The 60948-nt window shown below is 42.1% G+C and overlaps 4 protein-coding genes and 3 pseudogenes across 5 annotated transcripts; 5 read left to right on the top strand and 2 right to left on the bottom strand.

Annotated features, from left to right (window-relative positions):
• Positions 1-10619: 10619 nt before the first annotated feature.
• LOC129464648 (histone H3.Y-like) lies at positions 10620-11232 on the top strand (annotated as a pseudogene).
• Positions 11233-21869: 10637 nt separating this feature from the next.
• Positions 21870-25623, top strand: LOC134731300 (uncharacterized). The gene is made up of 3 exons (XM_063619474.1): positions 21870-21977; positions 24429-24581; positions 24674-25623. The coding sequence occupies exons 1-3, from the start codon at positions 21870-21872 to the stop codon at positions 25286-25288; spliced, it is 876 nt and encodes a 291-aa protein (XP_063475544.1). The 3' UTR covers positions 25289-25623.
• A 5366-nt stretch (positions 25624-30989) lies between these two features.
• On the top strand, positions 30990-36477 carry LOC129464649 (histone H3.Y-like; annotated as a pseudogene).
• Positions 36478-40539: 4062 nt separating this feature from the next.
• Positions 40540-42263, bottom strand: LOC129464744 (TATA-box binding protein associated factor 11 like protein 2). Of its 2 annotated transcripts, none has more exons than XM_063619328.1 (2): positions 41969-42263; positions 40540-41739 (listed from the first exon to the last, which is right to left on the bottom strand). In XM_063619328.1, exon 2 carries the CDS (start codon positions 41662-41664, stop codon positions 41068-41070), a length of 597 nt encoding a protein of 198 aa, XP_063475398.1. In that variant the 5' UTR covers positions 41665-41739; positions 41969-42263; the 3' UTR covers positions 40540-41067. The 2 variants fall into 2 exon arrangements, with proteins under 2 accessions (XP_063475398.1, XP_063475399.1); XM_063619329.1 differs by having other exon boundaries at positions 40542-41739; positions 42059-42263.
• A 5205-nt stretch (positions 42264-47468) lies between these two features.
• On the top strand, positions 47469-48315 carry LOC129464880 (histone H3.Y-like). Its single transcript, XM_055246318.2, has 2 exons — positions 47469-47566; positions 47655-48315. Exon 2 carries the CDS (start codon positions 47743-47745, stop codon positions 48313-48315), a length of 573 nt encoding a protein of 190 aa, XP_055102293.1. The 5' UTR covers positions 47469-47566; positions 47655-47742.
• A 4488-nt stretch (positions 48316-52803) lies between these two features.
• LOC129464650 (histone H3.Y-like) lies at positions 52804-60410 on the top strand (annotated as a pseudogene).
• Positions 58183-59091, bottom strand: LOC129464472 (TATA-box binding protein associated factor 11 like protein 2-like). Its single transcript, XM_055245747.2, has 2 exons — positions 59078-59091; positions 58183-58861 (listed from the first exon to the last, which is right to left on the bottom strand). Exon 2 carries the CDS (start codon positions 58771-58773, stop codon positions 58183-58185), a length of 591 nt encoding a protein of 196 aa, XP_055101722.1. The 5' UTR covers positions 58774-58861; positions 59078-59091.
• Positions 60411-60948: the final 538 nt, after the last annotated feature.

Here is a 60948-nt window from a genome sequence, read left to right on the forward strand (position 1 = left end):
AGCTGGAAATGAAGGAGGCTTTTCAGTGCTTCTGTGGCCATCTCAGGATATTCCACCTCGGCTTCAACCCAGAACATATGGAGATTTGAAGTTGTCTCAAACATGCTTTCAAGGCCACTGTCATTTGCAATCTCCAGCCGTTAATCCTCTTCTAGCACAGACAAAGTGGATTCACCGGGTTTATTTACAAATGGAAGCAGATCCTTTCCTTCCCAGTTCAGGGGTCTTTTATCGTTGGGAAGTAATGCTCAAACTCTTTTGGAACCTGAGGTAGGTAATCATGTACCACCTGGGAAAAAGAAGGCTCTGGCTCAATCTCTTTCAAAATTCCTGCTAATGATTGAAACATGTAAAAAAAAAATATCTCAATGTTCACTCATCACCCTCATAATTCCAATTTGGCTTTGAATGTAGCCACTTTACCTGCCGATTTGAACACATTTGTCATTCTACCCTGAAGTGACAGATTGAGTTTGTTGAGCAGGTTGAATATGTCACACGAGTAAGCAAGTTTTGTGGGCCATTCTGTGTCACTGAAATGTGCTGCCAGTGGTGACTTTTTCTAAAAGAGATCTCTGGAGTAGCTCTCATAACTCAAAAACCCTGGCCAGTGATCTACCTTTAGAAAGTCATCTCAGTTCTGTGTATAAGAGAAGACAGGTATGCTCCGCATCCAACTCCTCACAGAGCTTAGTGAACAGACATAAGTTAAGGGCATGTACTTTAATGTGGTTGATAATTTTAATTACATTCTGCGAAATGATGTTAAGTTCAGGTGACATTTTTTGGCTAGCCAGCATTTCTCTACGGATGACACAGTGCATAGACTCACATTCAGAAGCAACCTCTTTACCCCAAGTAGTGAAACCAGAAAGCTGTCCAGTCATGGCCACTCTGTCCATGCATATACCAACACAAAATGACCAAATAAGTTCTCCTGATATGTAATCATTCAAACACTTGACTAGTGCTGCAGCTGTGGTGTTGGTTGCCAAGAAAAGTGCACACATTTCCTCATGCACATCCTCCTGAAAATATATTGCACAAAAATAAGCATTGTTGGCCAGGAACAGTGGCTCATGCCTGCAATCCGCGCACTTTGGGAGGCTGAGGCAGGTGGATCACAAGGTCAGGAGTTCGACACCTGCCTGGCCAAAATGATGAAACCCCGTCTCTACTAAAAATACAAAAATTAGCCAGGCGCGGTGGCGGGCGCCTGTAATCCCAACTACTCGGGAGACTGAGGCAGGAGAATTGCTTGAACCCGGGAAGCACACTCCAGCCTGGGTGACAGAGCAAGACTCCATCTCAAAAACAAACAAACAAACAAACAAGAATTGTTACATTGTTGTCAACATCAGTAGACTCATCAACCTGGATTGCATACCACAGTGACTCATTAATCCTCTCTAACAATGGTGTCTCAGTATCTTCTATGTTATCAATTCATTTAGTTATGGTTCTGGCTGAAAGAGGAACGTGTACCACCTTTTGAACTACAGCATCTCCTAAAAGCTTACAACAAATGTCCTTGGCAGTAGGCAGGATCAACTCTTCACCAAGAGTAAAGGGCTTCTTAGCTTTAGCAATGTGGTTAGCTACAAGAATGATGCTGTCAGTGCAGACGCATCTGATGCAGCGGTGGCCTTCAATAATTGCTTCTCTTCTTTGTGTTCACATTTTTTTTTCATTTGAAAAACTCCAAAGGCTTGTCTTTTAATGCAGAATGGTTGATCTCCATGAGACAAAGCAGTTTGAAGGTTTTGTGGCTTCGCTGGATAGGTGATCGCCACATATTACACAAAGTGGGTTTGGAGAATATGAATCACCCTTGCATTGAACCCATAGTTTTAATAGGATTCTTGGTATTTTCTTTTAAATGCAGTTTTCTTTTTGTTGGCAATCTTAGTGTCTTCTTCTGTCTCATCATTGGGTCTTTCCTCCTTTTCAAAGAAGCTCTCCGGTGATGTTTGTTTTTTATTCATTTTGGCTAGGGTTAGCTCATGAGTTTGCCAAAACTTGACTGAGACAAGTGTGCAGTGCAAGAAAGAGGCATGGGCAGAAGTGGTAAATAAAATAATGAGAGGGCCACATGTGGGCTAAAATAAGTGTCACATTCTGACTTAAAGCCTGCCAACAGATGCAGCTTAATTGTCACTTGCCACTCACTGATAGGATTTTGCTATGAGTCTGTAAACAATTGATTTATTATGCTGTCTGTGCAGTCAAATCTCTTTGCTAATGTTCATCTTATATGCAGTCGCTCCCTAGCACTAGCATCACTGCCTCAGCTCCACCTCAGGTAATCAAGCAGTAGAGTTTCATAAGGAGCACTCAACCTAGATTCTCGCATGTGTAGTTCACAATAGGGTTTGTGCTCTTATGAGAATCTAATGCTGCTGCTGATCTGACAGGAGGCAGAGCTCAGGCATTAACGTGAGTGATGGGGAGCAGCTACAAATACAGATGAAGCTTTGCTCACTTGCCCACTGCTCACCTCCTGCTATACAGCCTGGTTGTTAACAGGCCACGGACTAGTACTGGTTCATGGCCTGGAAACTGGAGACCCTGGTGTAGGTCATAAAATTCTGATTCCTGATAGCCAGCTCTATGCTCTAGTAAACTATACTCCTTCCCTTCAAGGCATCTCATTTTAGTTAAAAGAAGATTGCATTTGTTTTCATGTGTATCAGTGGTAACATAATATTTCTCTAAATGTAATAATTATATGTTGGACACAGACCACATGTATGTTTGATGGAATACAGTATTTCCATAAGAGAAACGATAATGCAATAGTCATTACCTTCTCATCATTTCTACATGGTCTTCTGTGTTCAGAAATATAAAAATTCTAATTACCATAATACTTTATAATACTAAATAGTCTACATATAATTATAGTATGTATATATATGTATTAGTTTGATATGTCGAGTCTGTTAAAAGTTAAAGATTTGGTAATGGGTTATTTTCAATCTAGGGGCTCAGAAAAACACAGTACTTCAGTGCCAAAGAGGAGAAATTAAAAGACACAAAGAAGGAAAAGTGTTGACTGTAGTTAAAAGAATGCAGTGGTTATGGTGTGAGCAAAAAGATACAAAATCAAAAGAATCAATTCAGCAAGTTCAAACTGAATAAATTTTTTGACCTTAGGAAAAATGCATTTCAACAAAGAGAATGTCTTAGATTAAAAGCTACTTTTTAAAACTAGCTTGTTTGGTGCCATAGAAGGCAGACCCTTGTTGGTCCTCTAGTCCCCTGCTGCACAAGGTATGCCCTACACCAGCCCCACAGCAGCACCAGCCACAGATGGAAGCTCATTAGAAATGAGGAATCCCATTCCAGCCTGGGCGGCAAAGCGAGACTCTGTCTTAAAAAAAAAAAAAAAGAAATGAGGAATCCTAGGCTCCACTCCACACCTGCTAGATCAAAACAAGTAAGTGGAAAACTAGGATCTGTCATATTGTTGATTTCTGGTAGCCATGAATATAAATTATTTTCATAACTTAGAAATATAATTAAAATCACATAATTTTTATAGGACTGAGATATAATAAGTAGACCATGGGTGCCAATGAAGGTCATTTATTAGATAACTTGTATATTTAAAACCTAGAGAATAGAAAGACAACGAACAGGAAAAATAAAACATCTGTTTCAAAAATAATTTCTGGATCTTGATAAGAAACTACTGCTATTAATAGAAAAGGTGCTGACATTTTCAGATAGAAAGGTGAATTTTCAGCTCCTGAAGACACCCATGAACATATGACAATATAATTATTATACACTTAAATGTCAAAAGATTAACCTTTTAGTTTCTACAGCAGTTATTACATAATTATCAAAAACTCTTTATGATGTGTTAGACAGTAACTGCATCAATTCTAAACCTGGTCCTTCTACACTCCTTCCTAGATGATTCCATAGGTTTTAGTGGAGTTCACTACTAAAACCATTTTTTTCTTATTTCTATCCAAATAATCTCTAAAAGATATTAATCTACGCTAGGATCAAAATGTTAACAGAAAACCACGGAAATAAAAACCAATACAGTAAAATGGCACAGCCACTATGGAAAACAGTACAGCAGTACCTAAAAATACGAAAAATAGAATTATCATATGATTTAGCAATTCCACTTCTGAGTATACACTCAAAAGAATTGAAAAGTAGTTTGGAAGAGTTATTTGCATACCCATGGTCTTAGCAGCATTATTTATAACAGCCAAAGGATAAAAGCAACACAAGTGTCCAACAACCAACAACCAAGGGAAGAATGGATAAAGAAGATGAGGTATTATAATATATGCATGCAATAAAATATGATTGGGCTTTATAAGGAAGAAAATTCTGTCATCTGCTACAACATGGATGAAACTTGAGGACATCATTCTAAATGAAATAAACCAGTCACAGGAAGAAAGATACTGTATAATTCCCCTTACACAAGGCACCCAGACTAGTCATATTGATAGAGACAGAAAGTAGAAGGGTGGTTTCCAGGGGCTATGTGGAAGGGGGGACAAATGAGTTGATACTTAATGGATATAGAATTTCAGTACTGAGAGATGAAGAAAGTTTTGAATATTGGTTGCACAACATGTGTATGTAGTTAACATTACTGAACTGTACAATTACAAACTGCTGAGGTGGTAAAAACTTTATGTTATGTGTATTTCACCACAATATTTTTTTATTTCTTTAATTTATTTTATTTATTTTATTTTATTTTTTTTTTGAGACAGGGTCTCGCTCTGTCACCAGGCCTCCTGAGTAGCTGGGACTACAGGCACCCACCACCACGCCTGGCTAAGTTTTGTAATTTTAGTAGAGACAGGGTTTCGCCATGTTGGTCAGGCTGGTCTTGAATTCCTGACCTCAGGTAATCTGCCTGCCTCAGCCTCCCAAAGTGGTGGGATTACAGCCATGAGCCACCGTGCCTGGCCAATTTTTTTTAATTTTAAAGGGGAAAATAAACCGATGCAGAAGGACATACATAGCTAGGTGTTTATTGTAGCCTCATTTACAATAAACACTAGAAATAAGTGAATGTCATGACAAGGAAAATGGCTGAATAATTTGCCATCTAATAATATGAAGACATTGACTTAAGGTAAATTAGTTGATTTGGAATAATTTCCACAAAGTAAAACCATTATAAATGAATAAAGTAAGATGAAGAAAAGTGTATATATATGATCAGCTTATGAAAAGCAAGCTACCAACAAATGAAATAATATAATAAAAATTATACTAGTCACTGACATTATTGAACACTCACTACATACCAGGTACCTTTCTAAACACATAACATGAAATAATGCACTGAATCTTCACAACATCCCATTAGCCCAGTTTTCAAATAAATCAGCTGAGTTACTGAGAGGTTAGAAAGATTCTCCAAGGTCACACAGTAAGTGTCAGAGACAAGGTGCAAATCCAAGAAGTTGACCTCCAGAAGCTCGTCCTTAAATGTGTGTGTGTGTATGCACGCACATGTGTGTGTCTTTTATATATGATTCCAGATGAAATATATGGAATAATATGTAATAGGCTGATGTGCATTCTCTGGCGTAGAGACAGGAATGTCAATGTGGCTGAAAGGAAAAAGAAAGGCAGGGTGGGAAGCAGGGAAAAAAAGAAGAGAACCAGAAGCGTAAATGGCATGGCCATATTTATGCATTTATGTAATATCACATATGTGTAAGAGGAAACATTGAAACTCAAGAAAAGAACGATGAAAAATATATTCCCAAGAATAACTGTACTTTTGCTTTTTGAAACTTTGGTAATGCTATTTCTGAAAGTGAAATTTGAAATTCTCAGGCAATATTATAGATTTCTATAATTGCACTCATTTTGTATATTTCAACAATTAAATAAAAATCAAATATTTGTGACATTTTACATATGCCTTTTATCTTATTTTCAAAAGTCTGAGATTAGTCTTATCAATGGTTAAAAATAACAGCAAATATTAATCCATACTCTGTACAATGACATTAGATGTTTTGAGAGGAGAAATGCGTGCTTCATAGTCAAACCAGTGCAGAAGACACAGTATTAAAGTTAAACAGAATATTTTTAGTCAGTTCACCTTATATAATTTACTATGTTGATGTTTACTGCAAATCTCTAAAAGAGACTGAAGTATGCATCATTTTCCAACTTTTTTTGGCTAGAGAGAACTTTTTCCCATGCGTATTAAATATTGTGAAGAAAAAAAGAAAAAGATTTCACACAGCAGAATCTAGGAGCCTCTTACCTACAATATAACTTTTCTTAAGCTTCAAAACTGCCATTAAATTCCCTCCGTAACAAGGCAATGGGAGATATAAATACAGAGATACAGAGAGGTTTTGCTTATTTGTTTTCAGTTCACCAAGTTGTGTTCTCACATTTGATATTGTATCACACATAAGATATTAATACCAGAAAAGCAAATATGAGCTCAGCCATGTATTTCATTTATCTTTTTGAAAACAAGAAGTTTACTCATATCAGTCAGTTCTTGGCCCATAGTATCATAGTATTTGATTTTCATCTGTGAGTTTCATATTATTCAAAAACTAATCTGTCTGAAGCTATTTTTATGTTAAGGTCTATTTTATGTCCTTTCACTATGTTGAAACTGTTGGCCAGTCGTAACACATTCGAGTAATAAAAAAGCCCCCAAAATAAATCAACTAAGACCCCAACAGAATACTACTCTGGTTCAAGAATACCTTACACTTTCCTCTACCAAGGGAATCAGAAAATCTACAGGGTCTAAAATATGTGTAAGGGAATAGAAATGAAAAGAAAGAGGAAAGATTTTGTAACCTGGCCAAAGAGATAGTTGCTACTAATGAGCTGCCATTGTTAGAGGCTGGACAAACATTTGATTTAAAGGGTCTTTATTGCTGTACTTCCTAAAACTCACTTTTAAGATTTAAGTATACTCCTGCTCTTTGAACTTTACTAGGTTTTCATGCTGTGATTTGACTACATGCTCTCCAAAATTCATGTTGACACTTAATTCCCATTGTGTTGGTATTAAGAGATAAGGCCTTTAGGTTGGTGATTAGGCCATGAGAGGTCCACCCTCATGAACAAATTAGCATTCTTACAAAAGGGTCACAGGCCACTCTTGGCCTTCCTCCTTCCACCATATGAGGACAGAGTCATAAGGTGGCATTTTGAAACCTGAGAGTAGCCCTCACCAGACACCACTGTTGGCACCTCGATCTTGAATTCCCAGCCTCCAGAACAGTAAGAAATACATTTCTGTTCATTATAAATTACCAAGCCTAAGATATTTTGTTACAGCAGTGCAAAGGGGCTAAGACACAGGAGAAAACTGATGTGAAAGAACTCTGAAGAATTCTTAAACCTATTTAGTAAATTTATTATTAAAACTGAAGATAATGGGAGTTAATAGGGTTCAATGACAGATATTCCCAATTGTTCATCAAAATCTATCTTTCTGTCTTCTGGGCATCTGGCTGTCCAGCCTCATTTGATGTTAACTTCAGCCATGTGTCCACTCTTACGCCAAGTTCCACTCCCAGGCCTAGCTCAACATTCCATGGGCAGTCCCCTCCCAGACTCTCTTCTCCTCAGTGTCAACTAGAGTGTTTTGCAGACAAATTTTCCTCACAAAAATAATGACAAGACAGCAATGGAATAATTGAATTGCAACAAATCTGGATCCCTGAATAAATAACAGTGTGGAGCAGAGCTACTCATCAATCTGGAAAACTCAACTCAGTCTGTTAAGCAGGAGATAAATAAATGTGAATTATTGAATTACACTATACAGAAAGAATGTCACTACCTGAGTTTAAGTCCCATATTTGCCACTGCCTGACTGGGTAAGCTAAGTTGTCATTTCCTGACTTCTAAAATGAGAGTGTCTGGCCACATCAGTGCTTTGACAACAGTTTCTCACAGAGCCCTAATTCTCACATTTTTTAAATTATTTCAGAGCGTAGTTTTGGTGGTAGATGAAAGGACATGAGTTAGTGAAGTAGGAAGACATAAGAATCCTTCAATGTTGGTTTACAGACCCCAATTTTTTTCCCTCATCAACCAGTGCAACTCTCTGTTTTACACACTGGTCATTCAAGTATATGAATAAAGAATTCTGCAATTAGAAATATTTATCAAAACCACTAAGCTGTAAAATGAATAACATACACTTACATTCTGCCATTCTGTATTTTTAGTTGTTCAGTTTCTTAGTAACGATGCAGATTTTTCTCTAAAATATCTGTGCACTTTTACTTAATTGCACTTGTGATCAGTGACACATATTTCATAAGTGACCTGACAAAGTTAGTCATAGAGTCCATAGTCATAAAATGTAATTTTCTTTGTGCAAATTAACTAGGCTATCCAGGGATCTAAGATACAATCTTGACCTCATTAATTTTGTACTGGAATCAACTTACAGGGGAAAAAAAGAGGTAAGAAATATTTGGCCGTATTAAATGAGTTTTTCATATCTATTTGGTGACTTCAGTTTGTTGTGGAAGAATTCTGGACAACAAGTAACAAAAATAATTGTTCTGTGATGTATTAATGTCTTTTACACTCAATACTCCACCCTATGGCCCTCGTAATGTTGGCCATTGCATATGTCATTGGCAGCCTTTCCTTTGACTCACTGACAATCAGAATCTAATCTCTCTGGATTCTCCAGCGTTATTTTGAAGAGTTATCATTTCTTGGTGATAACATTTCAATCCTCTAGACTACACAATTTAATACTCATCAACTTATGTCTAACACTCAAATCATTATCACTCATTACACCATTATATATATTGAGTTACTCTTATTTCTAACAATTTATCTATACTCACCCTCTCTGTAGACATATTCAGTTATCTTTCTATATATTTATTTATAAAAACCAAACATTCTTTGATATTAAATATTGATTAAAAATTACAGCTCCTGCTACCAAAGCACTTGGAGCTAATGCCATGGGATTTATTTTTAATAATACATTCTTTTCAATCAAATCATTATTATTAAAAGACATAATATACATACAAATTGTAATGGTGTTACTTATTTTGTTACTATAGCTCTCATAAAATTGCTTGTCTGTGAATGGCATGCATTATATGGATGAGTGTTGCTTTCTGCTACAAGTGTCAGAAAAGTGTAAGATGGATTGAAACAGGAATTTTGTTCTCAGGAACCCATCTGGAGGTATCACCTGTTAACTCACATAAATGGCTCAATAAGGTCAGGGATGGCTTCTCTGTCATTTCCATCCTGGGCAATGGAAAGATGGCTCAACCCAGCCATCACATCCAGGTCCAAGACTGAGGAGGAGCCAAGAAGAGCATCAGTGATATTCACACAGGATCATTTTATCAGAAAAGCTTCCGCTTTCCCATGAGCCTCTCTGCAGTTTCCAATATGTGTTTCTTAGCAGAGAATAATGCCCCAGGAACATCCCTGCCAGAGAGAAATGTCAGCTAGAGGAGTGGCTACTTAGATTTTTCACATTCTCTTTCCTGGTGCTATGTACCATCAGAGCACCTGATAAAACAACTTCATGCCTCATCAACTGCCTAAGATACAACTTTATTAAAACATATTTTTATTATAAATATTTCCATTATTATCATAAAATGTGAACTGTCAGAATCTCTGTTGCAGGCAGAATTCTGGATGACCACGGTATTAGTCTGTTGTCACACTGCTATAAAGAAATATCCGAGACTGGATAATTTATAAAGAAAAGAGGTTTAATTGACTCACTGTTCTGAATGGCTGGGGAGGCCTCAGGAAACTTACAATCATGGCAGGAGGGGAAGCAAACGCGTCCTTCTTCACAAGGTGGCAGGAGAGAGAAGTGCGAAGAGTGAGAGGGAAGAGTCCCTTATAAAACCATTAGATCTTGTGAGAACCCACTCACTATCCCAAGAACAGCATAGGGGAAACTGGGAAACCGCCCCCATGATTCAGTTACCTCCACCTGGTCTCTCCCTTGACATGGGGAGTATGGGGACTACAGGGATTACAATTCAAGATGAGATTTTGGGTGGTGACAGCAAAACCGTATCAACCACCACCTATGATCCATCCCATAATGCATACTCCAGATATCTGCCCCTCTTTTGAGTGTTGGAGGAACCCATGAACTTAGTTTTTCATACCTTGATTAGGTTACAAATCTGTGAACCCGTAAATACAATGGAAGGTAACACCACCCTTGGGTGTGGCACAACCCACAGACTTGATAAGCTTTCACTGTGGGGGGGTGGGGGGGAGGGGGGGAGAACCTCAATGGTGCTCCTTGCCCTGCCTCCCACCTCAGGATGATGCAGAGATCCTTTGAGCTGACACCTGGGCATGTCATCCCCTTACCCCCAGGACAGCACTCAGCCCTGACCAGCTACTTTGTAGGGTGGGATGGGGACAGCTCATTCTCATTAGGTTAAAAATCTCCTGAAGCAATGAGTGCAATGGAAGCTAGCCAGGTGGCTCTAATGCAATCATCGCAGTGAATTATAAGACTCTAAACTTGGTTGAGACCACAGAGCAAGACTAGCTGCAGGAAGATTCCCACTGCGGGTGTGTAGACCTCGGAAGCCCAGGATCCCACAGGGTGAATGAGCAGCCTGACCTCTGACCCGCAGACCTGTGAGCAGGTAAGTCTAGGGCTGGATTGAAAGGGGCTAAGCGTGAGGATGCGTCTTCTGCACGGATCTCAACTCACAGGCTCTCTGAATCCTGTCCACAAACCCACCGCCCTCGCTCCCTGACGCCAGAGCCGCCTGCAGCTGGTCAGGCTCAGCCCAAGGACAGGGGAGAGGCCGCGGCCCCACACCACAGCGGACATCAAGCAGAACATCCGCAAAGCCACCACCTGGGAGGCCCCCAGGAAGCCCCTGGCCACCAAAGCTGCCGGCAAGAGGGCGCCGCCTACAGGAGGGATCAAGAAGCCCCACGGCTACAGGCCTGGCACCCTGGCGCTCTGCAAAATCAGAAAGTACCAGAAGTCCACTCAGCTTCTCCTGCGCAAGCTGCACGTCCAGCACCTGGTACGCAAGATCACCCAGGCGCTTCCAGAGCGCAGCCACTAGCGCCCTGCAGGAGCCCAGCAAGGCCTACCTGGTGCGCCTCTTTGAAGACACCAACCTGTGTGCCATCCACGCCAGGCACGTGACAATTATGCCCAGAGACATGCAGCTGGCCCGCCGCCTCCGCGGAGCGGGTACTTAAGAGCTTACTCTCCTGGGATACCTTGCACTCTAGACGGCTTCGCTTCTGTTTTGTTTTTTGTTGTTTTTTTTTTCTCTTCTTTCAGTTACTGGTAGTTCTGATGTTAGAAGTTTTATTCCGTTCTGGTTTCTTTTCCCCCATGGGGTCCAAAAGTAGCTAAGAATATGATTGGGAGTGGAAACATAAGCAGAAATCACAGGTAGTGACTGTGTTTCTATTTGCTTTTATTCGTAAACTTTTATTCTGCATTGAGGGTCTAATGCATTAGTGTTGAGTGGAAATGCCTCAGTGAGCAAGTTTCAGCACTTCAACTCTACATCGTCAATACATTTGCTCTTTTGTTTGGAGAATGCCTCATTTAGACTATTTACAAGCAAATACATTTCTTCTTGATGGAAATTCGATGATATTTTTCACACTTGATCAAACAGTAGATGAGACCCACACTTTGAAGTTTTCTATATGCAGCCACATGGTTTCAATGTTCCCTGTCTCCTGGGCTGTTCCTGCTGGTTTGCTATGAAAACACATCCAACTCTACTTTCTAAAAAGTGAACAGACTCTCTATCCACAAGTCACTTCACAGTACGGGAAGCAGAACGGCCAGTGTGGGTCTGTTTGTGGGTAGGAAAGACAGAGACACTTATTAGAAGTTTCTAATGCAGTCCGTCACTGGTAGGTCAGTGTTCTAGAACATGGTCATGGCCATGGCCATGAATGGAATAACCAGGGTCTTATTCAGGGAGGTGGTAGAAGCAGCCCTCGGTGTGTGTGAGATGGGGAATTAGATGCCCCGCTGCAGCCCAAGCATTGGAAGGAGGCTGTTCACAGATGAAAACCCAAGGGCCACTTCAACATCTAGTACAAAATAATTGTCTTCTTCTGGGCCCCAGTCTAGATAGAAAGGCCTGTTCTTAAAGGACAAAAGACTGAATCCACTGTTTCTATGACAGGACTGCCTGTGCCCTGCACCTTCTGTGTTTTAGTCTAGGCTGAATTGACCTACGATTTTAACGTCTTTCTCCAACTGTTTCATTGATCTCATCTAGATGAAGGCAGCGGCTTCTTTCATAATTGCTTTGACTAAATACTTGTGCTTCTGAGGGCATATAGACACATTTTTCTGTTTCTTTCTACCTGAAAGAAAAAAGTTGTGTGTGTCCAAAGCATCCTGGGGACAGAAAGCTACTTTCAGAGAGAAAACCTCTTCCAAGAGACATGTGTTTTCATACTGAAGCCTGGAGTCGCAATGTCTTAGCTTTTATGCTTGCTGCTTGATTTCAATAGGTGAAGCCTCCAGAAACTATTTCCTTATGGTAGTCTATCCAGAAGGCTGTGTCCCGAGCAGGAGACTGGAATTGATCTGAATGAATGAAAATTGAATTTTCATTTTGTCATCCACTGAACTATTTTCTGACTTTTGCAAGAATGAAATTAAAATTACACACCAAATTGTTGTCTAAAATGACTTTATTCACATTGCTACCAAGATTGTTTTATGTCAGGGAGGGCCCTTTGATAATATTAACATGGTAAAGTATTCTAGAAGCTGCATGGAAAACTTCAGAGAGAAAACAGACCCTAGAAACACTGTCTAGTCTCTGCACTCATTTCCATGCCTTCAGCTCTGAAGAATCAGTTTTACTGTAAACTATTTTTATAGCTAAGGTAATATACTGATCTCTCTCTTGTCCTTCTGAGAAAGAAAAATACATCTGACATGTAATTTTATAGTACATAAGATTCTCACATATTTTAATTTTATATTATGGTGTTAAAATGAAAAATTAAAGAGAAAATTCCTATGATTATAAGATTTAAGCATTAAATATTTTCATTAAAATAAAACACTTTTTCTAATTACACTGACATATAATTCATCAAATTCATTCTTACTCTGAATGTAAGAAAAATGGGAACAAATGTATAGTAAAAAATCAAATGAACTTCCTGTGTTCATGGTGGCATAGATGGAGCTTAGTCATCATCATTCTGCCCTAACAACAAGGATAAAATTTTAAAAGTGCAAAATTGGCCAGGCATGGTGGTTCATGCTGGCAATCCCAGCACTTTGGGAGGCCGAGGCAGGCGGATCACCTGAGGTCGGGAGTGCAAGACCAGCCTGGCCAACATGGAGAAACCCCGTCTCTACTAAAAAAATAAATAAATAAATACAAAAATTAGCCGGGCATGGTGGTGCATGCCTATAATCCCAGCTACTCGGGAGGCTGAGGTAGGAGAATCGCTTGAACCTAGGAGGTGGAGGTTGCAGTGAGCCAAGATCACACCATTGCACACCAGCCTGGGCAACATGAGTGAAACTCTGTCTCAAAAAAAAAGTGAAAAATCAACATCTCTTTTGACGTTTCTCTGAGTAGTGAGGTCATAGGGCAAACTGCGGAGAAAATAAAAAGATCTGTGCTTTCCTCACTTCAAAGTATGCTATAAAATGATAGTAACCCAAGCAGAGTAACACTGGCTTAAAAACAGACACTTAGACCACTGGAACAGAGTAGAGGCCACATGTACAGCCAACTGAGTTTACACAAAGGTGACAACAACAACAATGAAGCAATGACTGTCTTTTCAATCAATGGTGACAGGAAAACTAGATATCCACATACAAAATAATCAAATTACACCCTTTTCTCTTAGCATATACACAAATACACTAAAATCTCTTTCAAACTTTAGAGCAGGACCCTCAACTATGACCCTATTACAAGAAACATAGCGAAAAACATCCCCGACGCTGGTTAGGCCAGTGATCTTTTAGATATAACCCAAAAACACAGACAACAAAAGCAAAAGTAGACAAAAGGAATTACATCTAACAAGTTTCTGCACAACAAAGGAAACAATCATCAGAGTGAAGAGACAACCAGCAGAATGGAACAAAATATTTGCACACCATATATCTGATAGGAATAAATTTCCAAAATACCTAAGAAACTCAAACAACTCAGTAGAAAGAAAACAAAAATCCAAAATAAAAATAACCAAAAGACCTAAAGAGACATTTATGAAAAAAAGACAAAAAGGTATGACCAGTGGGTGTATGGAAAAATGCTCCACATCACTAACCATCACAGAAATGCACATTACAACCAAAATAAAATATTGCGTCACACCCATTAGAATAACTGTTATGAAAACGTCAAGAGATAACAATTGTAGATGAAGTTGTGAAGAAAAGGGAAACCACTTGCCCTGTTGGTGAGAATGCAAATTAGTACAACCACTACAGAAACTAGTATGGCAGTTCCTCCAAAAACTAAAAATAGAGCTACAATATGTTCCACCAATGCCATACTGCTAAATATATATCCAGAGGAAATAAAATTAGTGTACTGAAGAGCTATCTGTATGCTCATGTCTATTGCAGCACTATTTACAATAACTAAGATACAAAATCAACATAAGTGTCCAAAAAAAGATGATTGGATAAAGAAGATGTGATATGTATACACAACAAAATACATCTCCAGGTTCATCTATGTGTTCTTATATTTTAAGGCTACTTAAGGAATAGCCTAAAAAAAATAAGGACACAAAGATGAACCTGGAGATCATTATGCCATGTTATGCTATGTGAAATATGCAAGGCATAGAAAGACAAATACTACTTGACCTCAATCTTATGTAGAATCTAAAAAAGTTGATCTTATAGAAGTAGACAGTAGCATGGTAGTTACCATGGGTTGGGGTGGCAGGGGTGGGGTATTTGAGGAGACAGTCAAAATATACAAAATTTCAGTCACATGGGAGGAATAAATTCAAGAGATCTATTTTACAGCGTGGTGACTCCACCTAACAATATATCGTGCTCTTGAAAAATGCTAAGAATGATGTGAAGTGTTCTTACAAAACTACAATAACTATGTAAAAATTAGCTAGATTTTGACATTGTAAAATGTATATAATACATCATGTTGTACATAACAAGTATATACAATATGAAATGTCAGTAGACACGATTTACCAATAAATAAATACAGAGATCCATGGTTGGAAGGGGTTGGTGTTGAAAGAAGGAATAGAGAAGCTAGAGACAAAAGATTTTTAGAGAAGTGTAACTATTTCATAGGACACTATGGTTGTGGATGCCTGTCATGATGCATCTGTCCAAACCCATATAATGTACAACAAAAACGTAGTGAACCCTAATGCAAGCTACAGATGTTGAGTAATAATAATAGGTCAATGTAGGTTCAATGATTGTAACTCACATACAATCTGGGATAGGGAGTTGATACCGGAGGGAGGCTATGCATATGTGGGGGAAGGATATAGGGGAACTCTCTAATTTTTGCACAATTTTGCATAAAACTAAAACTCTTCTATAAAATGAGCACAAAATTCTTAGCTAGAGCCATCAGGCAAGAGGAAGAAATAAAAGGTATTAACATTGGAAAAAAGCAAGTCAGACTATCTCTGTTGCCTGGTGATCTGAAGGTATACATAGTAAACCTTAAACACTCCTACAAAAGACAGCCAGACCTTATAGGTAAATTCAGTAAAATCTCAGGTTACAAAAGTCATGCACACAAATTAATAGCTTGCTATACACCAACAACAACCAAGATGAGAATTAAATCAAAAACTCAATCCCTCTTACAGTAGCTACATATGTATATGGGAATATACTTAAAAAAGAAGGTAAAAGATCCCAACAAGGAGAACTACAAGGCACTGCTGAAAGAAGTAATAGACGGTACAAACGAACAGAAATAGTTTCCATGCCCGTGGATTAGAAAAACCAGTATTGTTAAAACAAAAAACCATGCAGCCCAAAGCAAACTACAGATTCGATGCAATTTCTTCCCAAATAACATCATTTTATGCAGAGTTAGAAAAAAAATTCTAAAGTTCATGTGGAATCAAAAACAGCTAGGATAGCCAAGCCATCCTAAGGAAAAGGAATAAATACGGAGGCATCACATTACCGGACTTCAAAGTATCCCAAAAGGCTATGCCAAACAATGTGGTATTGTCATAAAAGTAGATCCATAGACCAATGAAACAAAATAGAGAAAACAAAAATAAAGCCAACTGATTTTGACAAAGCATACAGAAACATCAACTGGGGAAATAACACCCTATTGAATAAATGGTGATGGGAACATTGAATAGCCACACACAGAAGAAGGAAACTGGATCCCTATCTTTCATCATACACAAAAATTTACTTAAGGTGAATTCAAGACTTAAATCTAGGTCCTGAAACAATAAAAACTCTAGAAGAAAACCCGGGAAAACTCTTCAGACATTGGCCTAGGCAAACAACTTATAACAAAGACCCCAAAAGCAAATTCAAAAAAAGCAAAAATAAATCAGTGGGAGCTAATGAAAAGAAAAAGCTTCTCCAAAGCAAAATAAATCATCAGAGTAAACAAACAACCTACAGAATGGGAGAAACTATTTGCAAATTATGCCTCTGGCAAAGGACTGGTAGATCCAGAATCTACAAGAAATTGAAACAAATCATCAAAGAAAACACAAATAATCCCATTAAAAAGTGAGCAAACAACATGCATAGACGTTTCTCAAAAGAAGACACACAAATAACTAATAAACAGGGAAAAATGCTCCACATCTCTAATTACCAGGGAAATGCAATTTAAAGCCACAATGAAAAACAGCTGAGTTTCTCACCCACCTTTCCCCAGCAGGAATGGTCATTATTCAATAGTCAAAGAACAGCAGGTGTTGGCGTAAATGTGGTGAAAAGGAAACGTTTAGGCATTGCTGGCGGAATGTAAATTAGTACAACCTCTGCAGAAAACAGTGTAGAGATTTCACAAGGAACTCAAAGTAGATCTACCATTCCATCCAGAAATCCCACTACTGGGTACACACCTAAAAAAAAGAAGTCATTATATCAAAGAAACCTGCACACATATTTTTATCACAGCACAATTCACAATTGCAAAGATATAAAATCAACCTAAGTGCCCATCAACTGATGAGTGGGCCCCAAGATGACCAATTGGAAGCAGCTGTGGTCTGTGGCACTCACAGAGAGGAAGAGGGGAGAGTGAATGCAGCACCTTCAACTGAAATATCCACGTACTCACATTGAGACTGTAGAAAAACAACCTGACCCACGGAGAATGAAGAAAAGCAGGGTGGGCCGGGCGCGGTGACCCACGCCTGTAATCCCAGCACTTTGGGAAGCCGAGGCGGGCGGATCACGAGGTCAGGAGATCGAGACCATGGTGAAACCCCGTCTCTACTAAAAATACAAAAAATTAGCTGGGTGTGGTGGCGGGCGCCTGTAGTCGGGGCTACTCGGAAGGCTGAGGCAGGAGAATGGCGTGAACCCGGGAGGCGGAGCTTGCAGTGGGCCGAGATTAAGCCACTGCACTCCAGCCCAGGAGACAGAGGGAGACTCCGTCTCAAAAAAAAAAAAAAAAAAAACAGAAACCAGCCAATGCCCATCAATTGGGTCGATAAAGAAAATGTTTATATATATGTATATACACCACTGAATACAACTCAGCCAAAAATAGGAAAGAAAAAAAAAAGAAAAGCAGGGTGGGGAAACGGTCCATCCTGGAGCAACACAGAGCCAAAGGAAGTCGCACCCCCCAGTGGAGGGAAGCAGTGAGTGATTGCATGCCCCCGGGAAACCACACTTCTCCCGTGGATCTTTGCAATCTGTGGATCAGGAGGTCCCCTTATAGGCCCGTGTCTCCAGCGCCTTGGGTCTGATGCACACAGCTGTGTGGAGTCTCCGCAGAGCAGCTGCTCGAACATGTACAGAGACCCAGGGACTTTACATATTCTGGCCTCGGGATCCCTGGCAAAGGCATCTGCAGCTCAGGCAAGGCAGAAGGTCTGTGCATACCCCTAGGAAGGGGACTAAATCCTGGGGGCTGAGCAGCATCAATCTGCAGGCCCCACTTAGATGGCAACTCACAAGATAGGACCCACTGGCTTGGAATTCCAGCCAGCCACAAGAAACAAGGTGGAGCCTGACTGAGACAGGACAGAGACCCCAGGAAAGGGCCAAGCTGCTATCTATGCTGTTTGGTCAACTCAGCTGTTTCAGTCTGCAGGCTTTGCAGAGTCCAAATGGTCGGGATGAGGTAGGGTACCCCCAGCACAGCACAGCTGCTTTCCCAGAATATGGCCAGACTGCTTCTTTAAGCAGGACCCCAATCCACTGCTCCTTGTGGGGTGGGTCCTCCCAGCCAGGGCCTCCAGCCACACCTGCCTCTGTTCTAGAGCTGACAGAGTTCTAATTTCTCCCTGAGTCTGAGTGTCCATGGGGTAGGGCATGCTGCCACCATGACTGTTCAGGCATCTCAGCTGGTCCAGCCTGTGGGCCTTGGAGAGCCCTAATGGATCAGGGGCTGAAGGGATCCCCAATACAGCACAGCTGCTCCACCAAAAAGCAGTTAGATTGCTTAAGTATGTCCCTGATCCCATTCCTCCCGACTGCATGAGATTTTCCCAAGCAGTGTAACCAGCCACCTCCTACAGATACATTCAAGCCAGTAACAAGTTTAGTACCCTCCTGGGACAAAGTTTCCAGAGGAAGAAGCAAGATGCCATCTGTGCTGTTTTGCAGTTTTCAAAGGTGATAATTCCAAGTATGGGAAAAATCCAGGTGACTACAATCTGCAGCAGACACCCAGCAAACTGCAGCAGCCCTACAGAAGAGTGGCTAGAGTGTTAAAAAAAAAAAAAAAAAATCAAACAGCAAACAATAACCACAACAAAACCAAAACCCCCATCTAAAGGTCAGCAACCTCAAAGCTTGAAGCTAGATAAACCCACAAAGATAAGAAAGAATTTGACAATGCTTTTTATTTTCTCTTACATTTCTTTCAGATGAAATTAAGCTTCAGAGAATAACATCTCCTATCACATTCATATCACATTTTTGCATATCTAACTTGATTTTTTCTTCTGAACTTTACTAAGTGATATTGATATTCATCTGTTTCAATTTTGAAAAAAAGAAGAAATTCATGTTGCCTCTTTTAATTCTTAAAAAAAAAAAAAAAAAAAGGATTAGCACAAAAAAAATCTGAAAACTCAAAAACCCAGAGTGCCCCTTTTCCTCCAAATGACCACAACACCTCTCCACCAAGGGCTCAGAAGTGGGCTGAGACTGAGATGACTAAAATGACAGGATGTGGATAAAAATAAACTTCGCTGACCTAAAAGACCGTGTTGTAACCCAATGGAAAGAAACTAAGGATCATGATAAAACAATGCAGACTTAGACTCCCACACAATAATAATGAGAGACTTTAACACCCCACTGACAACATTAGATCATCAAGACAGAAAATTAACAGATATTCAGGACCTGAACTCAGCTCTGGATCAAATGGACCTAACAGGTATCTACAAAACTCTCCACCCAAAAACAATAGAATATACATTCTTCTCATCAACACACAGCAGTTACTCTAAAATTGATCCCATAACTGGAAGTGAAACACTTTTCACCAAATGCAAAAGAACTGAAATTATAAGTCTCTTGGACCACAGCACAATCAAATTAGAACTCAAAATTAAGAAATTCACTCAAAACCATACAACTACATGGAAACTGAACAACCCGCACTGGAATGACTTTTGGGTAAATAATGCAATTAAGGCAGAAATCAAGAAGTTCTTTGAAACTAATGATAATGAAGATAAAATGTACCAGAATCTCTGGGATGCAGCTAAAGCAGTGTTAAGAGGGAAATTTGTTGCACTAAACACCCACATCAAAAAGTTAGAAAAGACTTGTTAAAAACCTAACATCACAACTAAAGATCTAGAGGACAGGAGCAAACAAATGCCAAAGCTAATAGAAGATAGTAAATAACCAAGATCACAGCTGAACTGAAGGAGATAGAGACACAAAAAAACCCTTCAAAAAATCAATGAATTCAGTAGCAGGTGTTTTGAAAAAATTAATAAAATAGATACACTTCTAGCTAGGCTAATAAAGAAGAAAAAGAGAAGACTAAAATAAACACAATCAGGCTGGGTGCGGTGGCTCACGCCTGTAATCCCAGCACTTTGGGAGGCCGAGGCAGGTGGATCACAAGGTCAAGAGATCAAGACCATCCTGATCCAAAATGGTGAAACTGTGTCTCTACTAAAAATACAAAAATTAGCTGGGCATGGTGGCGTGCACCTGTAGTCCCAGCTACTCGGGAGGCTGAGGCAGGAGAATCGCTGGAACCCAGGAAGTGGAGGTTGCAGTGAGCCGAGATAGCGCCACTGCACTCCAGCATGGTGATACAGACTCCATCTCAAAAAAAAAAAAAAAAAACACACACACACAATCAGAAATACGGGGGATATCACCAATAACCCCACAGCAATACACACAACCATCAGAGACTACAAACAACACCTCCATGCACATAAATTACAAAATTAGAAGAAATAGATAAATTCCTGGACACGTATACCCTACCAAGACTGAGCCAGGAAGAAATCAAATCCTCAAATAGACCAGTAATAAGTTCTAAAATTGAAGCAGTAATTAATAGCCTACCAATAACACTTTGTGATTTTGTTTTTATTTCCTCAGGTTGGAAACAGTTCAATGCTGACTCAAAAAAATCCATACAAGTATTTAAAATACATACAAGGACAACAGTTGCAGTGCTCCTGCTCAGACACAGCCTTCAGGGCAGAAGAACACAAGAGAAAAGTCTCTACAGGCTTAATTTATTGATACCAGACATAATCATAAAAGCTAAGACACAGTAACTCCAGGCTTCAGTATAAAACCATACAAGTACCCCGGAAGAGGTTTCCCTCTCTGAAAGCATCTCCCTGCCCACAAAAAACTCAAGGCCCATGCACCCATCTTCTTCCAACTAGAAAGACACAGAAAAATGCCTCTATATGCTCTAGGAAGCCCAAATATTTAGTCAAAGTGATTATGAAACAAGTCACTGTCTTCATCTAGGGAAGGCCAATGTCAGAGTTTGAGAAAGACATTAAAGTCATGCGTAAACCCAGGGTAGACTGAGATGCAGAAGCTCCAGAAAACACAGTCCTGTCACTGGAAGATGGATGCAGTACTTCCTTCACAAACAGAACTTTCCCTCTGGCCTTGGGCCTAAAAGAACATTTTTTTTGTAGTTGCTGTTGGGGAAGAGGCCCTTAGGCTCTAACCTGAGAACAGCCTCCCTTAAATGCTTGGGCTGCAGTGGGGGCATTTCTCCCCCATCTCACACATGTCCAGTGCCTCTTCCACCACCTCTCCAACCAAGACCTTGGCTATTCCAGCCATGGCAATGGCCACGTTCTCAGGCACCGATCTGCCAGTGATAGACTGCATCAGACCTGCAATGTGTGCTTTTGGGAAAGCTGACTGGCGACACACTTCGTAGCGGGCCAGCTGCTCCTCAGACATGGCAGACAGCAGGGTTGCCATCCTCTGAGCCTCATCTGCATCCACGGTGGGCTTCCTCTCCTTCTTTCCTTTGCTATCTGTTTTCCGTCTTTTGGCTGCAGGAGGAGCTGAGGCTGAGGCTTCATTGTCACCTTCTGTGAGGTCCATGACATCCTGACTCCTGAGCTCACCTTCCTGACCCCTGGGTTCTTCCAAGTTCCCATCTAGGTCCTCAGGGATTCCATCCTTGTTGCTGCCCTTCAGACCTCGGGGCATGGCGAACATCTCAGCAGATGCAAATGCCTGCCTGCCTGTCTCCATGGGTGAGATTCAGGTCTGCTCCATGACAGCAGCTGTAGAGGCAGAAGTTCCGGCTGGGATGGTTTGATTATGGATCTGCAATGAGAACCTTTCAAAGATTTTAGCTGCTGTGTTTCTGCTGAGCCACAGTTTAGCCAAAACTGGACACAGCTCCCTGCCTCCCACTCCCACACACAAACACACACACTGGTTTTTCTCGCTTCCACAATGTGAAGAGACTTGTGGATGGAGAGTATATTAGTTTTAGATCAATGCATAATAAATTCTCACTCCTAGAGATGTGACTCAGGTGTGGGCTGTGGGGATCTCTGGATCTGCACAGCCACCGCTGGGGACTCTCCAGTGGGGAAAAATTTCTCTCTGGCTGGAGATCTCTGTGATCTTAGGGAAGTTTAGTTCCTTATAAAGAGCTCAGATGATTGGATCAGGCCCAGCACCTAATGTCCATTGGTTCAGGGTATCCCTAATCTAATCAGGGATTTGTGGGCTCATCAATTCACAATTCCGCCCACACTCAAGCGAGGGTCAGATGCAGGGTGTGTCTCTGAGGGACAGGAAATGTGTGGGGCATTTAAGAATTCTGACACATGGGTGCACCTGGAGAGCATCATGCTAAGTGAAATAAGCCAGGCAGAGGAATATAAATACTATATGATCTCAATGGTATGTGCAATTTCACAAAGTTAATCTACTAGAAGTCAAAAAGAAGAATGGTGGTTGTCAGGGGGTGGGGTGGCTGTGGTTGAATGATTTGAGAAGACGTTTGTCAAAATACACAACATTTCAGTTACACAGGGGAAAAAATCTCAAGAAGTATTGTACAACATGATGATTGTAGTTAACAATAGATCGTATTCTTGAAAAATGCTGAAAGCATGGATGTGCAGTGTTCTCACCAGTATAGAACATATGTGAGGTCATATGGCTGTCAGTTACCTAGACTTAGACATTAGGCAATGTGTACATAATTTAAAACATCACTTTGTACATAAGAAATAGGTACAATGAGATGTCTCTATTTAAATATGAATAAATAAATCAATAGTTGAGTGGTTGCAAGGGATGGAAGGTGAAGGAGCAGTGAAAAGACACCGTGGATTTGGACAGAAGTGAAATTACTCCACAAGACTCTTCCTTAGGATACAATACTGGTGGATACATGTAATTATGCCTTTACTTGAACCAATAGAATGTACAACAGCTAAGTGAATCCTAAGGAGAGCAATGGTCTTGGAGTCAGAATAATGACTGGGGCAAAAAGTTGATAGTGTAGGTGGGTAGAGGATATAGGGGACCTCTGTTTCTTCTGCCCAATTTTGCCATAAACCTAAAGTCTTTCTAAGATATGATCTCTATTTTTAAAACAGTAGTGTAAACTTATTTGGTGAGTATTGATTATCCTGAAATTTCCTGTTCGGTGCATGGTACATGCATTGCATGCATGGGCATTAATTCCCACTACAAGTATAAGAAAACCCTGTTAACAGTGTAATGAAATAGAGGCCTTTGGTTGGTTGGTTGGTTGGTTGGTTGGTTTTGCTTTGTTTTGCTTTTTCTTATGCAGTCGGAGTATGAAGGTAGCAGCCATGACCTCGGTTCAGCAGCTCAGTGAAGTCAGGACTGGCTTCACTGGGCCTCATGGTATTTCCAAAGTGGGCAATGGAAACAAGGCTCAGCTCTGGCATTAGGGTAAAAAGGAGCCGGCCGGGCGTGGTGGCTCACGCTTGTAATCCCAGCACTTTGGGAGGCCGAAGCGGGCGGATCACGAGGTCAGGAGATCCAGACCACGGTGAAACCCCATCTCTACTAAAAAATACAAAAAATTAGCCGGGCATGGTGGCGGGCGCCTGTAGTCCCAGCTACTCAGAGAGGCTGAGGCAGGAGAATGGCGTGAACCCGGGAGGCGGAGCTTGTAGTGAGCCAAGATTGTGCCACTGCACTCCAGCCTGGGCGACAGAGTGAGACTCCATCTCAAAAAAAAGAGCCAGGGGGTATCAGTGACAGGCATATGTGACCATTTTATCAAAAAGACTTCAGCTTTCTCCCCAAGGCAGATTTTCATGAGTGTCACCTTTGGGGAGAAAAATGTCCCTGGGAGCATCCCTGATAGAGGAGTGACCATTTCGGTTTTCCATCTTTCCCTCCCTGTTTCACTTCATCCTCAGAGAATCTGAGAGACACCTCATGGTGGCACCCAGTGGAGTTCTGCAGCAGTCATGAAAGTCATCGAACGTTTGACTTTATTGAAATGTTTTCATTGTAACTATTTCCATGATGATCATGAGATGTAAACTTTCAGAATCACTTTCGCACCCAGATTCCAGCTAACTCACACCTACCATCCCTCTCACGAGGCACAGTCCAGAGGTTCCTCCCTCCATTGGGTGTGTGCAGAACCCAAGGACTTGATTAGGTTTTCACCGCCCTGATGAGGTTGAGGGTCTAGTGAAGCAGTGAGAGCAATGGAAGGTAGCTGGGTGGGTCTAATGCGATCATCTGAGCTCCTTATAAGAGGCTGGACTTGGCTGAGACCACAGAGATCTCCAGCCAGAGCCAGACAGCCTGGAAGGGAGATTCCTGGCTGCTGCTGTGTAGACCTTGGAAGCCCGGAAACCCACGGGGGAGACTGAGCAGTGGGGCCTCTGACCGGCAGACCTGGGAGCTGGTAAGTCCAGGGCTGGGTTGGAAAGGGCTAAGTGTGTGGGTGCATATTCTACATGGATCTCAACTCACAGGCTCTCTGAATCCTGTCCACAGCCCCACTGCCCTCGCTCTCTGACGCTAGGGCAGCCTGCAGCTGGCCAGGCTCAGCCCAAGGAGAGGGGAGAGCCTGCGGCTGAATCCTGTCCACAGCCCCACCGTCATTGCTGTCAGGTACCAGCGCTGCCTCCTGTTCACCAGGCTCAGCCCAAGGACACAGGAAAGGCCGTGACCCCGCACTATGGCACGCACCAAGCCCACCTCCCGCAAAGCCACCGTCTGCCCCCCAAGGAAGACCCTGGCCACCAAAGCCGCCGGCAAGAGGGCGCCGCTCACCGGAGCGATCAAGAAGCCTCAGCGCTACAGGCCTGGCACCCTGGCGCTGCTCAAAATCATAAAGTACCAGCAGAAGTCCACGCAGCTGCTCCTGCGCAAGCTGCCCTTCCAGTTCCTGGTGCGCAAGATCGTCCAGGACATCAGCCCGGACCTGCGCTTCCAGATCGCTGCCATTGGTGCTCTCAGGGTACCAGCGGGGCCTACCTGGTGCGCCTCTTTGAAGACGCCAACCCATGTGCCATCCATGCCAGGCGTGTCACAGTTACGCCCAGAGACACGCAGCTGGCCCGCCGCCTCCGCGGAGAGCCTACACTCCTGGCAAACACTGCACTTTAGACGGCTTCGTTTCCGTTTGATTGTGCTTTTACTCGCCTCTGCGCTCGTCCTGGATCTGGTATTAGCATTTTTCTTCACTTTTGGTTTTATTTCCCTCACGGGGTCCAAAAGTAGCCCTGCGTATGATTGGGAGTAACAACAGAGGCAGATATAACGGGTATGACTGTTACTGTTTTCTTTTGTTTGTAAACTTTCCATCTACATTGAGGGTCTAATGCATTCATGTCAACTGGGAATTTCTCACTGAACACCTTTCAACACTTCAAATCAAGAACAATTGTGAAAAATTTGCTCATTAATATTATTGAAAACCAAATAAATTTATTAGTGGGAAATAGATACTGTCTCCTGCATTTGATCAAACAGCAGATGCGATTCACACTTTGACTTTTCTTATACGCGGCTCTGTGTTCTCAATGTTCCCTGTCTCCTGGGCTGTTCCTGCTACTTTGCTATAATATACATTCAACTCTACTTTCTGAAAGTTGAATAGACTGTCTATCCACAAGTCACTTCACATTACAGGAGGCAGGAAAACCAGCGTGTGTTTGTTTGTGGGTGGGAAAAGGAGGGAGGCACCCGTTACAAGTTCAGTTCAGTCCATCAGCTCCAGGTCAGCGTCCTAGAACCTGATCACGGTCGTGGCCTTGGCTGAAATGACCCAGGTTTTGGCTGGGGAGGTGGTAGGAGAGGCCCTGGACGTGTGTGAGATGTGGGGAGAAAAATCCCCATTGCAGCCCAAGCCTTGGAGGGCTGGGGACAGCCTGCAGCTGGCCAGGCTCAGCCCAAGGAGAAGGGAGCGCTGAGGCTTCTTGATCGCTCCTGTGAGCGGCACCCTCTTGCCGGCGGCTTTGGTGGCCAGGGTCTTCCTTGGGGGGCAGACGGTGGCTTTGCGGGCAGTGGGCTTAGTGCATGCCATGGTGTGGGGTCACGGCTTTTCTTGTGTGACCTTTCACAGGGGACAGCCCATGGTTCACTTCCCCAACACGGCGTACAAAATAAAAATCATCTTCCTCTGGGCCCCAGCCCAGATAGAAAGGCCTGAACTCAGAGAAGAAAGTACTGGTTCCAGTCTTTCTATGACAAGACCCTCTGCAGGCTGGAGCCTCAGTATCTCATCCCATCCTGGACTCAACCATGATTTAACGTCTTTCTTATAGCTTACATTGGTCTCACCCAGATGAAGGCAGCAGCCTGTTTCACAATCCCTTTTAATCACATTTATATCTCAGACCAGGCACAGTGGCTCATTCCTAATATCCCAGCATTTTAGGAGGCTGAGGCAGGCAGATCACTTGAGCTAAAGGGTTAATGATCAGCCTAGGAAATATGGCAAAACCTCCACTCTGTAATTTAAGAAAAAAAAATTAGCTGGACATGGTAACTGGAGCCTGAGGATTCACCTACTCAAGAAACTGAAGCAGGAGGATCACTTGAGCCCTGGAGTTGGAGGCTGCAGTGAGCTGAGGGCACCACTGTCATTTCACCTGGCCGACAGAGCAAAACCCTGTCTCAAAAATAATAACAATCATCATCATCGTGTTTGGATCTGTGAGGTCAATGTATGGGTAGGCGTTGTTCTGGGGCATCCTAGCTAGAGGAAGAAAGATACATGGGCTTCGAGCATCCTGTGGACAGGGAGCTGTTTTCAGAGAGAGAAAAGAAACCCTCTGAAGAGGCTATGGTGCATTCACACTGAATCCTAAAGCTGCTATGACTTAGGAATTTTTCTCCTATGGGATTTAGAGATAAAACAAACAGAAAGTCTTCCCTTACAATACTCTGTCCTGAAGGCCCTGGGCTTTCTAAGAGCACTGGAATAGTTGTCCTTGTAAATATTACATACTTTTCCATAACTTTTCCTGGGGAATCAACCAACTGCTCTCCAGATTGCAAAAATAAAAATGAAATTAAAACCAGTTTTCTTCTCTAAAATGACTCTTTTTACTTTCCTACCAAGACTGTTTCATATCAGGGAGTGATGTTTGATGATGTTAGGATGGTAACACACTCTAGGAATTGCATGAAAAACTATACAGAGAAACACAGACCCCAGAGACCCTGTCTAATCTCTGCATTCATTTCCATGACTTCACCTTCAAAGACTTGGTCCAAATGTAACCTATGTTAATGGCTGAAATAACATACTGATATTTGTTTTGTGCTTCTCTAATACAAAAATATGTATGAAAATAATATATATTATACTAGATAATATTCTATTTTTACTTTATTTTTCATAGTATTCTATAAAAATACAGAAATTAAAAATAAAATTTCCTCTCACTATAAGATTTTAGCATTAAACATTTTGTGTAATTGAGCCTTATTTATAGTTATACTGATATGTAATTGATCCAATACCCTAAATATAAGATAAACGGTAACAAATGTATAGCAAAAATAAAATGAGTTACAGTTTTCAGGTTGGCACGTAAGGGGATTCAATGTCATCACTCTGTCTTCAAAATGAGTTAAAAACTAAAACACTGAATAATCAATACCTCTTTTGACATCTCTCTGAGTGGTGATGCCCAGGGTAATTCACAGAGAAAAAAAAAAAATGATGGCCGTCCTAACTTCAAAGTATGCTATGAAGCTCTAGGAACCAAAAGGGCCTAACGCTGGCATAAAAACAGACACCTCAGCCACTGAAACAGAGAAGCGAGCCAACTAATTTTTTACAAAGGTGCCAACAACCCACCACGACAAAAGGACAGTCTCTTTCATCAATGGTGATAGGAAAACAGGGAATCTACATGCAGAAAAATGAAATTGGACCGTTATCTCTTACCATACGCAAGAATAAACCAAGTTATATGAAAAACCTGAAACTATAGACCCACTAGAGAAAAACAGCGGACGTACTCATGGACAGTGGTGAAGCCAGTGATTTCTGAAATATGTCCCAAAAGCACAGACAGCAAAGGGTAAAACAATGAATTGCATCTAACTAAAAAAAAAAAAAAAAAAAAAAAAAAATCTGCAAAGCCAAAAAAACAATCAACACCATGAAGAGACAAAATCATGAGACAAAAGATTTGCAAACCCTACATCATATAAAGGATTAATTACTGTCCAAAGTATACTAGGAACTCAAACGACTCAATAGCAAGAAACAAAAACAAAATTTAAAAACCAAGCAAAGGACCTAAATAATAGACATTTCTGAAAAGAAAACATACAAGTGGCCAACAGGTATATACATATACAGATATGTATACACATATGTACAGACACATATATACATATATACACACATATATACACATGTATATATATGCTCAACATCACTAATAGAGAAATGTAAATTAGAACTGAAATAAGATATCACCTCACACTCATTAGAATGGCTATGACCAAAAGTCCAAGGTCAACACTTGTTGATGAGGATGTGGAGGAAAGGGAACCCTTATACTATTCCTGGGAATGTAAATTAGGACAGCCATTATAGAAAACACTATGGGCCTTCCTCCAAAAACTGAAAGAATAGAGCTATCAGGTGAGCCAGATTTCACTCTGCTATGTATATATCAAAAAGAAATGAAATCAGTCTGCTGAAGAGATGTCTGCACTCCCACGATGTTGCAGCACTATTTACAATAGCTAAGATATGGAATCCACCTAAATGTCCACAAACAAATGACAGGATGAGGAAAATCTGACATTTAAACACAATGGAATACTATGCAACCTTAAAGAAGGACATCTTGGCATTTGTGACACATGGATGCACCTGGAGAACATCATACTAAGTGAAATAAGCCAGGTGTAAAAATACAAATACCACATGATCTCATAGGTGGACCAACAACCTTAATCTGATAGATGTAAAATAGAAGAAATGTGGTGGTCTGGGGCTGTGGTGGCTGGAGGTGGGAAATTTGAGGAGACATTGGTCAAAATACACATTTCAGTTCAACAGACTGTATTCTTGAAAAATGCTATTAACGTGGGTGTACAGTGTTCTCACCACAGTAATACATATGTGAGGTAATGGATGTCCATTACCTAGATTTAGACATTAGACAATGTGTACATACTTTAAAACAGCATTTTGTATATAAGAAATATATACAGTGAGATGTGTCTATTTTAAATATAAATAAATCAATAGTTGAGTCATTGCAAGGCACTGAAAGTGAAGAAACAGTGCAGAGATAGGACACAGTGCATTGGTACTGAAGTGAAACTATTCCATATGATAGAATAACAGCAGATACATGTAACTATGCCATTGCTCCAGTCCATAGAGTTTACAACACCCAAGTTCTAAGGAGAGCTATGTGGTCTCATCATCAGAGTGATGTGTCATTGTAGATTGAATGATTGCAGCAAACGTACCACTCTAGGACAGAAAGTTGTTAGTGAATGGAACTATGCATCTAAGGGGACAGAGGATATTGGGGACCTCTGTTTGTCCTGCCCAATTTTAGCATGAATCTGAAGGTTTTCTACGAATTGAGCTCGATTTTTAAAATGGGTATATGAACTTATTTTGTGAGTGTTGATTATACCTGAATTTCCTGTTGTCTGCATGGTATGTGCATTGCACGCATGGGCATTAAATTTCTTCTACAAGTATCAGAGAAGCCTGTTAACAGTGTATTGAAATAGGTGCTTTTGTTTGTGTGTTGTTTCTTTGTTTGTTTGTTTTTGTGTTTTTCTTTGCTTTGCTTTTTCTCATGGAGATAGAGGTATGAAGGTAGCAGCTCTGACCTCGGTTCAGCAGCTCAGTGAACTCAGGGACTTCAATGGGCCTCATGGCATTTCCAAAGTGCACAATGGAAAGAAGGCTCAGCCCTGGCATCAAGGTAAAAAAGGAGCCAGGGGGCCCCAGTGACAGGCACATATGACCATTTCATCAAAAAGCCTCAGCTTCCCCCAAAGGCTACCAGGAGATTTCCATGATTGCCACTTTGGGGGAGAAAAATGATGCCCCCAGGAGCATCCCTAATAGAGGAGTGACCATTTAGGTTTTTCATCTTTCCCTTCCCGTCTCACTGCATCCTCAGAGAACTTCAGAGATGCCGCATGATCACACCCTTGGTGTTTTGGGGCAGTCATGGAAGTCGTCTGATGTGTGACTCTATTCAAACATCTTTTTTATTGTAACTACTTCCATGATTATCATGAAACGCAAACTTTCAGAATCACTTTTGCACCCAGATTCTAGCTAATTCGCACCTACCATCCCTCCCATGAGGCACAGTCCAGAAGCACAGTCCACACCTCCCTTGGGTGTGCGCAGAACCCGAGGACTTGATTAGGTTTTCACAGCCCTGATGATTAGGTTGAGGGTCTAGTGAAGCAGTGAGTGCAATGGAAGGTAGCTGGGGGGGTCTAATGCAATCATCTGAGCCCCTTATAAGAGGCAGGGATTTACTGAGACCACAGAGATCTCCAGTCAGAAAGAGACCGCCTGCGAGGGAGATTCCTGGCCGCTGCTGTGTAGACCAAAAAACCCAGGACCCTCCGGGAAGACTAAGCAGCCCGGCCTCCGACCCACAGACCTGAGAGCTGCTAAGTCTAGGGCTGGGTTTGCAGGGACTGTGTGTGGGAGAATCATGCGCATGGATCTCAACTCATAGGCTCTCTGAATGCTGTCCACAGCCCCACCACTCTCTCTCTCTGACCCCAGCACTGCCTGCAGCCAGCCAGGCTCAGCTCGAGGAGAAGGAAGAGGCCACCGCACCGCACCATGGTGAGCACCAAACAGTCCCCGCACAAAGCCACCACCTGGCAGGACTCCAGGAAGCCCCTGGCCACCAAAGCCTCCCGCAAGAGGGCGCCGCCTACAGGAGGGATCAAAAAGCCTCACCGCAACAGGCCTGGCACCCTGGTGCTGCGCAAAATCAGAAAGTACCAGAAGTCCACTCAGTTGCTCCTGCCCAAGCTGCCTTTTCAGGTCCTGGTGCGCGAGATTGCCCAGGCCATTAGCCCCGACCTGCGCTTCCAGAGTGCGGCCATTGGCGCCCTACAGGAGGCCAGCGAGGCCTACCTGGTGCAACCCTTTAGACGCCAACCTGTGTGCCATCCATGCCAGGTGCGTCACAATCATGCCCAGAGACATGCAGCTGGCTGGCGCCTCCGCAGAGAGGGTGCTTAAGAGCCCACGCTCCTAGAAAATCTTGCATTGTAAATGATTTCCTTTGCTTTCTGTTCTGCTTTTCCTCCTCTCTGTTAATGATAGATATGATATTAGAAGTTGTGTTCAGTATCGGTATCATTTCCCGCACAGGGTCTGAAAGTAACTAAGCATATGATTGAGAGCAAAAACCGAGGCAGAAATCACAGGTAGTGACTGTGTTTCTATTTTCTTTTAATTGTAAATTTTCAATCTACATAGAGGAGTTAATACATTCATGTCAAGTGGAAATGTCTGTGTGAACACGTTTCAGTAGTTCAAATCAAGAACAATTGTGAAAGGCCGGGCGCGGTGGCTCACGCCTGTAATCCCAGCACTTTGGGAGGCCGAGGCAGGCGGATCGCGAGGTCAGGAGATCGAGACCATCCTGGCTAACACGGTGAAACCCTGTCTCTGCTAAAAATACAAAAAAAAAATTAGCCGGGCGAGGTGGCGGGCGCCTGTAGTCCCAGCTATGCAGGAGGCTGAGACAGGAGAATGGCGTGAACCCCGGGGGGCGGAGCCTGCAGTGAGCCGAGATTGCGCCACTGCACTCCAGCCTGGGTGAAAGAGCAAGACTCCGTCGCAAAAAAAAAAAAAAAAAAAAGAATTGTGAAAAAATTGGTTCCTTAATTTTATTGAAAACCAAATAAACTTGTCCAGGCATGGCAGCTCACGCCTGTAATCCCAGCACTTTGTGAAGCCGAGGTGGGCTGATCAGAAGGTCAGGAGATCAAGACCAGCCTGGCTAACATGGTGAAACCCCATCTCTACTAAAAATACAAAAAATTAGCCGGGCGTGGTGGCGGGCGCCTGTAGTCCCAGCTACTCGGGAGGCTGAGGCAGGAGAATGGTGTGAACCCGGGAGGCGGAGCTTGCAGTGAGCCGAAATGGCCCCATTGCATTCCAGCCTGGGCAACACAGCGAGACTATGGGGAAAAAAGAAATTATTGGTGTCAAACAATGTCTCCCCTGATTAATCAAACAGCAGATAAGATCCACACTTTGGCTTTCTCCATATGCAGTTCCATGTTTGCAATGTTCCCTGTCACCTGGGCTGTTCCTCCTAGTTTGCTATGAACATACATTGATCTCTACTTTCTACAATATGAATAGACCCTGTATCCACAAGTCACTTCACATTAGGGTTGGCAGAATAACCAGTGTGGGTGTGTCTGTGGTGGGAAAGGGAGAGAGGCACCCTGTAGAAGTCCAATGCATTCCATCAGGTGCAGGTCAGTGTCCTAGAACCAGGTTACCGCATGGACATGGCTGTAATGACGCAGGTCTTTGTTGGGGAGTTGGTAGGAGAAGCCCTGGACATGTGTGAGATGTGGGAAGAAGCCCCTGTTACACCCTGGGCATTGGAAAAAGGCCTTTCACAGGGGACAGCCCAGGTGCCACTTCCCCAACATCCAGTACAAAAATAAAATAAAATAATCATCTTCCTCTGGGAAGATATTGGTCTCACCCACATGAAAGCAGCAGCCAGTTTCAGAATCCCTTTCAATCATATTTATATCTCAGACCAGGCACAGTGGCTCATTCCTGTAATTCCAGCACTTTGGGCGGCCGATGGGGGCAGATCAATTGAGCTCAGGAGTTCCTGTCCAGGCCAGGAATCTTGGCAAAACTTCCTCTCCAAAAAAAAAAAAAAAATTAGCTGTGTGTGGTTGCTGGTGCCTGTCGTTTCACCTACTCAGAGGCTGAGGTAGAAGGATCGATTGAGCTCTGGAGGTGGAAGTTGCAGGGACCCAAATTGACATCACTGCCCTTCCACCTGGCCAACAGAGTAAGACTCCATCTCAAAAAACTAACAATCATTGTCATTATATTTGGTTCTCTGAGGTCCATGCATGAGTGGGTGTTTTTCTGGGTCTTCCTAGTTGCAGGAAGAAAGGTGCACGGGCTTTGGGCATCCCGTGGATGGGGAGCTGTTTTCAGAGAGAAAAAAAGACATCCTTTTAAGAGACTATGGTGGATTCACACTGAATCCTGATTTGCTATGACTTTGGATGATTTTGCTCAAATGTGATTTTAAAGAGATAAAACAAACAGAAAGGCTTCCAATACTCTAACTAGAAGGTCCCGGGCTTTCAAAGGGCACTGGAATAGTTACCTTGTAAACATTTAATACTTTTCCATAATTTTCCTGGGAAATCAACCAACTGTTTTTCAGCTTGCAAAAATAAAAATGAAACTAGCCAGGCGCGGTGGCTCACGCTTGTAATCCCAGCACTTTGGGAGGCCGAGGCGGGCGGATCACGAGGTCAGGAGATCCAGACCACGGTGAAACCCCGTCTCTACTAAAAAATACAAAAAATTAGCTGGGCGTGGTGGTGGGCGCCTGTAGTCCCAGCTACTCGGAGAGGCTGAGGCAGGAGAATGGCGTGAACCCGGGAGGCGGAGCTTGCAGTGAGCCGAGGTTGCGCCACTGCACTCCAGCCTGGGCGACAGCGAGACTCCGTCTCAAAAAAAAAAAAAACAACAACAACAAAAATGAAACTAAAAATTAGTTTTTCCTCTAAAATGGGTTTTTTCACTTTCGGACCAAGATTGTTTTATGTCACAGAGTGATCTTTCATGATGTTAGGATGGTAACACACTCTAGGAAATGCATGAAAAACTAGACAGAGAAACACAAACCCCAGAGACCATGTCTAATCTCTTCATTCGTTTCCATGCCTTCACCTCCAAAGAACTGTTCCCAATGTAACCTATATTAATGGCGGAAATAACATATTGATGTGTGTTTTGTGCTTGTCTAAAACAGAACTGCATACAATAACAATATATTGCTATACTAGATGACGTTTTATTTTTAGTTTATTTTTCAGATTATTGTATTAAAAATATAACGTCCTCTTACTGTAGGATTTGAGCGTTAAATATTTTGTGTAATTGAAGCCTATTTGTAATTATACTGACATGTAATTGCCAAATACCCAGTATATAATATAAACAGTAATAAATATACAGAAAAAATAAAATGGAGTTCCAGTTTTCAGGGTGACACCTAAGGAAATTCGATGTCATCACTCTGTCTTCACAATAAAAAAAACTGAAAAAGTAAAGAATCAATATCTCCTTTGAAATCTCTCTGAGTGATGATGTCAGAGGCAAATACAAAGGGAAAATAAAAAGATTTCATGGTTTTTTATCTTCAAAGTGTGCTATCACGCTATAGGAACCAAAATGGCAAGACATTGGCATAAAAACAGACACCTAAGCCACTGGATCAGAGCAGAGCGCCTAGAAATCAGTCCACACATAAACAGCCAACTGATTGTTTAAAAAGGTGCCAACAACCCACCACAACAAAACCACAGTTTCTTCCATCAATGGTGATAGGAAAACTTGGTATCCACATGAATAAAAATGAAATTTGACCCCTATCTCATACTGTACACAAGAGTAAATCAAAATAGATTAAAAACTTGAAACTATAAACCAACTAGAATAAAACAAGGGACATCCTCATTGACACTGGTTAAGCCAATAACTTTTGGAATACAACCCAAAAGCAGACAACGAAAGGGTGAACAGACAAAAGCATTGCATCCAACTTAAAAAAAAAAATCTGCAAAGCCGACAAAATAATCAACACCATGAAGAGACAAAATCGTAATGAGAGAAAATATTTGCAAACCCAACATCATGTAAGGTATTAATTACTGTCCAAAATACTCTAGGAACACAAATGACTCAACAGCAAAAAAAAAAACATAATTTAAAAACCGGGCAAAGGACCTAAATAATATACATTTCTGAAAAGAAGACATACAGTGGCCAACAGGTATGTGTGTATATATATATATGCTCAACATCCCTAATCATCAGAGAAATGCAAATTAAAACCGAAAGAAGATATCACCTCACACTCATTAGGATGTCTATGATCCAAAAGTCAAAAGACACCACTTGTTGATGAGGATGTGGAGGAAAGGGAACCCTTGCACTATTCACGGGAACATAAATTAGGGCAGACATTATAGAAAGCAGGATAGGCGTTCCACCAAAAATGGAAAGAATAGAGCTACCATATGATCCAGCAATCCCACACTTCCAGGTATATACCAAAAGGAAATGAAATCGGTATTGAAGAGATATCTGCACTCCCATGTTAATTCACAATAGCTAAGATATGGAATTCACCTAAATGTCCAAAAATCGATGACAGGATGGGATAAATCTGATATATATGCACAGTGGAATACTATGCAGTCTTAAAGAAAGACATCTTGTCATTTGTGACACATGGGTGCACCTGGAGAACATCATGCTAAGTGAAATAAGCCAGGTGTAGGAAGACAAATACCAGGTCATCTCAATGATATGTGGAATCTCACAAAGTTAATCTAATAGATGTCAAAAACAAGAATTCTGATTGTCAGGGGCTGGGTGGCCATGGGTGAAGGATTGAGAAGATGTTTGTCGAAATACACAACATTTCAGTTATATAGGGAGAATAAGCTCAATGACTATATTACAACATGGTGACTATAGTTAACAATATATCGTATTCTTGAAAATGCTATTAGCATGGATGTGAAGTGTTCTCACCACAATAATACATATGTCAGCTAATGGCTGTCAATTACCTAAATTAGATATTAGACAATGTGCACATACTTTATAATAGCATTTTGTACATAAAAAATATATACAATGAGATGTGTCTGTTTTAAATACAAATAAATAAATCAACAGTTGAGTGGTTGCAAGAGACCAAGGATGAAGGGGGAGTGCAGAGACAGGACACAGTGCATTTGTACAGAAGTGAAACTAGTCCACAGAATATAATAACGGTGGATACATGTAATTATGCCTTTGCTCAAGTCCATAGAATGTACAACACCCAGGTGAATCCCTAAGGAGAGCTATGGTCTTGGAGTCAGAGAGATGTGTCCATGTAGGTTGAATGACTGTAGCCAACATACTGCTCTGGGGCAGAAAGTTGATAGTAAAGGGGGCTATGCATATGTAGGCAAAGAGGATACGGGGAACCTCTGTTCCTTCTGCCCGATTTTGCTGTGAACCTAAAGGTTTTCTACAAAAGTAGCTCTCCTTTTAAAACAGGAATGTGAACTTATTTGGTGAGTATTGATTATCATTGGATTTCCTGTTCTGTGCGTGGTACGTGCATTGCATACAAGGGCATTAAATTTCTACTACAAGTATCAGAGAAGCATGTTAATAATGTATCGAAATAAGGGCCTTTTGTATGTGTGTTGTTTGTTTATTTCCTTGTTTGTTTGTGTCTGCTTTACTTTTTCTCAACGAGCGAGAGGTATGAAGGTAGCAGCTGTGACCTGGGATCAGAAATTCAATGAACTCAGGGCCTTCACAGGGCTTCATGCCATTTCCAAAATGGGCAATGGAAACAAGGCTCAGCCCTGGCGTCAAGGTAAAAAAGGAGCCAGGGTGCCTCAGTGACAGGCAGGGTGACAGAAGACTTTGTGTGCTGGAACTTCTGTATCTCAGTCTACCCTGGATTCACCCTCGATTTTAACATCTTCCTCAAACTCTGACATTGGTCTCACCTAGATCGTGGAAACAGCCTTTTTCATAATAACTTTGACTAAATATTTGTTCCTCCTCGAGTGAATTGAGTCATTTTTCTACATCTTCATAGTTGGAAGAAGAAAAGTGTGTGGTCCTTGAGCACCTTCTGGACAGTGAGCTGCTCTGAGAGAGAATCCCCTTCCAAGGGACTATGATGGTTTCCCACTGAAGCCTGAAGCTCTTCTGCCTTAGGATTTTTCCTGAGTTTTACTTTCTTGTCATGATGAGTTGCTAATTCATATTTTCTGTTGGATTTTTTAGAAAGGCATTACTGATGAGATTATGGCTTTCTCACAAAAAATACTACTTGGTGAAACTATATTGAAATTAACAGTAACTGAAATTTCCAATACTTATCAAGTACAATAGTTGAACATGGCATGGTAGGTGAAAATGTAAGAAGCAGAATTTGGCAAACTCCATTTTTTTCAATTTCGATGGTTTCAGGTTTAGCCAAACTAAAGAACGTCCTAATGCACTGTCAATTCACAGATCATTACAAACAATTTTTGAAACTAAGTCACAATGTAATTTTTGGAGTACGATTCTAAAGAAATTTGAACAATCTGGTAGCATTGCTATCACAAAACAAGGTTGTTCAGCTCTTTCATCTTTAAAAACAAACAAAAACATGATGTAGAATTGTCGCATTTTACCAAACAGCAGTATGCTCCCTTGAATATGTGACTAAGAAAAACTAAGTAATTGGGAAAAAAAACAAAGGAAACATCTCATCTGTCTCATTAATAGTTTCGTTGAGAAAAATTTATTTTTAAAAAAATGCTAGCTATGTCTTGATATTTCTAGACATGGCAATAAGTTGAAATTTCATGAATCGCCTCTCTAATATTCATGCTGCTTAAAATACTATTCCCAAGATTTGACCGCATTCATTTTATAAAAGCCCTGCCTTCTTCTCCCCTATATATATATACTAACATTCTGCTTTGTACCCTCTTCCATAGGAAACACAAATCCATCAATTGATCATTTAAGCCTTTCTAGTTTGGGTACAACTTTTTGTGAGTTGTACTTGTAAGCTTTGCACTTTATACTTCTAAACACTAGACCCTAGATAATATGTGCTTGGGAAAATTGGAGCTAGCTTGCTTAAACTTTATTTAGACATATGCTAATTACTTGTGGAGGGCAAAGGCAGGCAGCGAATATGTTAAGCTTATCCCAAAATAGGAAATTATGGAAAATAGTCAAGTACAGTCATTTTATTTATTAGGTATCCTGTCACCACTTTACCAGCACAAAGCAGAGACCACAATTTTCTAGGCAATCTCCAAATGTACATTATGAGATAGACTTTAAGAATAGTAGTAATGAAGCTCCAGGAAAATCTTCATTGTCATTAACATGTAATACAATCACCCATGAAAGCTGTCAAAGATTTCTCCTGGAAAGATACCACTTTCTACAGATTTCTTTCTTGAGAACTGTGGCTGTATGATATTATATATTGAAAAGATTTAGTATGTGATTATTAAAAATTCAGGAAACAACAGATGCTGGCAAGGCTGTGGAGATATAGAAACATTTTTAGAAAGTTTATGAGAATGTAAATTAGTTCATCTATTATGGAAGACAGTGTGGCGATTCCTCTAGTATCAGAAATACCGTTGGATCCAGCAATCTCATTACTGGGTATGTACCCAAAGGATAATAAATTATTCTACTATAAAAACACATACACATATATGTTTATTGCAGCACAGTTTACAATAGCAAATGCCCATCAATGATAGAATGAATAAAGAACCTGTGGCATATATACATCATGGAATACATGGCAGCCATAAAAAGAATGAGTTCGTGTTCTTTGCGGTGACATGGATGACACTGGAGACCATCATTCTCAGCAAACTAACACAGGAACAGAAAACCAAACACCACATGTTCTCACTCATAAGTGGGAGTTGATCAATGAGAACACATGGACACAGAAAGGGGAACATCACACACCGTGGCCTGTCAGGGGGTGGGAGGCAAGGGAATGGAGAGCATTAGGACAAGCACCCAACGCATGTGCGGCTTAAAGCCTAGATGATGGGTTGATAGGTGCAGGAAACCACTATGGCACATGTATACTTTTGTAACAAACCTGCACATTCTGCACATGTATCCCATAACTTAAAGGAAAAAAAAAAAAAAAGAATGTGTAAGGACACTGAACCTTCTCAGCTAATCCAATTTTCCTCTCTGAGAAAACAACGCTGTGTACCTGCTCCTGAGCTGACCTCTGAGACCTTGATGGGAACTTGTTTCTGTCTTCAGCAGTTCAGCCTTACTCAGACCCCACTGAAAGTACTGAGTCCTAACAGGGGCCAGAAAAATGTTCTAAGCTTGTGTGCGGAATCACCATCAGCACTGCTCTCTGCAGATGTTTGTCTCAACCTCTGGCTGCTTGGGCCAGGTTCTCTTTTCCTCTAGTGTTCAGAAAGTACTAGACCTGCCACATCTGCCACAATACAGCTTCAAAGACCACTCAATGCCATGGAAAAGGAATGAGCTGAGAGCAATCTAAAGACTGGGAGATAATGAGTCTTTTGGATCTTACTTCTTTTGGTTGCTCAAGCACTTTAATTCCTGAGAGAGCCCTCCCATCTCCATCAGTTCTGCCAAGAACCTGTACCCTCCTTGTGCCTCTAAGACACACTGGTTTAACTTGTTATACGCCTTTACAAGAAAGTTGGTAAAATAAAAGGAAAGCTAAACAATGTCAGAATATGGAGGTATGAAACAGAATTTCCCCATACTTGGTAAAGTTTAGAAATTTGTGTAATACCCAAAGGCAGATTCTATGTACAATAAGTCCTATTTTAAGAGCAAAAGCTGAGTGTATGAGGAAATACAACTATATTTTATGAGGGTATCATTGGCTTCAGGAAGAAAGAGTACATGTTATTCTCCATTCAATATTAGAGCTGAACTATGGGGTCTTTTCGATTCTTTTGGCTTATACTCTGTGATTCAGGGGGCACATGGCAAAGCTAAACAGACTGAAATAGCACCATGGATATCTGTGAGCTGTGCTGGGAAGGTTCACAGTGATTCCATAATAAATCTCAGGTCTTTATTCTATAATGAAAAATTACCCTTTTGCCTCATAAAGGTAAAGCAGAGTATGCACAAGTAGAGTATGGAATAACTTTGTCACTCGTAATGAACCTACTTGGTCCGATATTTTAATAACTTCTCCCATGTCTCTGTACTCAGGTTTGATTTTCTGAGTGGATCATCGGTAGAAGGAATAAAATCAAGAATACTCTAAAGCAATGTTTTGAACTAAATTTCACTGTCTCTGGAAGCACTGGTAATATCACCATGTGTAGCAAACATGAAGTATCAATAGGCTCTCTCTATGCCTTTTAAACTACATATAGGTTCATTACAAATGACGGCGTGAGGAAAGGTGGTTTTGGAATTGGTTTCTCTCTGGTCTTATACGATGCATCTATACTATCTTACATTATAAAAAAGTAAAGGATCACTTGCTGACATAAAGCACAGTAGGCAGGAATAGGAGAAGAGTCAACTGAGAGAAAAAAACGCTTTGTGACTTAATTTTTATTTCTGCAGTTTGGAAAAGAGTTTAACTGTTTTCGTGATGACTCACAAAAATACATATGAGCATGAAAAATACACAGGACAACAATTGGGAAACATTTCTGGAGGCTTCACTTACTGAAACCCAGACATAAGCATACAAGCTAAGACACGGCAACACCAGGCTTCAGCATGAAACCGTACAAATCTCCTGGAAAGAGCTTCCCTCTCTGAATGCAGCTACCTGTCCACAGGATGCTCGAGGCCCGGGTACCTTTATTCTTCCAACTAGAAAGACATACAAAAATGCTTCAATATGAACTCGGAGGCCCAAACATTTAGCCAAGGCTACTATGAAACAATCTGCTATCTTCATCCAGGTAAGGCCAACTTCAAATTGTAAGACACTAAGATTATGGGTAAATCCGGGGTAGACTGAGATGCAGAAGCTCCAGCAAACACAGTCCTGTCATTGGAAGACAAATGCAGTACTTATTCCTGCACAAACAGACCCTTCCCTCTGGCCTTGGGCCTAGAACATGATTTTTTTGTAGTTGCTGTTGGGGAAGAGGCCCTTGGGCTTTAACCTGCGAACAGCCTCCCTTAAATGCTTGGGCTGCAGTGGGGGCGTTTCTCCCCACATCTCACACACGTCCAGGGCCTCTTCCACCACCTCTCCAACGAAGACTTTGGCTATTCCAGCCATGGCAATGGCCACGTTCTCAGGCACCGATCTGCCAGTGATAGACTGCATCAGACCTGCAATGCGTGCTTTTGGGAAAGCTGACCGGCGACACACTTCGTAGCGGGCCAGTTGCTCCTCAGACATGGCAGACAGCAGGGTTGTCGTCCTCTGAGCCTCCTCTGCATCCACGGTGGGCTTCCTCTCCTTCTTTCCTTTGGTACCTGTTTTCCGTCTTTTGGCTGCAGGAGGAGCTGAGGCTGAGGCTTCATTGTCACCTTCTGTGAGGTCCATGACATCCTGACTCCTGAGCTCACCTTCCTGACCCCCGGCTTCTTCCAAGTTCCCATCTAGGTCCTCAGGGATTCCATCCTTGTTGCTGCCCTTCAGACCTCGGGGCATGGCGAACATCTCAGCAGACACACCCGTTTGTCTGCCTGTCTCCATGGGTGAGATTCAAGTCTGCTCCATGACAGCAGCTATAGAGGCAGAAGTTCCGGCTGGGGTGGTTTGATTATGGATCTGCAGTGAGAACCTTTCAAAGATTTTAGCTGCCGTGTTTCTGCTGAGCCATAGTTTAGCCACAACTGGACATAGCTCCCTGCCTCCCCTTCCCACACACAAACACACACACTGGTTTTTCTCACTTCCGCAACGTGAAGAAACTTGTGGATGGAGAGTATATTAGTTTTAGATCAATGCAGAATAAATTCTCACAAATTTTGGATATTTAAAACAAACCCCAGCTCACAGGTCAGAAGTTCTACTAGGCCAAGTGACTGCCTCCTGCTCAGGGTCACACGAGGGACCTCCAGGATGGGTCTGGCTGTTTGGTCGTTGCCTTCACCTGAGAAGGGTCTGGCTTCGATCTGATTTGAGTTGGTGGCGGAATTCGATGCCTTAGGGTTGTGAAACCCAGGCCCACGTGTTTGTTCTGCCTGCTGCCGGGAGGACACTCTCAGCTCCTACAGGTGTTGCCCAGGTCTGGGCTGTGCGGCTCCCTGGGTCTGCACAGCCAGTGCTGAGGAATCACCCACAGGGGAATGGAATCTCAGGGAGGTTCAGTTCCTTATAAAGAGCTCAGATGATTGAATTAGACCCAGCACTTAACAGCTATTGGTTCAGGGTATTCCTAATCTAATCAGGGGTCTGGGCGGGCCCATCAATTCAAGGTTCCGCCCACACTCAAGGGAGGGGCAGACGCAGGGCTAGACTCTGAGGGGTGGGAAATGCAGGGGGCATTTAAGAATTCTGTCTTCCTCACAGAATCGCAAACTTCACATTTCACAGCAATAAAGAAAACGTTTACAGTAAAAATGAGACATTTTATGAAGTTGCACGTTAGAAAACTTAAATGTCTGAGAAAAAAATCTCTAGCTCATAGGGAAACAAGTGGTTTATCAGAAACTCTGAAAACAAACTGGGCTGGGTGAGGGAATATGAAAATATTATTTCAATTTTATTCTATTTTATGTATTTATTTTTGAGACAGAGTCTCGCTCTGTCCCCCAGGCTGGATTGCAGTGGCCTGATCTCAGCTCACTGCAGCCTCTGCCTCCTGGGCTCAAGCAACTCACCTGCCTCAGCCTCCAGAGTAGCTGGGTCTAAATGTGCGCACCACCACACCCGGCTAATTTTTGTATTTTTTAAAGTAGAGGGGAGGTTTCACCATTTTGGCCAGACTGGTCTTGAACTGCTGACTTCAAGTGATCTGCCTCCCTTGGCTTCTCAAAGTGAAGGGATTACAGGCATGAGCCACTGCGCCCAGACTTCAATGTATATATTACATATATATGTATACATAGGACACAGAGAAGCACCAAAGAGACATAAAATTATGTCATGCACAAAGATATAAATCACATTTAGGGAAAATTATGTTGAGAAATGGCATAAAAGGTACTTCAGAAGATAAAGCAAACAGTCAAATATCTGACTTTTAAAGAGCTTTTATTTATTCAAAAATTTTTGGTAGAAGATAATAAATTACTGGCCAGGCCCCGGTGGCTCACGCCTGTAATCTCAGCATTTTGGGAGGCTGAGGTGGGTGGATCTCCTGAGGTCAGGAGTTTGAGACCAGCCTGGACGACATGGTGAAACCCCTCTTTACCAGGAACACGTATTTACATCGGAACCTTTGTAAGTCATGTAGGGCCTTTCCTTTCCAACATTTACTAGTACTGAAGGCATGATCGGTAGGTTATAAGCACAAACAAATGGCAACTCAAAGAGGGAGAAGCATCCAAAATTTGAAAATTAACCCCTGAAATAAAACAAACACAGATACATAAACTTCTCATGAAAATTAATTGCCATATACAGTTATCTCTCACTATACTCTAAAAAGACACTGAATTTATCTAAGCTTTATATACTCCTCACTTTTCTCTTAAACTCTAGTGGGTCTCTATCTAGAGAGATAAACACTCTAGAGAGAGGTCTAAATTAATGACTTCTTAAATGAAAAGATAAGAAGGCCATATGCCCCCCAAAATATGCAAGATACTCGAGGCATAAAGTACAAAATTTAATGTTGATTTATGTTTATTTTTATCTAAGGAAAAAGAATTAAATTAACTAATATGTATATACAAAATGACTATAGCCCATTAATAAAGCTTATAAATAACAAGATATATATGTTGGGCTATTCCAAAATGTTTTACTGGCCAGGCGTGGTGGCTCATGCCTGTAATCCCAGCACTTTGGGAGGTTGAGGCAGGCAGATCACTTGAGCCCAGGAGTTCGAGATCAGCCTGGACAACAGAGCAGAACTTCTTCTCTATAAAAAATACATAAATTAGCCAGGCGTGGTGTGCATGCCAGTGGTGCCCGCTACTTGGGAGGCTGAGGTGGGAGGATCCCTTGAGCCCAGGAGGCAGAGGTTGCAGTGAGCAGAGATCTTGCTACTGCACTCCAGCCTAGGTGATAGAGCAAGAACCTATCTCATTTTTTTAAAACAAAAAGCTCTTAATGATAAGATGCAAGTGGAAAAAAATAAGAAGCGCCTCCTAGATTAACTCTTCGAAAACATAAACCTCACAGATGATAGTAACTTCAGCCATCCACTCTCTTCTGAATGGATTAGATAGATTTCCACAGAAACCTATGGGCCACACCCAGGTCATATTTTATAGTGCCCCAGAGAAAAATTACAGACACTTTGTACCCTACAACACACTTAGCTGCCTTCTAAGCATCAATGTTAGGAACATATTTGAATTGCTTTTAAAATGATAAAAGCATTTAAAGTTTTTCCCATGAAAATAATTGTCATTCTTTATCCCATTACTATAATTCTTGCTCTGAAATCCCTTCTAATTTTCTTAAACATTTCTTCCATTCCTGTCTATGCTTAATTAAAAATTTTTTTAATTATGTCAGAACCACCATTATTATTTTGCAGAATGTATACAAAGGCATTCATAACAAGCAGAGCCTTTCCGGATGCACCCATAAAGGTGCTGGCAGAGGAAAGTGGTAAAACTGTTACACCCCATAACCATTATGTGGCTCTAATTGTTAACTTAAGAATAAGAAACATACTAATTAGATGGCTGTTTTCTTGATCGCTGACATCCCCTTTGTAGACAACAAACTCAAAAAACTATTTTTCAACAAATATTTATTGAACACTTTTCGACATGCTATGTATCCTGCAGGAAATGCTGTATTTATGAAGTTGAACTGTCCTACCCTAGAAATTTCAAAACCTGACACTTTCCAGTATTATTCTCAATTTTTTTAACATTAGCTATGCTGGAAATTTCTTAATGGATTTGGTCTGTCAGAAAACAAGTCAACGTCTTAGAGGCTCTAAGTCTATCCAGTATAGTTCGAGGCTGGTTTCTTGTATAGTTACTGCTTTAATTTTTACACAAATACTGAATGTGGATACATAATTGACAGTGCCTTAGATATTCAGATACCATAAGTTTTTCATTTTATTATCATTGAATTTCTTATTGAGTAGAAAATGCTTCTGCACAACAAAAGAAATAATCCTCTTAGTAAACAAACAACCTATGACATGGGACAAACTATCTGCAAGCTGTGCATCCGACAAAGGACTAATAGATACAGAATCTACAAGCAATTCAAAAAAACAAACAAGAAAAAATAAATATAATCCCACTATAAAGTGGACAAGTGATGTGCATAGAATTTTCTCAAAAGAATATACAACAAAGATGCCCCACATCACTAATCATCAGAGAAATGCAAAGTGAAACCACAATGCGGTATCACCTTACCCCACCTGAATGACCATTACTCAATAGCCAAAAACAATAGAGGTTGGGGTGGATGTGGTGAGAGGGAATGCTCAGGCACTGCTGTGGGAATGCAAATTAGTGTAACCTCTGTGGGAAACAGCATGGAGATATCTCAAAGTACTCAAAGTACATCTCCCATTCGATCCAGTAATCCAAATAGTGGGTAGACACACAAAAGAAAAAGAACTCACTCTACCTAACAGACCTGCACACATATGTTTATCCTAACACAACTCACAATTGCAAAGATATAACATAAACCTAAGTGCCCACCAGCTGATGAGTGAGTAAAGTTGAATGGGGTTCATATATGCCGTGGACTACTACTCAGCCATAAGCAATGAAATCACGTCTTTTACAGCAACTTGGATGAAACCGCAGGCCATTATTCTCAGTGGAGTCATTCAGGAATCTACAGCTAAATGGTGCACATTCTCACTTAGAAGTGGGAGCTAAGCTGTGGGTAGGAAAGGCACACAGAGTGGTAACACGGACATTAGAGACTCAGAAGTGGCAGGGAGACGGGGGGATGAAAAACTGCCTACTGGGTGCAATGTAGGTGTAGTAGTCACGTGACAAGCTCACTAAAATTCTTGACTTCAACACTATACAATTCATGTATGGATCAAAAACCACTTATGAGTGGTTTTTACAAGCTAATGAAACATAAATTTAAAAAAAAAACTAGACAACTAGAAAATAATGATACTAATCTCTAATTTAAATAACGCTAACAGGAATGTATTTTGTAATATTGACGTCATGAAATCTATCATTCTGTGCGTGAAGTCTGCATTGAATTGAACAGTAATTTTTATTACAGGTATCACAAAAGTTCATTAAGGGTAAATTGAAATAGACTTCACCACCATACAATTCATCTATGGTGCCCAAAACAATTTGGTACTGCTAAAGCTATTCAAATAATGAAATGTTTTCAATATTTACTTAGCTAAGCTGTGACCTTGGTTCAGCAATTCAGTGAGGTCACAGCTGACTTCTCAGGACCTCATGGTGTTTTCATCCTCGGCAACAACAGGCTAGCTCAGTTCAGGCATCAAATCCACATTCAAAGTGGAAAAGAAGCCAAAGGGGGCATCAGTGACAGTCACATGTCACCGTTTTCTCAGAACAGCTTTGCCTTCCCCAGGAGGCCACCAGCAGATTTGAAGGAGCATCACCGTTGAGGAAAAAATGCCCCAGGAGAATCCCTCACAGAGGAGTGGCCATTTCAGGTTTCTGTATTCCCCTTCCCAGTTCACTTCATCCTCATGGGACCTGATGAAGACCTCATGATCTGAAGCCTTGGTGTTTTTCCACAGACATGTAAGTTGTCTAACATGCAACTTGTTTTTGTTTTTGCTTTTGTTTTTGTTTTTGTTTTGAGATGGAGTCTCACTTTGTCACCCAGGCTGGAGTGCAGTGGCATGATCTCGGCTCACTGCAACTTCTGCCCCCCAGGTCCAAGCGATTCTCCTGCCTCAACCTCCCGAGTAGCTGTGATTACAGGTGCATGCCACCACACCTGGTCAATTTTTGTATTTTTAGTAGAGTCGGGGTTTCACTGAGTTAAGCGAGGATGGTCTCAATCTCTTGACCTCATGATCCACCCACCTCGGCCTCCCAAAGTGCTGGAATTACAGGCGTGAGCCACTGTGCCTGGCCTAACATGCAACTTTAAGTAACTATTTCTTGATGTAAATTTTCAGAATCCGTTCGGCACCCAAAACGTTAAGTGACAGCTCTCATTTGCCATCCCTCCCACAATGCACAATCCAGAGGTCTGTCCCTCTCTCGGGTGAGGAAGAATGCAGGGACTTAATGGGCTTTCACAGCCCTGATTAGGTTAAGCATCTGCTGAAGCACAGAACGCAGTGGAAGGTAGCTGGGTGGGTCTAATCCAATCATCCAAGCCTCCTATAAATGACTGAATTTGGCTGAGACCACAGAGATCTCCAGCTAGAGCAAGACTGCCCGGGAGAAAGATTCCCCACTGCTGTGTGCAGACCTAGGAATCCCAACACTACTCAAGGAGACTGAATACAGGGACCCCGGACCCACTGATCAGTGAGCTGGTAAGTATGGGGCTGGGTTGGAAGGGGCTAAGTGTATGGGAGCATCTTCTGCACAGATCCCAACAGACTCTCTGAATCTTGCCCACAGCCCCACCACCGTTGCTGTCTGGTACCAGCACTGCCTGCGGTTCACCAGGCTCAGCCCAGTGACAAGGGAGAGGCCACAGCCCTACACCATGGCTCCCATTAAGCAGACCGACCGCAAAGCCACTGCCTGGCAGGCCCCCAGGAAGCCCCTGGCCACCAAAGCCGCCGGCAAGAGGGTCCTGGCTACACGAGGGATCAGGAAGCCTCACCGCCACACGCTTGGCACCCTGGCGCTGCACAAAACCAGAAAGTACCAGAAGTCCACGCAGCTGCTTCTGCACAAGCCGCCCTTCCAGCACCTAACGCGCGAGATCGCCCAGGCCATCAACCCAGACCTGCGCTTCCAATGTGCGGCCACTGGCGATTTCAGGGGAACAGCGAGGCCTACCTGGTCCCCCTCTTTAAAGACATCAACCTATGTGTTATCCATGCCAGGGGTGTCACAGTTATGCCCAGAGACATGCAGCTGGCCCGCCACCTCCGCGGAGAGGGTGCTGAGGAGCCCACGCTCCTGGGAAACGCTGCCCTCCAGACGGCTTCGTCTCCGTTTGGTTGTGTTTTTCATCGTCTCTGTGTTAATCATAGTTCTGATATTAGCAGCTCTCTTCACTTTTGGTTTTATGTCCCTCACGGGGTCCAAAAGTAGCCCTGCACATGATTAGGAGCAACAACACAGGCAGATATAACGGGTATGAGTGTTTCTGTTTTCTTTTGTTTGTAAACTTTCCATCTACATTGAGGGTCTAAAGCATTCATGTCAACTGGGAATTTCTCACTGAACGCCTTTCAACAGTTCATATCAGGAACAATTGTGAAAAAAATTTGTTCATTAATATTATTGAAAACCAAATAAATTTCTTATTGGTGGCAAATAGATAATGTCTCCTGCATTTGATCAAACAGCAGATGCGATTCACACTCTGACTTTTCCTGTATGCAGCTCCATGTTCTCAACGTTCCCTGTCTCCTGGGCTGTTCCTGTGTGTGTTTGCTATGAACATACATTACACCCGACTTTCTAAAATGTGAATAGAGTCTCTATACACAAGTCATTTCACATTGTGGGAGGCAAAAACCAGTGTGGGTCTGTTTATGGGTGGGAAAGGGAGAGAGGCACCCGTTAGAAGTCCGATGCAGCCCCTCACCAGCAGCTGAGCGTCCTAGAACACGGTCATAGCCGTGGCCATGGCTGGAATGATACAGGTCTTGGTTAGGGAAGTGGTAGGAGAGGCCCTGGTTGTGTTTGAGATGTGAGGAGACATGCCCCACTGCAGCCCAAGCATTGGAGGGAGACCTTTCTCAGGGGACAGCCCAGTGACCATTTCCCAAACACCTACTACAAAACAAAGTCATCTTCCTCTGGGCCGAGCCTAGAAAGAAAGGCCTGATCTTAGAGGAGAAGGTACTGGTTCCGGCCTTTCTATGACAGAGCCCTCTGTAGGCTGGAGCTTCAGTATCTCAGCCCATCCTGGACTTATCCATAACTTAACGTCTTTCTTACATCTTACATTAGTCTCACCCAGATGAAGGCAGCAGCCTGATTAATAATGTCGTCCAATCATATCTGTATCTCAGATGGGGCACAACGGCTTCTTTCTATAATCAGAGAGCATTTTGGGAGACTGGGGTTGGTGGATTGCTTGAACTCAGGAGTTCCAGACCAGCCTGGGCAACATGACAGAACTTCCTCTCTACAATTAAAATGGAAAAAAAAAAAAAAAAAAAGGAAAAAGCTAAATGTGGTGGTTGGTGCCTGCTGTTTCAGCTACTCCAGAGGCTGAGGTAGGAGGATCTCTTGAGCTCCAGAGCTGGAGATTAGAGTGAGCTGAGATGGAACCACTGCCCTCCTACCTGGCTGACAGAGTGAGACCCTGGCTCAAGAAAATAACAATCGTTATCATCATGTTTGGGTCTCTGAGGTCCATGTATGAGGAGGCGTTGTTCTAGGGCTTCCTAGTTGGAAGAACAAAGGTACATGGGCCTTGAGCATCCTTTGGATGGGGAGCTGTTTTCAGAGAGAAGAAAGAAACCCTTTTAAGAGACTATAGTGGATTCATACCAAATCCTGAAGTGGATATAACTTAGGATTTTTGCTCATATGTCATTTTAAGGAGATACAACAAAGTCTTCCCTTACAATACTCTATCCTGAAGGTCCTGGGCTTTCTAAGAGTACTGGAGTAGTTGCCCTTGTAAACATTTAGTACTTTTCCATAACTTTTCCTGGGGAATCAAGCACCTCTTTTCCAGCTTGTAAAAATAAAAATGAAATTTAAAAAGTTTTCTTCTCTAAAATGACTCTTTTGACTTTCCTACCAAGACTGTTTCATGTCGGGGAGTGACGTTTTATGATGTCAGAATGGTAACACACTCTAGGAGCTGCATGGAAACCTAAGAGAAGCACAGACCCCAGATACCCCGTCTAATCTGGGCACTCCTTTCCACACCTTCACCTCCAAGGAACGGCCCCATTGTAAATTAGGTTTATGGCTGAAATAACATGTTTCTTTCTGTTTTATGTTTCTCTAAAACAGAAATACATATGATGACAATACATATTCTTACTAGATAATGTTCAATTGTTACTTTATTTTCCAAATTATTCTATAAGAACACAAAAATTAGAAATAAAATTCCCTCTCAGTGTAGGATTTGACCATTAAATATTTTGTGTAATTGAACATCATTTGTAATTATACTGACATGTAATTGACCCAATACCCTGAATATAAGATAAACGGTAACAAATGTATAACCTACTAGAAGAAAACAGGCATATCCTCATTGACAACGGTTAACCCAGTGATTTTTAGAATACGTCCCAAAAGCAGAGACAGCAAGAGGGAAAATACATAAATGGATTGCATCCAAATGAAAAACAAAAAATCTGCAGAGCCGACAAAACAATCAACACCATGAAGAGACAGAATCAAAAAGAGAGAAAATATTTGCAAACCCTACAACCAATAAGGAATTAACTATTTACTGCCCAAAATACACTAGGAACTCCAAGGACTCAAAACCAAGAAACAGTACAATTTAAAAACTGGGCAAAGGAACTAAATAATAGACATTTCTGAAGAGAAGCCATGAAAGTGGCCACCAGGTATATATCCATATATACCTGCTGTTACTAGTATATATATATATATATATATATATATATATATATATACTCAATGTCACTAATCTCCAGAGAAATGCAAATAAAAACTGAAAGAAGATAACACCTTACGTTCATTAGAATGGCTATGATCAAAACATCAAAGACAACACTTCTTAATGAGGATGTGGAGGAAAGGGAGCCCTTGCATTATTCCTGGGAATGTAAATTAGGAAGCCATTATAGAAAACAGTATGGAACTTCCTCCACAAACTAAATAAATAGAGTTACCATATGATCCAGCAAGCCCACACTGGGAGGGGTATATCAAAAGGAAATGAAATCAGTCTATTGAAGAGATATCTGCACTCCCACATTGATTGCATCACTACTTACAAGACCTAAGATAGGGAATCCACCTAAATGTCCAAAAGCAGATAACAGGAGGAGGAAAATCTGACATATATACACAAGGGAATACTATACAGCCTTAAAGAAGAAGGAAATCTTGTCATTTGTGACACATGGGTACACCTGGAGAACATCATGCTAAGTGAAATAAGTCAGGCATAGTTAGGAACACAAACACCACATAATCTCAATGCTATGTAGAATGTCACAAAGGTAGTCTGATGGATGTAAAAGAGAAGAAAGGTGGTTGTTTGGGGCTGTGGTGGTGGGGGGTGGGGAATTTGAGAAGACATTGGTCAAAATACACAACATTTCAATTACATAGGGAGAATAAGTTCCAGGATTATTGTATAACATCATGACTATAGTTAACAATAGATCGTATTTTTGAAAAATGCTATTAACATGAATGTGCAGTGTTCTCACCACAGTAATATATATGTGAGGTAATGGATGTCAGTTACCTAGATTTAGACATTAGACAATGTGCACATACTTTAAAAAAGCACTTTGTACATAAGAAATATATAAAACGAGGTGTGTCCACACTTTAAATATGAATACACAAGTCAATAGTTGAGTGGTTGCAAGGGACCGAGAGTGAAGGAGAAGTGCAGCGACTGGACAGAGTGCAATTGTATGGAAGTGAAAGTAGGTCCATAGAATACAATAACAGTGGATGCATGTAATTATGCCTTTGCTAGAATCCATGGAATATACAACACCCAAGTGAATCATAAGGAGAGCTTTGGTGTTGGAGTCAGAGTCGTGTGTCCATGTAGGTTGAATGGTTGTAGACAATGTAGCACTCTGGGGCAGAAAGTTGATAGTGAAGGGGGCTCTGCATATGTGTGGGGAAAGGATACTGGGGACCTCTGTTCCTTCTGCCCAATTTTCACGTGAAAACTAAAGGTTTTTCATAAAATGAGCTCTATTTTTAAAACAGAAATGTGAACTTATTTTGTGAGTATTGATTATCCTGGAAATTCCTGTTCTGTGTGTGGTACATGAATTGCATGCATGGACATTAAATGTATACTATAAGTTATCAGAGAAGCCTGTGCAATGTGTATTGAAATAGGGGCCTTTGGCTGGTGTGTTGTTTATTTGTTTGTTTGTTTTGCTTTACTCTACTTTGCTTTTTCTCATGAAGCCAGTAGTATGAAAGTAGCAGCTGAGACCTCGGTTCAGCAGCTCAGTGAACTCAGGGCTGGCTTCACGGGGCTGCATAGCATTTCCAAAGCGGGCAGTGGAAAGAAGCCTCACCCCCACATCAAGGTAAATAAGGAACCAGGGGGGGCTTCAGTGACAGGCACATATGACCATTTGATCAAAAAGCCTCAGCTTCCCCCAAAGGCTACGTGCAGATTTCCATGAATGTCGCTTTGGGAGGGAAAAATGCCCCCAGAGCATCCCTGATAGAGGAGTGACCATTTCGGTTTGCATCTTCTCCTGCTGGTAAGTCTGGGGTGGGTTGGAAGGGGCTCAGTGTGCGGGAGCATCTTGTACACGGATTTCAACTCACAGGCTCTCTGAATCCTGTCCACAGCCCCACCGCCCTTGCTCTCTGAGGCCAGCGCCGCCTGCAGTGGGCCAGGCTCAGCCCAAGGAGAGGGGAGAGGCCACTGCCCACCCCCATGGGGCCCATCAAACAGACCGCCCGCAAAGCCACCACCTGGCAGGCCCCCAGGAAGCCCCCCGCCACAAAAGCCGTCGGCAAAAGGGCGCCCTCTAAAGGAGGGATCGAGAAGTCTCACCGCTGCAGGCCTGGCCCCACGGCGCTGCGTGAAATCAGAAAGTACCAGAAGTCCACTCAGCTGCTCCAGAGCAAGCTGCCCTTCCAGCCCCTGGTGAGCGAGATCCCCGGGCCATCAGCCGGGACCTGGGCTTCCAGAGCGTGGCCATTGGTGCTTTCAGGGGACCAATGAGGCCTACCTGGTGCGCCTCTTTGAAGACACCAACCTGTGTGTCATCCATGCCAGGAGCGTCCCAATTACGCCAAAAGACATGCAGCTGGCCCACAGCCTCCGTGGAGAGGGTGCTTAAGAGCCCACGCTCCTGGGAAATCCTGTACTGTAAATGGTTTCCTTTGCGTTCTGTTGTGTTTTTCCTCTTCTCTCTGTTAATGATAGATATGATGTTAGAGGTTGTGTTCAGTATCGGCATCATTTCCCGCACGGGGTTTAAAAGTAGCTAAGCATATGATTGAGAGCAAAAACCGAGGCAGAAATCACAGGTAGTGACTGTTTTTCTATTTTCTTTTAATTGGAAATTTTCAATCTACAATGAAGAGTTAATACATTCATGTCAAGTGGAAATGCCTGAGTGAACACGTGTCAGTAGTTCAAATCAAGAACAGTTGTGAAAAAACTGGTTCCTTAATTTTATTGAAAAGCAAATCAACTTATTGGTGTCAAACCGATAATGTCTCCTGTGATTGATCAAACAGCAGATGAGATCCACACTTTGGCTTTCTCCATATGCAGTTCCATGTTCGCAATGTTCCCTGTCGCCTGGGCTGTTCCTCCTAGTTTGCTATGAACATACATTAATCGCTACTTTCTACAATATGAATAGACCCTGTATCCACAAGTCACTTCACATTAGGGTTGGCAGAATAACCAGTGTGGGTGTGTCTGTGGTGGGAAAGGGAGAGAGCCACCCTGTAGAAGTCCGATGCATTCCGTCAGGTGCAGATCATTGTCCTAGAACCAGGTTACTGCCATGGACATGGCTGTAATGACGCAGATCTTTGTCGGGGAGGTGGTAGGAGAAGCCCTGGACGTGTGTGAGATGTGGGAAAATGTCCCTGCTACATCTCGGGCATTGGAAAAAGGCCTTTCACAGGGGACAGCCCAGGTGCCACTTCCCCAATATCCAGTACAAAAATAAAATAAAATAATCATCTTCCTCTGGGAAGATATTGGTCTCACCCAGATGAAGGCAGCAGCTGGTTTCAGAATCCCTTTCAATCATATTCATACCTCAGACTAGGCACAGTGGCTCATTTCTGTAAAACCAACACTTTGGGCAGCCAAGGGCGGCAGATCGATTGAGCTCAAGAGTTCCTGTCCAGGCCAGGAATCTTGGCAAAACCTCCTCTCCAGAAAAAAAAAAAAAAAAAAAAAAAATTAGCTGGGTGTGGTTTCTGGTGCCTGTGGTTTCACCTACTCGGAGGCTGAGGTGGAAGGACTGATTGAGCTCTGGCGGTGGAAGTCAGAGGGAGCCAAATTGACATCACTGCCCTTCCACCTGGCCAACAGAGTAAGACTCCATCTCAACAAACTAACAATCATTGTCATTATATTTGGTTCTCTGAGGTCCATGCATGAGCAGGTGATTTTCTGGGTCTTCCTAGTTGGAGGAAGAAAGGTGCATGGGCCTTGGGCATCCTGTGGATGGGGAGCTGTTTTCAGAGAGAAAAAAGACATCCTTTTAAGAGACTATGGTGGATTCACACTCAATCTTGAAGTTGCTATGACTTTGGATGTTGTTGCTCAAATGTGATTTTAAAGAGATAAAACAAACAGAAAGTCTTCCCTTACAATACTCTATCCAGAAGGTCCCCGGGGGGCTTTCTAAGAGCACTGGAATCGTTACCTTGTAAACATTTAATACTTTTCCATAACTTTTCCTGGGAAATCAACCAACTGTTTTTCAGCTTGCAAAAATAAAAATGAAATTAAAAATTAGTTTTTCCGGCCAGGCGCGGTGGCTCACGCTTGTAATCCCAGCACTTTGGGAGGCCGAGGCGGGCGGATAACGAGGTTAGGAGATCGAGACCACGGTGAAACCCCGTCTCTACTAAAAATACAAAAAAATTAGCCAGGCGTGGTGGCAGGCGCCTGTAGTCCCAGCTACTCGGAGAGGCTGAGGCAGGAGAATGGCGTGAACCCGGGAGGCGGAGCTTGCAGTGAGCCGAGATCGCGCCACTGCACTCCAGCCTGGGCGACACAGTGAGACTCCGTCTCAAAAAAAAAAAAAAAAAATTAGTTTTTCCTCTAAAATGGATTTTTTCACATTCAGACCAAGATTGTTTTATGTCACAGAGTGATTTTTCATGATGTTAGGATGGTAACACACTCTAGGAGATGCATGAAAAACTAGACAGAGAAACACAAACCCCAGAGACCCTGTCTAATCTCTTTATTCATTTACACACATTCGCCTCCAAAGAGCTGGTCCCAGTGTAACCTATATTAATGGCTGAAATAACATACTGATGTGTGTTTCGTGCTTGTCTAAAACAGAAATGCATACAATAACAACATATTGTTAATACTAGATGATGTTTTATTTTTAGTTTATTTTTCAGATCATTGTATTAAAAATATAATGTCCTCTCATTGTAGGATTTGAGCATTAAATATTTTGTGTAATTGAAGCCTATTTGTAATTATGCTGACATGTAATTGCCAAATACACAGTATATAAGATAAACAGTAATAAATATATAGCAAAAATAAAATGGAGTTCCAGTTTTCAGGGTGACACCTAAGGAAATTCCATGGCATCACTCTATCTTCACAATCAGAAAAAAACTGAAAAAGGAAGGAATCAATATCTCGTTTGAAATCTTTCTGAGTGACGATGTCAGGGGAAAATAAGAAGAGAAAATAAAAAGATTTCGTGGTTGTCTATCTTCAAAGTACGCCATCAAGCTGTAGGAACAAAAATGGCATAACACTGGCATAAAAACAGACACCTAAGCCACTGGATAAGAGCAGAGAGTCCAGAAATCAGTCCATCCATATACAGCCAACTGATAGTTTAAAAGGGTGCCAACAACCCACCACCACAAAACCACAGTTTCTTCCATCAGTGGTGATAGGTAAACCTGGTAGCCACATGAAGAAAAATGAAATTGGACCCCTTACTGTACACAAGAATAAATCCAAATAAACTAAAAACTTGAAACTATAAACCAACTAGAAGAGAACAGGGGACATCCTCATCGACACTGGTTAAGCCAAAAACTTTGGGAATATGACACAAAAGCACAGACAACAAAAGGGCGAATAGAAAACTGGATTGCATCCAACTTAAAAAAAAAATCTGCAAAGCTGACAAGACAATCAACACCATGAAGAGACAAAATCAAAATGAGAGAAAATATTTGCAAACCCTACATCAGATAATGGATTAATTACTGTCCAAAATACTCTAGGAACACAAATGACTCAATAGTAAAAAACAGCACAATTTTAAAACCGGGCAAAGGACCTAAATAACATATATATCTGAAAAGAAGACATACAATGGCCAACAGGTATGTATATACATATATATGCTCAACATCACTAATCATCAGAGAAATGCAAATTAAAACTGAAAGAAGATATCACCTCACACTCATTAGGATGTCTATGATCAAAAAGTCAAAAGACAATTGTTGGTGAGGATGTGGAGGAAAGGGAACCCTTGCACTATTCATGGGAACATAAATTAGGGCAGCCATTATAGAAAGCAGAATGGACGTTCCTCCAAAAATGGAAAGAATAGAGCTACCATATGATCCAGCAATCCCACACTGCCAGGGATATACTGAAAGGAAATAAAATCAGTATTGAAGAGATATCTGCACTCCCATGTTAATTCACAATAGCTAAGATTTGGAATTCACCTAAATGTCCAAAAATCGATGACAGGATGGGGTAAATCTGATATACATGCACAATGGAATACTATGCAGTCTTAAAGAAGGACATCTTGTCATTTGTGACACATGGGTGCACCTGAAGAACATCATGCTAAGTGAAATAAGCCAGATGTAGGAAGACAAATACCAGGTCATCTCAATGATATGTGGAATCTCACAAAGTTAATCTAATAGATGTCAAAAAGAAGAATTCTGGTTGTCAGGGGCTGGGTGGCTGTGGGTGAAGGATTGAGAAGACTTTGTCGAAATACAAAACATTTCAGTTATATAGGGAGAATAAGCTCAATGACTATATTACAACATAGTGACTGTAGTTAACAATACATCATATTCTTGAGAAGTGCTATTAGCATGGATGTGAAGGGTTCTCGCCACAATAATGCATATGTCAGGTAATGGCTGTCAGTTACCTAATTTAGATATTAGACAATGTGTACATACTTTATAACAGCATTTTGTACATAAGAAATATATACAATGAGATGTGTCTGTTTTAAATACAAAGAAATAAATCAATAGTTGAGTGGTTACAAGGCACTGAAAGTGAAGAAGCAATGTTTTGAACTAAATTTCAGTGTCTCTGGAAGCACTGGTAATATCACCATGTGTAGCAAACATGAAGTATTAATAGGCTCTCTCTACGCCTTTTAAACTACATATAGGTTCATTACAAATGGCGGCGTGAGGAAAGGTGGTTTTGGAATTGGTTTCTCTCTAGTCTTATATGATGCATCTATACTATATTGCCTTATAATAAAGTAAATGATCACTTGCTGACATAAAGCACAGTAGGCAGGAATAAGAGAACAGTCAACTGAGAGAAGAAAATGCTTTGTAATTTAATTTTTATTTCTGCAGTTTGGAAAAGAGTTTAACTGTTTTCGTGATGACTCACAAAAATACATATGAGCATGAAAAATACACAGGACAACAATTGGGAAACATTTCTGGAGGCTTCACTTACTGAAACCCAGACATAAGCATACAAGCTAAGACACGGCAACACCAGGCTTCAGCATGAAACTGTACAAATCTCCTGGAAAGGGCTTCCCTCTCTAAATGCAGCTACCTGTCCACAGGATGCTCGAGGCCCAGGTACCTTTATTCTTCCAACTAGAAAGACATACACAAATGCCTCAACATGACCTCGGAGGCCCAAACATTTAGCCAAGGCTACTATGAAACAATCTGCTGTCTTCATCCAGGTAAGGGCAACTTGACATTTGAAGACACTAAGATCGTGGGTCAATCCAGGTTAGACTGAGATGCAGAAGCTCCAGCAAACACAGTCCTGTCATTGGAAGACAAATGCAGTACTTATTCCTGCACAAACAGACCCTTCCCTCTGGCCTTGAGCCTAGAACATGATTTTTTTGTAGTTGCTGTTGGGGAAGAGGCCCTTGGGCTTTAACCGGCAAACCACCTCCCTTAAACGCTTGGGCTGCAGTGGGGGCGTTTCTCCCCACATCTCACACACGTCCAGGGCCTCTTCCACCACCTCTCCGACGAAGACCTTGGCTATTCCAGCCATGGCAATGGCCACGTTCTCAGGCACCGATCTGCCAGTGATAGACTGCATCAGACCTGCAATGCGTGCTTTTGGGAAAGCTGACCGGCGACACACTTCGTAGCGGGCCAGCAGCTCCTCAGACATTGCAGACAGCAGGGTTGCCATCCTCTGAGCCTCCTCCGCATCCACGGTGGGCTTCCTCTCCTTCTTTCCTTTGCTATCTGTTTTCCGCCTTTTGGCTGCAGGAGGAGCTGAGGCTTCATTGTCACCTTCAGTGAGGTCCATGACATCCTGACTCCTGAGCTCAACTTCCTGACCCCTGGCTTCTTCCAAGTTCCCATCTAGGTCCTCAGGGATTCCATCCTTGTTGCTGCCCTTCAGACCTCGGGGCATGGCGAACATCTCAGCAGACGCAACTGCTTGCCTGCCTGTCTCCATGGGTGAGATTCAGGTCTGCTCCGTGGCAGCAGCTGTAGAAGCAGAAGTTCCGGCTGGGGTGGTTTGATTATGGATATGAAATGAGAACCTTTCAAAGATTTTAGCTGCTGTGTTTCTGCTGAGCCATAGTTTAGCCACAACCGAACACAGCTCCCTGCCTCCCCTTCCCACACACGAACACACACACTGGTTTTTCTCACTTCCACAATGTGAAGAGACTTGTGGATGGAGAGTATATTAGTTTTAGATCAATGCAGAATAAATTCTCACAAATTTTGGATATTTAAAACAAACCCCAGCTCACAGGTCAGAAGTTCTACTAGGCCAAGTGACTGCCTCCTGCTCAGGGTCACACGAGGGACCTCCAGCATGGTTCTGGCTGTGTGGTCATTGCCTTCACCTGAGAAGGGTCTGGCTTCGATCTGATTCGAGTTCCTGGCAGAATTCAATGCCTTAGGGTTGTGAAACCCAGGCCCACGTGTTTGTTCTGCCAGCTGCTGGGAGGATGCTCTGAGCTCCTACAGGTGTTGCCCAGGTCTGGGCTGTGCAGCTCCCTGGGTCTGCACAGCCAGTGCTGAGGAATCACCCACAGGGGAATGGAATCTCAGGGAGGTTCAGTCCCTTATAAAGATCTCAGATGATTGAATTAGACCCAGCACTTAACAGCTATTGGTTCAGGGTGTTCCTAATCTAATCAGGGGTCTGGGCGGGCTTATCAATTCAAGGTTCGGCCCACACTCAAAGGAGGGGCAGACACAGGGCTTGACTCTGAGGGGCAGGAAATGCAGGGGGCATTTCAGAATTCTGTCTTCCTCACAGAATCGCAAAGTTCACATTTCACAACAATAAAGAAAACATTTACAGTAAAAATGAGACATTTTATGAAGTTGCACATTAGAAAACTTAAACATCTGAGAAAAAAATCTCTAAGTCATAGGGAAACAAGTGGTTTATCAGATACTCTGAAAATAGACTGGGCTGGGTGAGGGGAATATGAAAATATTATTTCAATTTTATTTTATTTTATTTTATTTTATTTTTTATTTTATTTATTTCTGAGACAGAGTCTCGCTGTGTCCCCCAGGCTGGATTGCAGTTGCCTGATCTCAGCTCACTGCAGCCTCTGCCTCCTGGGCCCAAGCAACTCCCCTGACTCAGCCTCCAGAGTAGCTGGGACTAAATGTGCGTGCCACCACGCCAGGATGCATTTGTATTTTTTAAAGTAGAGAGGAGGTTTCAGCATTTTGACCAGGCAAAGCCACCGCCTGGCAGGCGCCACGAACACCCTGGCCACTGCAGCCGCCGGCAAAAGGGAGCCGCCTACAGGAGGGATCAAGAAGCCTCACCGCTACAAGCCTGGCACCCTGGCCCTCCGGGAAATCAGAAAGTACAAGAAGTCCACGCAGCTGCTCCTGCGCAAGCTGCCCTTCCAGCGCCTGGTGTGCCTGATCGCCCAGGCCATCAGCCCGGACCTGCGCTTCCAGAGCGCGGCCATTGGCGCCCTGCAGGAGGCCAGCGAGGCCTACCTGGTGCAACTCTTTGAAGACACCAACCTGTGTGCCATCCATGACAGGAGCGTCACAATTATGCTCAGAGACATGCAGCTGGCCCGCCGCCTCCGTGGACAGGGTGCTTAAGAGCCCACGCTCCTGGGAAACCTTGCACTCTAGACGACTTCATTTCTGTTTGGTTGTGTTTTCTTTTTTCTCTTCCCCCTGGAACTGGTAGTTCTGATGTGAGAAATTTTGTTCTCTTTTGGTTTCTTTTCCCTCCGGGGGTCCAAAGGTAGCTAAGCATAGGATTGCCAGTGGAAACGTAGGCAGAAATCAGGTGGCAGTTGTGTTTGTGTGTGCTTGTTAGTAAACGTCTCATCTACTTTGAGGCTCCCAAGGCACTAGTGTCAAGTGGAAATGTCTCTGTGAGCGAGTTTCTGTTGAACTCTGTAAAATTATAAAGAAATCGGTTTCTGTTTTCTTTACTACGTCTGCATATGGGTTCTGTAAACAAAATAAATTTCTTATTAATGAGAGCTAAACGGTGTTTATTGCATTTTTTGAAACAATAGATTCAAGGTATATTTGGAGGTTTTATGTGTCCGCCTAGATGTTTTCAGTGTTTCCTTTCTCCTGTGCTGTTTCTCCGAGTTTGCTATGAAAATACATTAAACTTTATTTT

This window comes from Symphalangus syndactylus, chromosome 16 (genome assembly GCF_028878055.3).
Source record: "Symphalangus syndactylus isolate Jambi chromosome 16, NHGRI_mSymSyn1-v2.1_pri, whole genome shotgun sequence".
Lineage (NCBI taxonomy): Eukaryota > Metazoa > Chordata > Mammalia > Primates > Hylobatidae > Symphalangus > Symphalangus syndactylus.

Coding starts and splice junctions, on each gene's coding strand:
- LOC134731300 (XM_063619474.1), top strand. CDS start 21,870: ATGGCGAACATCTCAGCAGATGCAAATGCCTGCCTGCCTGTCTCCATG. Junction 21,978..24,428: donor CAGAAGTTCCGGCTGGGATG/GTTTGATTATGG, acceptor GCTCCTTATAAG/AGGCTGGACTTGGCTGAGAC. Junction 24,582..24,673: donor ACCGGCAGACCTGGGAGCTG/GTAAGTCCAGGG, acceptor TCCTGTCCACAG/CCCCACTGCCCTCGCTCTCT.
- LOC129464880 (XM_055246318.2), top strand. CDS start 47,743: ATGGCTCCCATTAAGCAGACCGACCGCAAAGCCACTGCCTGGCAGGCC.
- LOC129464472 (XM_055245747.2), bottom strand. CDS start 58,773: ATGGAGACAGGCAGGCAAGCAGTTGCGTCTGCTGAGATGTTCGCCATG.
- LOC129464744 (XM_063619328.1), bottom strand. CDS start 41,664: ATGGAGACAGGCAGACAAACGGGTGTGTCTGCTGAGATGTTCGCCATG.